This window comes from Miscanthus floridulus, chromosome 10 (assembly GCF_019320115.1).
Source record: "Miscanthus floridulus cultivar M001 chromosome 10, ASM1932011v1, whole genome shotgun sequence".
Lineage (NCBI taxonomy): Eukaryota > Viridiplantae > Streptophyta > Magnoliopsida > Poales > Poaceae > Miscanthus > Miscanthus floridulus.
In genome coordinates, this window is record NC_089589.1 from 35,834,165 (window position 1) to 35,906,253 (window position 72,089).

A 72,089-nucleotide genomic window follows, 5' to 3' on the forward strand; every position below is an offset into this window, starting at 1 on the left:
TGAGAGAAAAATAATAATTTGAGTGCGTAAAAGTGGCTGCTGGATCATCTATTGGCGTCCATGCTATAGCGGCCATATTCAATTCAACAGCCAGGTATTATTGGTATCCTTGTTTCTTCATGGCTAGTGTGAATATGTAATAAATAACGCGTGTTAGAAAAGTAAAGAGGAGCTCGGGAGATTGATGGCCAAATGCCACCCATCGCTGTATTGACCAGTGTATAGGAGAGAGTTTCGCTGCGGACGAGCCACCTAAAGTCCCAAATAAAAAAGGTGAATGAACAAATTAAATTTATAATAATAGTTTATATGTCTTATGAGAATGAAGAAACATGTATAGTTGATACCTGGAGTAACACACAGTTCTTAACATAGTCATCCATATATATGATGTGAGATTTCGGAGTTTTAACTGTATAAATGATGATGTGACATAACAATTAAGAGGAAAGAGGAGATGAGTTTTTTCATCCTCACGAAACCCGGCTGGCATTGTTTTTCCAACGAAACCTCACCCCTTACGTTTTGCCCATCTTGTCTGACTTGCATTCTCGCTGTGCACCGCACATCCCATATTTACCATACGCTATATGTATTTTATTTTGCATATGTGACTCTATTATATATTTTCTTATATCATATGAATATTGAAGTAAATTAAACTTTTGACATTTTTATGCTAATACTTAAATTATATGTATATGTAGTATGCAAGTGACTATATTGTTTATATGGCACATTTGATATCACAATACCATTCAAGAATTAAATGCTACAGCGTATAGATAGCATAAGAAACAGTGAATAAAACTTTGGATTGAGAGATGTTGTTCCATGTCCTTGTTTTAAGACTGCCACATCTTAGAAACAGATAGATGAAATCTTCGATTAAGACTGGCCTTACCCTTTGATCAAATGCATTACTATTATCTTTCATGCGTTTAATGTGCCAATGGCATTGCCTCCATAGAAATGAACAAAAGAATGGTATAAAACTATACTTTTGCCAAAATCATTGCAACGTTTGAATACTACTACTTGATACTAGTATACTCTCCTATTCCAAAATAAATCAACTTCTAAAAATTGTCCTAAGTCAAACTATTTTATATTTAACCAAATTTATAAAAAAAGACCATCAATGCTTATGACATCAAATTAGCATCACCAGATATGCCATTAAATATATTTTTATAATCTACTTATTTGGTATCATAAGCTTTGTTATTCTTCACTATAAAGTTGGTCAAATTGACTTCGGGTGATTTATGACTTGATTAATTTTTGGATGGAGGGGGTATCTTTTTAAAATCGACGGAGGTTTTTATTTTATTATACTGCTTGGTTACAAACTTATACTCCCTCCATTCCAAACTGTAAGGCGTTTTGGTTTTCTAAATACTTTTACTATATATCTAGATATAGTGTATATCTAAGTGTATAATAAAAACTATGAATCTAGAAAAGACAAAACGACCGACTTATAATTTGGAATGGGGGGTATAATATAAAGAGTCTAACTGCAGATACTAGTAAATAATAGCCAATACTATTGATTATGTCGTCGTGAAATAGTAATAAACAGATAAATCAAAAGTTCTCGGTAATCTTGTGTAGAAGGGATGGCAACTATGGACAGACGTCTACTGAAAGCAGCCACATCCGGCGACGCTGCATCACTGAAACAACTGGCATCTCATGACCCGGGCGTGCTGCTTGGGACAACTCCACCGGGCAACACCTGCCTCCACATCTCGTCCATCCAGGGCCACGAGGAACTCTGCGAGAGCATCCTGGCGATGGACCGATCCCCGGCGCTCCTCTCCGCCGTCAACAAGGACGGCGAGACACCACTGCTGGCCGCCGTGGCAAGGGGCCGTGCGTCTCAAGCATCTGCTCTGCTCAGGCGCTGCCGTGAGCGGCAGCTGAGCGAGGCGATCCTGAGGCAAGACAGGCACGGGTGCAACGCGCTGCACCACGCCGTCCGCAGGGGACACACGAAGCTGTCGCTCGAGCTGGTCGAAGTGGAGCCTGTCTTGTCGAGAGCCGTCAACGGGCGTAGCGAGTCACCTCTGTTCATCGCGGCGATGAGAAACTTCACGGAGGTGGAGGATAGACTGCTGGAGGTTCCTGATTCGGCTCACTCTGGAGCTTTCGGCTTCAATGTTCTCCATGCTGCTGTCAGAAGTGGAAATCTAGGTAACTGAATAGCACTAATAAGCATTGCATTGTGGTGAATCTTTTTACAAAATCTTGGCAGTGTTATGTACTACGTTCTTGCATCAATGCAATTATGCAATGTAGTAGAGTGCTTAACCTTTTTCTTTTTTGTCCCTTGATTTGCTTTCTTTCAGCTATCGCTAAAAAGGTTATGGAGACACGTCCGTGGCTAGCCACAGAGGAGAACGAGAATAGGCACACTCCAGTGCACCTGGCTGCATATGACGGCGAGATTAACGCGCTAGCAGTATTGCTGGAGCATGATCCGTCTTTGGGGTACCTAACCTCCACAGACGGTGACACTCTTCTCTGTGTCGCAGCATCTCAGGGCCATGGTGGTGTTGCTCGAGGGCTTCTTGAACACTGTCCAGATGCTCCCTACTGCGATGCAAGCAGCTCGACATGTCTTCACATTGCCGTGTTGTGTGGACATACAGAGTTTGTAAGATCTATCCTGGGGTTACAGCAGCTTGGCCACCTGATTAACATGCTAAATGGAAGCGGAGAAACTGCTCTGCATCTCGCTGTCACGAGGACATAGACGTAACAGTGCTTAACAGCGCCGGTGACCCGGCAAGCCGGGTGTTGCCTGATGCCGCCAATCACACCAAGGCTTTAATCTCGGTACGCTTTTTTTTTTCTCTCACCGTAAATATATATTTTAGTAGCAAATATGTCCTTGCATTTATAATGGGATGTACAATTGTATGGTGCTCATGTCAATAAGGCAATAATAAACAGCCTACTTCATGTCAAATCAAAAAAAAAACAGCCTACTTTTGTTAGATTTAATTGGGCTTCATCTAACCTTATTAATTAAATAAAAAAATCAAGGAAAATATGATTTAATTAAGGTTGGCCTAACCTTATCTTGATCTGATATATTTACCTCCCCCAATATTAGAAATAACGATAAGTACCCTAAGGGCTTGTTTGGCTATTCGTATTCACCTCAATTCACTTGTGTTGGAGTGGATTAGGGTGGAAATTCATTAATTTTCCACCCCAATCCAACCTAATACATGTGGTTTGAGGTGAATACGAGTGTAGTCAAACAAGGCCTTATGGACATCTAAATTAAACAATTATTACATTAAGGAAAAAGATAAACTCAAAGTACCCACTATGTTGGTTTCTATTTCATAGGTTCTGACTATTCATGAGAAACAAACTAACTCGACCATTATTAAAAATAACAAAAAAAAAGCTTCTAGATTTACTTATATTTGATATTATATAAAACAATAACCCAGAGTACCCTCTACATGTGCTTCTAGATTATCGTAGGTTCTGCAAGTTTTCATCTATGGAAACAAAATTTCATATCTTGGGCACTACAATGCAAGCTAGAGTCTGCCTATCTGTGCTATTGAAATTACAAAGAAAACAATCTATGATCTAGAATCCATGCCATCTTAATATTAGTAATTGGAGGCATCTAAGAGAGCCTCCATGTTAATCCTCATAAGATGCTAAGGAAAAACAATAAATCCTAGAAATTCTCACAAAAATGAAAACCATCTTGCCTTTAATATAGTAGTCTCCAATCATCATTACCTATAACAGTTACCGGATCTATTCTATTTTTTCTAAAATATTACCCATCTTTTGCTATTACGAAAAATACATAATCTAACATCCTGAATTTGAATCTAAATTACCTACCTATAGCATTATAATAGATAATGCAAAGTAACTGCCTAAATTTCATTTTAAATTACCCATATCTACCATTATGAAAGATAATATAAAATAACCCCTTTAATTTGTGTCTAAATTATCCATCTCTACTGTTATAAAATTTTAAACTAATATATCCCTCAAATTTTTGTCTAGATACTAATATATAACCTATTATGGGAAAAATTCAATAAACATAAAGTACGACATATATGGTTCTAAATTACACATTTCTTCTACTCTTAAATTAAAATTAAGCATAAATGCTATGTGCCAAAATTTTAAGGGGTGCAATACTGGCTCAAATGACTGTTTATGACATTGCAGCAACCAAGAGTGTAGTTAGAACATAAAATCTAATAAAATACAAAAGGGAAATTCTAAATAAAAATGCAGTAAGCACTAGAGTTTTGGGTTAACATATGGATAAAAAATAATTGCAGACAACTAATAAGATCAAAAGTTAAAAGCAAACATATAGATTCATCATGTCATAGAAAATAATGCAACAAGAACTAATATAACTTAATGCATATGAAAACCCCATATAGGTGCAATTCAAAGTATGACAATATGTATCCTAATATTACTAACTTGAGGATCTAAACATAGCATCCATATTAATTCTTACAAGATGCATTAGCAAAAGAATAAATCCTACAAATTATCATAATAATAAAAAACATCTGGCAGTTAGTTCGTCAACTCTAATCATCATAGAGAATAATAATTATAGGCTATATTCTATTTTCTAAAAATGAACCGCTTTAACATTGAAAAAAGGGAATAAATAACCCCCTATGTCTACATCTAAACTACTAACCTTTACCATCTTGAAAGATATTTTAATTAATATCTTCCCTAAATTTTCTTTTAGATTACCTGACTCTACCATTATGGAAGATAACACAAAGTAACACCTTTAATTGCATCTAAATTAGCCGTATTTGCCTCTATCAAATAGAAACTAAAACATCCCTCGAATCTAAATCTAAATTACCGGTATAAGCTATTATGAGAAAGAATTAAATAACCATAAACTATACTATAAATATGGTTCTAATTACTTGGGTTCTACTACTGTTAAATTCAAAGTAGACATAGATGCTATGTGTCACCATTTATACCAAGTATACATGGATACATTAGTGATAAATTTATATTTTTGTAGTTTATCGATCATGAAAATAAATTGTTCCCTTAACAAAACACATATAAATGACTCCGATAGTTCATTTTAAATTATATTGAAACTCTATGGCACTTAATTTTATAAGTTGCTAGTTTTTAAAAGGACAAGTTACTTTATATAAGTTTATATTTTTCGACAAAATCCTTATGACATATTGTGCAGGTAGTTTCATTTGAAGCACTCTATTTTTTTATAAAACAATACCTATATATTTTAAAATACTACACATATAATTTTATATCAACTCCCGCAACTTTTTAAAACACTTATATATTTTAAAAAATTGCTAGCATATACAGAAGCAGGAGCAGGAGTCGAACCGACCAGTTAGATTTAATTTATTCGTTATATTCGATCAAACGTTTACTAACAAGTAGTAGCATTCAGTCGGAAAAAAAAACAAGTAGTAGCATTCTTATATTTGCTATATTTTAGACGACGGCACACCAAACAGCTACGGCCGCCGTTAATTCATCATCAGGAGCTCCCACGACTCCACCACCATCAGTATCATTGGCAATCCACCAACGTCTCCTGTGCGCAGCCGTGTGCGGCAACTCCGCGGAAATGAAGCACATGGCCCTGCAGACCCCGGGGGTGCTGCTGGGAACAACTCCTCAGGGGAACACCTGCCTCCACATCGCCTGCATCCATGGCCACGAGAGGTTCTGCAGGGACGTCCTGGCGCTGACGACCAACCAGCAGTCTCTGGCCCCTGTGGCGCCTCTTCTCGGCGCCGTCAATGCCGATGGCGAGACGCCGCTGCTCACCGCCGTGGCCAGCGGCCACGTCTCCCTGGCAGGGGCGGATCCAGGGCCCGGGCTGCCCGGGCTGCAGCCCGGGGCGAGTCCATGTAGCCCCTTTAACATATGTGGTGTTTAGCCTAAAAAACTATGATCTTAATTAGATAAAAGGAGGCCTAGGAAGCAAGATCAGACTGTTTTAAACGTGAATCAGCAGCTCAGCCCGGGGCGCAGCCTCGTTCTAGATCCGCCCCTGCTCCCTGGCCTCGTTCATCCTCGGGCGCTGCCGTGACGAGCGGCTGAGCGAGGCGATCCAGACGCAGGACAAGCGCGGGTTCAACGCGCTGCACCACGCCATCCGCAGCGGGCACCGGAAGCTCGCCCTCCAGCTGATCGACGCGGAGCCCGGCTTGTCGAAAGCTGTGAACAAGTACGACGAGTCGCCCATGTTCATCGCGGTGATGAGGAACTACGCGGAGGTCTCCAAGAAACTGCTGGAGATCCCTGATTCTGCTCACGGGGGAGCGTATGGCTACAATGCTCTGCATGCTGCCGTCAGAAGTGGCAATCCAGGTATGCATGTCTTCTCTTCTTTTTATAAAAGAAGAATGTATGATGATGCCATGCATGGCGGTTAACCATGCATGTCCTGCCACGTACGATTTGGTTTCTCAGTTGTCGCGAAAAGGATCATGGAGACACGTCCCGGGCTGGCGAGAGAAGAAGACGAGCACAAGACGACTCCAATGCACATGGCTGTGCACTGGGACAAGATTGACGTGCTGAGAGTGCTGCTGGAGCATGATTGGTCCTTAGGGTACGTACTCGACTCGAATGGTTACCCTATTCTTGCTTCAGCTGCGAGTCGAGGATACGTTGGTGCTGCCCGAGAGCTTCTCAAGCATTGCCCAGATGCTCCCTACGCCCCTGCAAATGGCGCGTCGACATGCCTTCACCAAGCCGTGCACGACGCCGTCCGAAAGTGCAATCCCAAGATAGTCAATGCTTTGCTGCAACACCCGGACACCGACATGGAGCTTCTGCAATTCTTCCTGGGGTCAAAGCATCTTCGGAAGCTAGTCAACATGCGAGACACCACGCATGAGACTCCTCTGCACGACGCCGTCCGAAAGTGCAATCCCAAGATAGTCAATGCTTTGCTGCAACACCCGGACACCGACGTCACAGTGCTCAACATCTCGGGTAACCCGGCAACCTGGCTACTATCTCCTATGACCGACCACGCCAAGACTTTAAACTGGGTACGCTTAACTATTTTCTCTTGGACTTGCATTGTTTTTTCCGGTCCCCTTGACTATAGCTCCCTATATAATACATCAGTCCGATCCCTTGACGACGTATATATTCATTACATACAAATACAATACAATAATATCAGCCTAAATATATGTTTTAAGTTCTCATCATATTATAAATCTATGTTTTCGGTTTTTTCAAATGATCTCGAATGGATACATGACCTATATCAAAGTAGTAGTGCTCAATGTGATCGATCTAAAACTTTCTAATTGATTTGTTTTCGTTTGAGATAGTTTAGGTCGCCAAATATTTTATAAAAAGATTCATAGAAGTTGATACAAGGGATGTCATGGTATATTCACTCATAGGTGACTGTGTGGTGTGTTGGTAGGGAATACTTGAGCGAGGTAAGATGACACAAGTTCAAGTCCTAGAAAATGCATGCACATGTATTTCTTAGTGGTAGGAAACCCGCCTCTAGAAATGCTTGATATCGATATACTAAGTAGTGGGTGCTAGTCTATGATTGTGGGTTGAAAGACAACAACACTATGGGGCAGAGCAGTCTGATTTTCTTTCCTTTTTTTGTAATTTTTAACAATTTGCAAGATAGAGGGTGTTTATATCTTATGAGTATATTTGGACACTTATGGACTTATACAACTACGAATGATAAAACGTTTACATATATTGCATAGCAGTCTGGAAACTTATCCTGTGCACATTAATAAACGACCCATACAAACTTTTTAGAGGAAAAAAAACAAATGACCATGTTCAAATCAACAACCACCGCAAGATATGCACCATTAAATTGTTGAAATCAATGACAGATAGGTAAGCAACTAAAGATATATGGTTGTCAAAAAGAATAAGTACTCTGTAGCCTTCTTTTTTAAACAAGAGGATACTATTAAAACATTGTAACATAAATATATCAGCACCTGAGCAAAACAGTTTGCTACCACTAACTAGCGGACACAATGGTAGAATATTGTCTTTTTTTAGTATTGTGCTGATGTGTGCTCCACACATACCTTTCTTTGGGACCTTGCAGAATGAAGTCTCCATGCTTATGCTGAAAGCTGATCCCGAAGCAGCAAATGATACTTATAACCTTCATAAGCAAACCAAGGATCGAGTAACTTCTGAATCAAGGAAGGATATAAAGACATTGACTCAGGCATGTACAAGCAACACTTCTTTAGTGGCAATCCTCATTGCAACAATCACCTTTGCTGCTGCTTTCACCTTGCCTGGAGGATATAGCAATGATGCTGGAAGTGAGAGGCTACCCATCATGGCAAGAAAGATTGCATTCCATGCATTCTTGATCTCTGATTCCTTGGCAATGTTCTCCACGCTGGCTGTTGCTTTCATATCCATAATAGCAAGATGGGAGGACTTTGAGCTTTCGCTTCATTACAGATCCTTTACTAAGAAACTTATGTAGGTTGGCTACATAGCAACCACCACAGCATTTGCAACTGGTCTATACACAGTTTTAGCGCCTCGTCTCCTATGGTTGGCAATAACAATTTGCCTTATGTCGGTTCTACTGCCCGTTCTTACGAAGCTACTAGGTGAATGGCCTGTCTTGAAGCTTAGAATTCATCTGGATAAAACATTCAAGTCAGAGCTCCTTGATATGGTCTGATTTCATGAACTCATCTTATTTCTTCCAACTACTGTCTGTTTTACTATATTTAAAAAATACTATGTATGCTTCATGTTGTTTGAATAAATTAAATGGCATTGTGATTTTGAATGACATGTAAACACTAAACTTTGTATTTTGATGTTTGCATACAAGGTAACCAGTGTAGCCCTGGCCCTTTATCTGCAATGGATGTGCATAATAATTTTTTCTATGTTGGTTCTACTACCCATTCTTACAAACCTACATGCAGTGGTAGACACAAACAAAAAATCAGGGGAAGAGGGATTATCTTCAACCTCTAGCAGGGAGCAACGTCTTTAATCTCTTCTTCCTCTCTTCTACTCCTAAAAATATTGATTGGTGGGGGCAAAGGGGTGGGGTGCGCATCTTCAAACTCTAGCAGGGCACAACGTCTTTAATCTCTTCTTCCTGTTTTCCACTATTCCTATTAATTTATTGGGATCACAAGGGGCTGCATGCTCAACCGACGAATGGTAGGGTGGGCTTGAGCCCCACTGATGGCCCTTTATCCTGCATGCAGTAGCAGGGGCAATGTTTTGGGGGAGATGAAAAGGAGCGCTCGATCGTCGGAACCTCGGATACGTGTGAAATGTATGTCTAGCTTCATAGCCATCATAAGGTGCATGCAAAATGGGGACATCATGCTTTTTTGGCCAACCAGATCACCATCTTCGTCAGGATATATGGAACAAATTTAAAGCGGAGAGTTCTAGGACTTGCAGTTATAGAGCGGGCTAGGAAAAAGCAAGCTTCACGGGTCATGAACCTCAAGCTGGGAGACGCAAATTCAAAATTCTTCCACCATAGGATCAACGACCGTAGAAGAAAGAACCATATCCAACGGTTGAAAAAAGGGTCAAGGATGGGCTTTCAACCACGAGGAAAAGAAAAAGTAATTCCTGATCACTTTGCCGCTGTAATGGGGCGCCCCATAGAACGCACACTAGATCTCAATTGGGACAACCTTGACCAGCCTGCGCTCGACCTTCACTCGCTTGACGATCCTTTCTCAGAGGACGAAATCAAAACTGCCATTTTCCAAATGCCAGCTGACAAAGCGCTAGGCCCGGACGGCTATACAGGTGCTTTTTTCAGAGCGTGCTGGGATGTGATAAAAGGCGATTTTATGGAGGCAGTGATTGCTTTCCACAATCTACGGATCTCGAGCCTACCACTTCTAAACTCGGCCAACATTGTGCTAATACCGATGAAAGAGGGCGTTGATTATGTGATAGACTATAGGCGGCCCATAAGCCTCATTCACTCATTTGCCAAAATCATTGCCAAAGCTCTGGCCCAAAGCTCTGGCCCTAAGACTTGCTCCGTACATGATGATCATTGTGCCGCCTACACAGAGTGCATTTATTAAAAAGCGAAGCATCCATGACAATTTCATGGACACAGCCAGAAGCTTCCATAGAAACAACATCCCTGCCCTCTTCATTAAACTGCACATCACTAAAGCGTTCGACTCAGTGAGATGGGACTATTTGCGAACGCTTCTCCAGCGATTAGGCTTCCCTCCAAGATGGCGGGACTGGATTGCCTCACTCCTTGCCACCTCCACCTCACGGTTTTTGCTCAACGAAGTCCCCAGCACCCCTCTAAAGCACGGCAGAGGCCTACGGCAAGGCGACCCCCTCTCACCGCTCTTATTTGTTATCGCCATTGACCTGCTGTGACGCCTCCTGGACTTAGCAACAGAGAGAACCATTCTAAGCAAGTTATGTGGGACACACACTCAACATTAGAACCTCCATGTACGCAGATGATACAACCCTCTTCATCAATCCTCGAAAGAAAGTCATCTCCATCTTGGCAAATATTCTTGCTTGATTGAGTGAGGCAACAGGTCTCCTAACAAACTTTCAGAACTCCACAGTAGTCCCAATACAGTGCACCATTGCTGACCTCCCAGCAACACGAGTGCACTTTCTGATCAAGTACCTGGGCTTACCTCTCACCACTACACAATTACGACGTGTGGACCTTCAATTCCTTGTCGATAAGGCAGTTAGCAAATTTATCTCTTGGAATGGAAAAAACACAACTCCATCAGGTTGACTCACGCTGATCAAATCGGTGCTCACATCACAACCGGTTTACTTGCTCATAGCCCTGCAGGCACCCAAGGAGGTGCTAGATGAAATTCACAATAAGAGGAAACAATTTGTGTGGGCCGGTTCTAAAGCTTTGACCGGAGGAAAATGCAAAGTTAATTGGAGCCGTGCAAGAAGGCCAATGTGTTCTGGAGGCCTGGGGATCCTACACTTGGGTAGGTTCAATACGGCGCTTAGGCTTCGATGGCTGTGGCATGAATGGAAGTCAAGCGATAAGCCCTGGGTGGGGGTCAGAAATCCCCTGCAACAGAACTGACCGCCTCTTGTTTGCAGCTGCAACAAAGATTAGCATTGGGGATGGCAAGAAAACTTCCTTTTGGTATGGGGCCTGGAGTCAAGGACAAACGCTAAAAGATATTGCGCCAAACCTCTTCAAAATTTCTAAAAGATAAAATAGATCCCTTTATATTGCCACTCAAAAATCAAAACTGGATCAAGGATCTTAACTTGCAGCACCATGGCTTCAATGCACAACACTTTATCGAGTACGTGGCAATATGGCGTGTGGCAATATTGCAGCACCGCTGATGGTGAATATTCTGCAAACTCAGCTTACAGAGCCCAATTCTTAGGGTCAACAACAACCAATTTTGGCACACTCATTTGGAAGGTTTGGGCACCACCTAAATGCAAATTATTTGGATGGCTCGCCATCCAAAATGGACTTTGGACGGCAGATAGGCTCCAGGCGAGAGGTTGGCCCAACAACATTGTTTGCCCCCTCTGTCATAGAGAGCCAGAAACTGTCCTCCATCTTCTCGCTCATTGCAGATACTCCATGCGTATTTGGGAGGAACTTGCTGCTTCGATAGGACTCAGTGGCCTCTTTTGCCTTCCTGGTTGCAAGCCGAATCGCTTCATCAATGGTGGACCTCCCTATCAGCCGTACCTTGCCACTCCAGGAAAGGAATGCGTTCTATGATCATCTTAGTTCCATGGGAAATTTGGAATGAAAGAAATGCACGAATATTCAATCACAAAGAGTTACCTCATAATCAGCTACTTCAGAAAATAAAAGATGAAAGCGGGAAGTGGATTATGGCAGGAGCGAAACATCTAGCAATTTTGATAGGCAGACAGTGAGAGTTTTTCTTTTACACTCCTTTGTATAGTTTTTTGTACAATCTTGTTCTAGCCTGTCTTGGCTCACCTTCTTTTTAATATAACAGGCAGTCCTTCTGCCTTGTTCGTTTAAAAAAAAGAGCTATATATGGACTGCACCATGGGAGTGAACAATGTGGCTTGGCATCTCACATCTCACATCTCAAACTTGATAAAAATATCCTTCAAAGAAAAATACTTGATCTCTCAGGGACAAACAGCACCATCCTTGGATTGCTTGACATTAGAGTTACAAACCTGAAGAGGTCACCGATGCTACCCTGCCGAGACCGATCACAGGTTCAGATTCGCCGGCCAGCAGGACCGACCGAGCCCAGGGTAAGATTGCCCCTCCCCGTGACAACTGATAAGCTTAGCATCCGACTACCCGAGGTCTAAGGCTACACGCCCGTCCGCAGTTTTTTTTTTTTTTTGAAACTTCAAGCGCCCGCTCATTCATTGTTCATACAGGGTTTAGCAAAATCACGAACCACAAGATTGTTTGCAAAGTCTAGGACGGGGTCGCTCCATATCATAGACTGGCACGGCACACGGGTCCCAACTCACACTAGAGCGAGCTAAATCGTGAGCACACGAGTTACAAGAGCGATTAGAATGGACGATCACGACCTCAATGAAGGACGAAGCAATCTCAGCTCGAGCTTCCCTGAAGAGCGAGCAGCCCACCCGGAGCTTGATCATAGTCACTGCTGGTTCAGAGAGCTCTTACCAGAGATAGGGAATCCGTCTCTAGGATGATCCGTGATAAACCATATTGTATGGCTGCTTGTAATGCTGCAATGGAGGCCTCTGATTCCGCACATAAGGCATCATGCACCGTGTACAGATTACTAAGCTTGGGCAGTTTCTGGAACAGATGTATAGGACCCCTTCAGCGACAAAGCAAACACACAACATTAAATTTTGCAGACGAAGATTGTCGCCACAGGCCCATACTTTCTGCTTCTGGGCAAACACAGCTCTATGGGCCGAAGCAACTACAAAGAGTACGTGTCCCGCCCTGTTTCCTCATAGGCCTGTAAAATGATGGAAAATGGACGGGTCGATGGGCACCGCGAAAGCAGGCCCATTGGTTCATGTCACCTCACTATTCTTAACAGTTTATATCTCTCACAACTAAAAAGACTAAAGAGGAGACACCATTTTGGTGCGACAAAAACTTCGCCTCACCTTCCTGCCCTCCCCGTGCGATCCCACGAGCGCTACGTCGGCCTGCCTAGCGTGCGATGGCTCACACTTGCTCGTTCAATGGAGGTAAAAACGGAAAGCCAACGCAATCACCACAACGAATTTTGTCTTTCTACGATCCCACTTCGCCAATGAATTTTGCCTTCCTACGATCCCACTTCCCCTTCGCCTGATCGGTCGCACTCCTCATGCGGTGGATTTGGCCTTCTACCGATGTCGCCCTCGCCCTCGCCCTCGCGCGTCGGGGAAGATGGCGGCCCTGGAGGTCGAGGTTGAGGGCCTTGAGGATGAGCGAGGCAGAGTCACGGGGATCAATGGCGATGGTGCGGTCGGCCTCGTTGATGGCCGCACGGGCGACCTGGCCGGGGGGCTTGGGGGCCGCAGGGAGCACCGGCTCCGCCGTGCCCTCTCCTTCGATGAGGCGGGGACCCCGTGCCCAGGGAGGTCATGGTGGAGGTGCTGCTCTGGCTCAGGCCCCGCAGGGTCATGGCTGCAGCGGGGTCAAATGCGACTGGCAGGACTGCATGCGCCGCCCAAGTCTGGAGGGCAACCGAGGAGCTTCGCAGCCGTGTCCTCACCTTCTCAGCGCGCTGCTCTTGTGGGGATGGGTGGCGACGAGCCGCTGTTGCTGCCGCAGCGGAGGCGAGGGTTGGTTTGTTGCAGAGGTATATGCTGCTAATTCACGATTGAGAAAATTGCAGCACCCATGATAATTTTTTCTTCTTTGTTGTGGCTGAGAATTTGGGATATGTCCAGCAGGCCGTGGTGCTCGCCGAGGACAATAAGTACCCCATCGCCAACCATATGAGCGGCGTCTTAGTTTGGAGATGGCGTCTTAGTGTGGAGATGCTCATGGATGAGACGAGCGCCGCTTGAGCTGCCCATCCTTGCAACGCTCTGCGTTGTGAAGTTTAAGATCAGGCTGGCTAACTTCAACTGATTTGGGTTGGCTAACTTAAGTGGAGATGCTTGCCTTATGGAGAAGAACATTCGTAGGCACTGATTTTTTGCTTGAGGGTGATAAATTCTGTCGAGAAGAACACTGGGAGGCACTGATTTTTGCTACTAGGTCAAACTTAGAATTATTATTATGGGGGCCCTGAGGGATGAGAATCCATTACTCTATAATATGCATGTCATTGTGATGAAATAATCTGAGTACATAGATAGGCCAAGACAGTTGCATCCAAGTACTGTACTGCTGGTCTCTGGACACATACAACTATGGGGGCTGGCCATCATGCTGCAGACCAACCAAATTCAACATAAATAAGGTGCAAGCTTCTCAAACTTTTTCAGAATGAGATGTATGGGTTTCTATACTCGATGCTCTTCTACTTTGTTGTCTAGGTTGCTAATAATACATGGAGAGGATAAATTTTCGAAGGAACTTGCAACATTTCTGTTACTGTTTTAAAATTAAGTGATTGCTCCATCTCTTCCGTTTGGTGTTTGTAGCTAAAGAAAGCGTGAATCTCTTCTTTCAAAAGGTGGTTGAAAGTAGGGAATTTTCCAGCAGTGTGCTAAAGAGCCTGAAAATGAAAGGTGTATCCTTTTCTCATCACTGATTGTGTTCATTACATATCTGGCTGATGGTAGTTTAATCACTATACACAGAGTCTATATCTATTTGTTGATGGTTATTCTCCGGCTTATATATATCACATGTTCAGCTTATTTAGTGTGTGAATGGTTGCGGCAGCTTATCTCTGCGTGATTTATGCAAATAATATAGTTGTGTCATTCTACTTTTGCCCAAATGGCCAAACTAGATTATTGCTGCCATGTTCATTCTGCATCAACTAATAAACTACTAGGTTACTATTGGCATATATACATTGCCCAGTGATATTGTAGCACCCGGTTTTAAGAACAAAACTAGATACACACCATATGTGAGCCCAGGAAGTCAAATCTCACATATAGCTATAAATAAGGGTAATATCAATAGACAATGCTTAACTACATAACATATTAGTATAAAGAATATAACCTCAGAGTATAGACAGCGGAAAGACAACTCTGATCCTCAAGCGAAGACTCCAGTTCCACAGGGACAACTGACTGGTTGATCACAAGCCTAATTCCTCCTAACTTTAGCAATCTGGTACCCATTCGGGATTTTCATCCAAATATTTGAAAAGTAAAGCAAGTGTAAGTACATGTCGTACTCAACAAATATAACATGGGGTTCATGAGGCTCAAAAGGCTAACACTGGTTAACTGCGATTAGCTTTTAATTGTCACAATTTTAGCATAGGAGTAACAACAAGTTTATCACAAGCCCATAAACACATGATCAGGTAAACATGAATAATGAATAGCATAAACAGTAATCGTTAATGAGCATCTTCATCATCAGTGTTCATCATCATTAACCATTAGTGATCATCTATTACGTAAATGTTCCAAGGCCGCTCATGACCGTGAGCACGGCTGATATACCAGTTTTACACTCTGCAGAGGTTGTACACTTTCACTGTGAGTCATGATTTACCCTTTCGTCTGAGGTAGCTAATCTCTTGACCCACTTCCAAGGAAGGTCGGCAGGGTTCACTATGAAGCCTTTCAAAGATTCGTCTAACAAGTTAGGGCCATTAGATTCACTCGGCAAACAGATGTAGGAACCCCCCTGTCAAATGGCACAATTCCATCATGGCTATACACATAAGAGTAGAGGATGTCCTATACCCGATTCGTCAAGCCATTCTTACGCCAATAAAGGTAACCACTAACAAGCTAGAAAAGGTCCTCATACTGAGCTAAAGCCAGAGCCATGTAGCCCTCACAGTTGTACTGTAAGTCCCGGATGATCATTTACAGATAAGTCCTTAGGAAGAGGAATCTAGAGCACCATAAAAATAGCCCAATGCTCTAGCCCCCTTGTTCCATGTTGCTAAAAAGCATCTTTTAATGTTTATTGCATATACCATTAGTCAAGTTACAAGATCATGGCCTTTAATTGAGCACTAGCATCATACTACCCAGTGCAATAACCCAAAGGTATCAAGGTACAGGGTAACAAAGTACTAAGAAATCCTTAGTGGCAGTCAAGGTAGACACATGTAGTATGAATTAAGTGATTAATGGTGTATAGGACAAGGATGATCCCATGCTATACTTGCCTTAACTTGCTTTTTCCCCAAAGCAATATGCTCAACAGCCTTTAGTATTCAACTTTCAATCTTCTGCTTCCAATTCTCAGCTTCTAGTCTTCAGAGAACAGCTTCTTAATCACCACGTAAACCTCACTGATTGACTGAACCATATATCACCGCACAAGCATCCATACAATCATACATGAAGCAAACAATAGATCTAAATTAGAATAGTACACCAAACATAAAATCAAGATGAAAAGTTTGTGAAACGAATCTACGTCTCGCTACGAACACAAAGACGCGAGAAGTACGCTAATCGGAGCTACGATTGAAAAGATACAACTACCGAGAAATCTACTCATGAAAGAAAAATATAAAACCATTAGCTTCATGTGTTTTAATGGTATAAACACATATATAAGATATTTTATAGATACTATATATGGAATTAAGTCAAATTTAGATTCAAATTATAAAACTAAAGTAAAACAAATCATATTTTATTTACAAAACCCAATTGCATAATTGTTATTTAAGATATGATTTAAACCATGAAATTCTAGAAATAGTAATATGGTAACCACTGTTGGTAACACGTAGATCTCATCGCTATGAATCTAATGCAACTTGAATGGACTAAAACGGAGTTAAAACGCAGAAGATATGATTTAAACAAGATTTTCTTTAGTAAAATAATAGATTAAATCTAACCTCGAATTTTAAAAGTTAAGAACACATCTAACAGTAGTATCAACATGTAGGTTATGAAATTACGAACCTAGCGCAAGTTGAACGGATCAAATCAGAGTTAAAACGGAGAAGTTATGGCTAAAACAAAATCAGTGGCAAATCTGTAAATAAGTAAAAACATATTTTGGATCTAAACCGAAGAAACTACGCTTTCCGAAAGAAGAAAGCGTGATCTATGATTGCGCTATTGTCTGTGGGTTGATTTCAAAAAACATCGGGGCTCTTTAGCAAAATTCCCAGATGAAGGGGTATGGATGAATATCGGTCATCGGATCAGACGCGAGCGGCCGAGATTGGATCAGCGGTGGAAGAGGCGACAGTGGCCAGCCGGAACAGGGAAAATCACGGCGGCGTACCATGGCCAGCGACGTAGCTCGGCGGCAAAACTCAAAAATGACCCTACGGTGCACTGTTTTCGATGGAGAAGACACGGGAGGATAGAGGAGGAGATGGTGAACTTACTACGAAAGATTACGGCGGCGCGGAGCAAGCAGAGGCAGCGCGGAGCTTAGCACAGCGGACAACTCGTCGGCGGCACGGACAGCGGTGACGACGACGACGACGATGACGACGGCGACGACGACGGCGACGGCAACGGCGAGAGAAAGAGGAGAAAAATATAATTTACTACACGAGGGATTTCCCAAACTAGGGGCTCCCCATATGGTAGTTTTGGTGTGCTTTGCCCAAGGGGTTGGTTGATATATATAGGAAGAAAAACTCTCCACATCCACGTCAACTAGCGATATGGTACTAATTGATTTTACCCCCTCCACATTTACTAATGGGCATGAATAATCATTAAAGCCCGTAAGTAAATAAATGCATGGGCCTTTAGGATTTATTAGGATTATTGCACATGGGCTTTGAGCGTGGGGAAAAATAAGAAATTTTTTATTTTTGGAATTAATTAATTTCATGGAGAAAATAATTCTAGAAAAGTCCAGAATTGATATTTAAGCCACGAAAAAATACTCCGAGACCTCCGAAAATTTGGGGAAAATTCTCAGAGACACTTTGGAACATGATGAACCCAAATAAAGTATTTAGAGCTCATAAAAAGATTGTTGGGAACTTGGAACATAAAGATTAGGGTGAAGGAGGTAGGAATTAAATTCCAGAAAGAAGCTTGAAAATTCCTAGAGATAGATATTTGTCTACTAAACGTATAAAAAACACACATTTTGCACATAGAAACACGAGGTGAGACCGGCATGAATGCAACAAACACGTTTCTACCTTATGATAAATTTTAAATTAATGCAATTTTTATTTTCCTATGTTTTCATGTGCTCAAAAATTCAAAAATAAATCATTTTAACTCTATTTTCAAAAGTGGCAAATTTTGGGGTGTTACAGATATGACGTAGTTTCTCAGTTTCTGCATTGCCAATAAAAAATATAGAACTGATAAACACAATTTCTGTCGTGACAGATTTATATTGGATCCACCGAAAAAATTCACACTGATTTTTTTTGAAGGTTCACATTGAAAATTTGTCATGCCATGTACAATCCACACTGAAAATTTTCGATCCTGGGTTACCGTTGACAGTTTAGTTTCATTTGCCACCGAATGAGATATTGGCTCCGCTATGATGATTATGTTCTCCCTTTTTTTAGCCGGTCTGCATTTCTGTGAGCGATTAATGTGCCAAGTTGAGTAGAGTGATTATAACATGTTCTTTACATGTACGGAAAAAAGATCCTATAGGTGAATATAAAGTGATGTCTCTCCTGTTAAAAGAAAATGATGTCTCTCTTGTTGACTTATATGCAGTTAAGAGATACTTATGTTGGGAGAAGCAAAAGCTGGGCCGGTTTAAAAATGCTCTATAATCTTAGCTGTGCTGCACCTTTTTTTAATCTAAACATAGGAATGATCGCACATAGGCAGTCACCTCATTCCTGTCTTCATCTATGTTTTGTGTTTACATTCCATAGTACTAGAATGGGTATAATCATTTTCACAGATACTTGATAAGTTCTATATGCCCTCGATGCAAGGACGTTGTGTCAAGACTCTGTTTTTGACAATGCATATTAGACTTAAAAATATTTTTGATAACAGTAAGTGACTAAAATTATTGTTCCTTCATTTCTTCTAGATGTTCCTTCATTTCTTCCAGATCCTATTCAATTGGAAGAGGTAGTGAGAGAGCAGATTGCAGGGGTCGAGGATCCTGAATGCTCTTCAGCTTTTGTGAAATTTTGTACTCACTTATCACTGCTCTTGTTTGCCGCGGCAATTTGGTGGCTGTAGAAGGATTCAGTGAGGAGTCCCTTTTTCAGTCCATTGAATTCACTGTCATGTGACGAAATACCACCATAGTTTGGTAGTTTGGTTGTTTTCATGTGTATCCCACAAGATTTATGGATGGCATCTTTATTGAAATATCCGTTCATCTCCATGGTTTCTAAATAACATGTCAACATCCTGTTTGGTTATTAATTCAAGAAAATGACTTGGTTCTGAATCTCTGAATTATACCTTGCGATTTATGCCTTATTTTTCTCCATGTGGCAAATATGGCCTGATAAGCTTCTCTTGATTGTTGCAGATATCTGAGGGTTTGCTTGACAAGTATGGCCCTGATAGGAGCCCAGCTGGAGCTGCGAGCTAGCAGTTGCCCTGCCCAGGACTAGGAGGCGTTAGCACGAATCCAGCAGCAGCGGCTCCCGGCTATGGTTCTTGGTGCTTGGACTGATGACCTGTAATCCCATCCCAAATTCTTCTTTCAAATGACCCTAGGAAGTAATGAAGCATGTGAATTGTAGTCCAATAGTCTCCCTTATTTTTTTCTAGCATTTTTTTTGAAGACTCCTAAAAATATATGGCTTACTGTTCCATCACTCAATTATACATATGTAACATTTGTAAATTTTAATTGTTCCACAACACATTCGTGAGTTTTCTTTCTATCGCTGTCCAACATCTTTGTTCATAGAGCAACAAGTATTTTTTTTTTACTTAAAATCCGTCTGAACCACAAATTATGTAAAGAAAGCAACATGTTTCTGTTGAACACATTTTCCATCTTTTTCGAACTATTGATATTAATGGTGACAAAATCAGCAACTGGCCATGTGTTCATTTATGTGAAGATATATCCAAGAAAGCTATTGAGGAGTTTTGGTTTAAGCTAGCTCAAATGTCTCGCATTACTGGAGTGGTAATATGCCTTCCATCATACTTTTTCACCGTCTCTAGGTCGAAACTGTCTTGTCTGCCATTTTCACTTTAATTTCAGGACTTCGCCAATTTGAAGCTCCCAATATTCACTGCTCGTCCAGATCAAGTTGAACTTGGTATTCGTATATGCTATCAGGAAGCACAGAACAAGCTGAGAGATCAGAAGATTGACTTACTGCTTGCTATTCTGCCGGATGAAAATGGCGGTTTATATGGTTTATATGGTAGTGTAGTGTTTATGACGGAAATATTAAAAGGATCTGTGAGACAGATATCGGTCTCGTGTCACATATGCTTGGAGTGTGATTCTAATCACATAATGCTGTAGATAAAGAATCTGTAAACACAAGTATATACTGCATGTCTTGCTCATATGCAACTATTTCCCCAAAGTACTTTGTTTTTGATGGTACTTAACATTTGATTAACACAACATATATGTGTGCCATATGTGTTATTCCACTTCCCAGTGAGAATGTTACTATATTTCTTCTGTTCTACAACTTTCTAATGGTTACAATAGTATTATGAAGCATCACATGGACCTAAGATTATGTGTAAGCACATTTTTATAATTAATTATTATCGTACTATATTACATTGTCTTATTTGTTGTTCTTCTAATTATATAAAATAAACCAAGTTATACTAATCCTGACTCTCGATATCCTTCTCTTCCAGAAAATGTATGCTTTAACAAAAATACCAGAATACCATAAAAAATACAGTACGAAAGAAATGGTTGTTGCGATTGGTGTATGTGAGAATATAGAATACAACTTAGCACAGTGCAGATACGTAAGTCGCTTGCTCCTGCTTTTATTACGTGTTTCCTATATGTTATTCTAATCACTACTATGTTTGTAGTTTATTTTGCCATGGCTACATGTTGGAAAATATATGCTTTATATTTTCAACTAGAAGAAGAAGACACTTATCATGATTGACTCTAGACCTGTTGAAAAATGATGTAAAGACACACCAGCACTGATATATGCTAGGCAAACTCTTGGATTTAACTTACAGTACATGGCCGCAGTGAATGTACATATTCCTGAATGGAACGAGGATATCTTCGAATGGAAATTTATCTATGAAAAAAACATTGCAAATGACATAGATGGGTAACTAACTCAAAGTCACCGTTGCTTGCAATAATAATACCTATGATTTAACTATTTCTATATATTGTTGATGGTCAATCTTACCACAGACACTCAAGTGGATACTATATTCTACAGTATATGTTTGCGTGGAATAGATCTAAAGCCACACATATTTATATGGTGAGTATAATATACTTCGTTTTAAGGTTTTGTGAGATATTTCTAAGACACACAGTATTACCCATGTGACAAGCACTAATATTTACATATATACTCGAACCTGTGTACAGGATGGTATGGATATACGGCGGAACTTATTCGTGGAATTATTGGTGCACAAAAGAAATGGATATCGGATATAAAATATTATCTTAGTCGTATCATGGAAAGGTCTATATAGTAGAGTTTGTGTGTCTACGACGCCGCGCTCTCCATGACTATGTTAATTTTATGAACTTTGCTTTTTTAGATTAAATGTCTCTTTAATGTCGGTATTTATATTCACAGTATTATTATCTTATCGTGCGATCCGCGTGTTTTTAGTATAAAAGTTTAGCTGTTCCATAGCAATGCACGGACATGCTACCTAGTACGAGTAAAATGTATAGGGTGATTTTGGACGAAGTTGACACCGAAGATGGCACTACGTAAAAATTGTTTGTAGCAACGGGAATTTTTTGTAGAGGTGGCTGGTGATGGAGCCTCCCCTACAGTGGCGTGCTCGGGAGCCCAGAGACCAGCCGCCCCTACAAATAGAACGGCAGGGGCGGCTGGTCATATGAGCCGCCCCTACAAATGGGTCAGATTTATAGGGCCGGCTCACTCACCAACCGCCCCCGGTATTGCTATTTGTAGGGGCGGCTGGTGATTGAGCCGCCCCTATAAATGCCCGCGTATAAATACCTCCGATTTGTAGGGGCGGCTCTATCACCAGCCGCCCCTACAAATGACCCACATATAAAGCAAACTATAGCACCTTCTTCCTCCTCGGGTCACTCACTCCAACTCGTAAAAGAAAGGTGGGGAGGCCTTGGGCACCTCCCAAAAATTGCTCAACTAAGGGGGGAAGGTTTTGGTCTCAAATCCTTTGGTGGAGAGGTTGTAAACGGTAAGAAAATTATATTCCACACTTTTTTGAAGTTTTAATGGTTGGTTAGTGAGTAATTAGAGTTTTGCTTTTCTCTCTCTTCTATGGTGCTTAAGCTACTTATGAAGCAAATTAGACCCAAGTTTTGAATGTACTAGGGTAAATTAGGGAGGGGAACAAGATCATACCCTTATTTGGTCCATGTTTCTTGATTTTAGTGAACAATTAGTTAGTTTTATGGATGTTTCATGTGCATGTAGATCTAGATCTAGGGTTTGGTTTTTTATTAATTTCGGTTTTATAAATTTGTGTTTGATAAAATTAGACTATGGTTTGCCTGAAAGATATTGGGTAAAATATAATTGTTGCTAATTGTTGTCTTTGAAATTGTTTATTGTAATCAACAAATATGTATTTTAATTATTTATGGATAAATGGGCCATTAATTAATTTTCTTCTACCATGGTGTGTTTGTATGCTTCATGTAATTATATTTGATTTATATTCATATATATCTGAAGTATATACAATTATTCTCAAGTAATTATTAATTTGATTTATTTTTATATATATCTGAATAAGTAGTCCTTTATGTTTGTTTTGTTGTTGTTGTAAAAGATAGAGTACAAGAACTCTTGGATGTATGGTTCATTAAGGTTCAAGGCAGGTTTTCATGAAGAGGTGGATAAATTTATTGAAGCCGCAAAGAAGCATGCAATGATATTGACAGAGAATAAGGATACAATTATTTATCCCTATAAAGATTGCAAGAACCGTATGGCATGGACAGATGTGACTATCATCATATCACATTTGATTATGCGAGGATTTATTGAGGACTACACAGTGTGGATTCATCATGGTGAAACGGTTATTGTTAACGACGAGGATGAGGAGGAATACGACGACGAAACCATAAAATCTCTGTCCCAATATTCAGCAGAGCTTGATGCACGAATGGATTCGGAGTTTGGCAATCAATAAGGTGGTGACGCTAGTGGTTGGGATGGTAACGACGAAGGTGGTGCCAACAATGATGGTGGAGCACGTGTCGGGGATGAAGATGATTTGGAGGACATGATTCGAGCCCTTGGACCAGAGATTTTACTAAATAGCCCAAAAGGTCTAGAAAATTTGAAAACGGTGACAAAAGCATCGAAGGAGACTGTGTATGGTGTTGAAAAGGGTTGTCCGACACATTGGACATCGCTATGTTTTGTGCTTGAGCTACTCATCCTAAAGGCTAAGTACGGCTAGTCAGACTGTAGTTTCAATGATCTATTGCATCTCCTGTCATGGGTGCTGCCACAACCAAACTCAGTTCCCACCAACACATACCAAGCGAAGAAGGTCATAAGTCCATTGACAATGGGGGTTGAAAAAATCCATGTATGCCCCAACACTGTATACTATTTCATGGCGAAACATTCAAGTCACTGGATAAATGTCCCCGGTGTGGGGCCAGCCGGTACAAGAACATTGACATTTACGGTGGGGACGAAGCCTCCATGGGGAAAAAGAGGAATAAGAAGGGTACAAAAAGGTGGTACAAGAATCTCAGCCCCCAGAGGACACTCCATTAGGCAACAATGCAAAGCAGAGAAGAATTTCTACCTTGGTAATGTGGTACCTGCCAGTGATCGACCGCTTGAGACGTATCTTCCTAAACCCTAAAGAAGTCGCACTCATGACATGGTGGGATGATGAGCGCAAGGTGGATGATGATAAGATTGCACACCCGGCTGATTGTAGTCAGTGGCAAAGGTTCGATGAGAAGCACAAAGAATTCAGCGATGACCCAAGGAATGTACGGTTTGGCTTGAGCACCGATGGAATGAATCCCTTCAATGAGAGGATGAGCGACCACAGCACTTGGCCAGTGATCTTGACCATGTACAACATCCCAACGTGGTTGTGTTAGAAGAGAAAGTACCTTCTCCTCACTATTCTTATTTATGGCCCTAAACAACCAGTCATTGATATAGACGTGTTCCTCAAGCCTTTGATGCAAGAAATGGAGAGGCTATGGAGGTATGGGGAGCCGATGTACGATGCATTCCGAAAGGAGGACTTCATATGTAGAGCAATAATATTTGTTACTACCAATGATTACACCGCGATGTTTGCTTTGTCTGGGTAGATCAAAGAGAAGACGGGATGCTTGGTTTGCTTGGATGATACTACATGGGTGTACCTGGATGCATCCAAGAAGATGGTTTACCTAAGGAACCGACACTTCATAAAAACAAGTCACAAGTACCGCAGCAAATTGTTCTTTAGATTTTATGACAACACCCCAGAGATTGAACCCCCTTTGGAGAGACGTCATAACGGAGAACACGTGTACAGAATGGTGAAAAACATACGCGTCGTCTATGGAAAGAAGAATTCGGATGGGACGAACAGAGATAGAAGCACACCTCCTGTCGAAGGCGTACCTTTCAAGAAACAATCGATCTTCTTTTAGTATCTGTCTTATTGGCCAGACTTGGAGGTCCCCCATGCCATTGATGCTATGCACGTGCAGAAGAATGTCTTTGAGAGTCTCATTGCTACATTGATGGACACAGGTAAGTCAAAGGATGGTCTGAAAGCAGGGAAAGACATGATGCAGCTAAACGTGATGCCACAGCTTCACCCATGGGACAGACAAGCTTAATATATATAGAATAAACCTCATTCAACGTGAATTCGTACTAAATAAATAAGGTAAAAAGTACTTTCTCCACTTCAACATAAAGGTTGTATTAGTTAGGATTAAAAGAGGTGCAAATTTCAAAAATTTTAACTAAAACCATTACTCAAATTTGATATAAATTTCATAAACTGATTATATCTTGCAACAGAGTGTACTTCAAAGATTTTTCCAAATGTTAATGTGCCTTGTAAAAATAAATGGAGGACACGGAATACAATGACAATAATACATTGCAAATGGCTAATATGTCATGGAATCCCCTAACACCAAAGTCGCGTATTTAGATTCAAAATAAGATTTCTATTTTACTTGCGTATATGTGAGCGTTATGTATGTACTGTGATTCACAATTAATATAAGAGAAAAGTAGAATTTTTCTGATCCTTTAGGTCCTGTTTGGCAATAAGGTATTATTTCTCATGTGCAAACCATTTTGGCTTGTAATTTGTTGTGCACAAGAATACTACTGTTTTATTTTACACTTGGAAACTGTTCTTTGGATAAAAGGCTTCCGCCTGCATCTGTTAGGCAGTGCTTGCTCTCCTGCCCATGCTCCCATGTGTTTTTCTCTGCTATGCGATGCATGTGTTATGCTTGTATCCACATATACTGCATGCTGCCGTGGTAGACATGTCACTGCTGTCACTGTCACCCATCATAATTCTAAAAAATATTATACTAATGTTTACAGATGGATCAAGGCCATCATAGAACTAGGCATCACAGTAGGTATGTCATTGCTCAAGTTCAAAAATAAACACTTTCAGAGAGATTCCATTACATGCATATAAGACTAAATGGATGGCCAATAGATTTTTGAAATTGAAAATAAACAAACTTACATGTGTTTGATTGTGTTCCAAGCTTATTCACTTCTTTAGTCAGCCACAAAGCACGAAGTCTTGTTTCAAAGCCTAGAAATATCTCTTTGTTCGTGTTAAAAACCTCGGAAGCAAGGATCTTTACATCATCAGACAGATCAACCATGTCCTTTAACATGGGCAACTGCTCCAGTACTCCTCTTTCTAAAAATTGTACGCATCTCAAAGCAGTCTATTAAACTAATTAAATATTTTCTTAATATTTTTTTGTTTGGGTAACGCTTGGCCAGCCCGTTCAACCCAGTCCTGAGTCCAGCCCTAACCCAAAGCTAAAGTCAGGTCCCCATCACGTCTGTTCCGTGCTTCTCCGTTTACACGTGGATTCGTTGAAGGAGATGACTACGATGAGCGGACTCGACGGCAAACTCCTCCAATTCCTCCGTCTGTGATCCTCGCAACTCGTGTACAGATCCTAAGAGGCAACTTATTTGCATGTTGAGGAAGTGAGCGAGATTTGGCCCCACGCAAATGATCGCCATACCAGAATTGCAGCACATGTTCATGTTCGTTCGTCAGGCATAAAAAAATTTCTTAATGCAGTGCAATTGCCTGAAAGAGGCATACAATCTGTCGAATATACGCAATCATTTAACATTCAGAAATATTATACAACACACATATGTTTTAGCATAAAAACAAATGAATTTTCTCTCTCTCTCTCCCTCTCTCTTTTCAACTGTCTCCGAAGCGCACGCGCGTTCCGTCAGACCTCGCTCCGATCAGTCACATGTGTTCTGCGCACATGTGTTCTGCACACGCGCGTTCCGTCAGTCGCGTCGAAGTCCTCCCGGCCCCTTGCTCCGATCAGACCTGGACGTGATTTGTCCTTTTGTCCTTGCATAGAAAAAAAATGTTTCTTGTGATATATAGATCTATGGATCTGTGATCTTGTGATTTGTAATTGTCTAGAGATAGAAGAAGGCTGGAGGTAGAAGGAGGATGGAGGTTGTTCGATCTTAATTCTATGGTGTAAAAAAATCATGTGTTGAAACTGCATAAAACACATGGTTGTTGGATAGACAGACCACTACACCATGATCCACTTTTCCCTACAATCATGTGTTGGTAAATCAAGGGTTTTCCCAACAAGTAATGTGTTGGCAATTCTTTACCTTTTTAGCGTCACTTAAAGTGTCGGCAATAGTAATATAAGGCTACAGCTTATATGTCGGCGTTTCTACTTCCAACACATAAAGTGTCGGTGAAAGTTTTTAGACAAAAAAAGTGTCGTCCTAGCCTACCTAAACAACTGTCGAAGTGTCGGCGAAGGGGTACGCGCTGTGGGTGGGAGACCGCGCGCCAAAACAGTACTATGCGCGGGAGCTAAAAGGGTAAACATTTTTTTGATCGAGAAAACGCTTCGTACGTCTCTTGCTCCCTTCCCCTTTCCACTCACGCAGGCACCGCACGCCACCACAGCTCCGCCGTCGGGCGCCGCCAGCAGGGCTTCGCTGCCGGGCACCGCCAGGAGCCGTTGCCTCCCAATCCCGCCAGGAGCCGCTGCCTCCCAATCCCGCCTCCCAACCCCTGACGCCCAAATCGCCGCCTCCCAATCCCGCTGGCGCCGAAGTCATCCCTGGCCGGAGCCCTGTAACATACAGCAGTAGGCCCTCGCTGCCGAATCCAACGGACGGCGCCGCCCCAGCCCTCCATCGCCCCAGCCCGCCGTCACCCTAGCCCACCGCCGGCCAGCAAGAGCGGTGCCGCCGCTGCATCCCCATTCCCCTCCACATCCAAGTGCGTCATCTCCGCATCCCCTTCCTCTCATCCCCATTCCTCTGCGTGCTAGGGTTTCAGCACAGCTTACTTTTTTTGTATTTTTTCTTGGTTGCAGAATGGAGTAGACAAAGGTGAGAAAGGCTACAAAGATTCAAGGTTTGGGTTGCTTCTCTTGCCCACCATCTCTTCCCCTCTTTGGAGAATCAATTTAGATGTGATGTTTACTGCCTTAGTTGATTTTGCAGAGGAACCAGTAGGATTCAAGATCTTGTACACAACACAATCAAGATCTTCTACTATCATTGCTTGATTGGTATGCTTTCCTTTTCTTATGAACTTTGTCTCTGCATTTGGCTTAGAATTGCAGGTTGTGTGTGATCTGTGATGTCATGCTTGTGGTGAGATAATTTTTTAGCATCAAGTGTGGTGAAATTGATTTAATTTGGACAATTGTTTGGCATGATCTTTATTTTTTTGTTGAACAACCCAATCTGAACTGAATGATTTTTTATTTTGGGAGTAATATTTCACTCTTTTGACACTGCATTTTGTAAAAGGTGTGTCATGGATAAAACATGGATGGATCAGCCTAGGTACATAATAAACCTATGACCATATACTAGAATCTACATGCATAGGGTGTTTGGTCTGATATCTTGATCATCATTTGTAGACAAACCCTTGTGTATAGAGAAGGAGTGGATATGTTTTTAGAGTTTGCCTTTAGTAATTCAGCAAAAGGAAATCATATTTTGTGTCCCTGCAAGGCATGCAAGAACTCTTGTTGGAGGGTCCGTAGTATTGTACTTGAGCACTTGATATGTGAGGGATTTACAGATGGGTATAACATGGGTGAATCATGGTGAACCTAGTTCCAATTTTTTCACAAATAGCAGCCAACATGAAAGGGTAGAAGTAGGGGACCCAAATGAAGAGGATGACATTTCTGGTTTACTTCAAGACATAGCTGGGGGTTTAGATGTCTAGGGGGACTTAGAAGTAGACAACACGAAGCAGCACGATGAGGATGTGGAAGCTTTTTACAAAATGGTAGAAGATGCTGGCAAGGAGCTATATCCAGGTTGCAAGTACTCGAAGCTACGTTTCATTGTAAGATTACTGCATATCAAATTCGTTGGGCGATGGAGTAACAAAAGCTTCGACATGTTATTAGAGTTACTTAAGGATGTCTTACCTGAAGAGTCATCACTTCCTAAAAACTTTAATGCTGCTAAAAAAATGGAAAAAGGTGTAGGACTTGGTTACGTGAAAATTCATGCATGTGAGAATGATTGCATACTGTTTTGGAAGGAGCATGCGAAGAAAGATGTATGTCCAAAATGTGATACTTCAAGATGGAAATTAGAAAACAGTAGTCCTAGTGGAAAACATGTGCATAGGGTTCCTAGGAAAGTTCTGCGTTACTTCCCTATAAAGAAAAGGCTACAATGGTATTTTATGTGCTCAAAAACAGCAAGTGACACAAGGTGGCATGATGAAGGACGCACACAAGATGGTTTGTTGAGGCATCCTGCTGATGCTCCTTTCTGGAAAGATTTTGACTCTAAGCATCCAGTATTTTCATCAGAGAGTCAAAATCTTAGACTAGCTGTAGCTAGCGATGGCTTTAATCCTTTTAGGACCATGAAATCAACTTATAGCATTTGGCCCGTTATTTTGATCCCATACAACCTTCCACCTTGGAAGTGTATGAAGCAATCCAATTTCATCCTATCCTTGTTGATCCCTGGACCTAAGGCACCTTGTGGTGATATGGATGTCTTTCTTGAGCCGCTGGTTGATGATATGGTAGAAATGTTTGTTCATGGTGTAAGAACATATGATGCTTCTAAGCGTGAACCCTTCCAACTGCGTGCTGCCATAGTTTGCACCATATCTGATTTTCCAGGTCTAGGTTATTTGGTGGCATGTGTCACTTCTGGCAAAGTTGCATGTCCTGAATGCCACTTAGATACATGTTCTTTCCAACTAAAAAAGGGAGGCAAGTGTGTCTACATGGGCCATCGTAGATTCTTAGATGCCGAACACAAGTTTTGGTTTGATGCAGATTCATTTGATGGTACCACAGAACTTAGGCCAGCACCTAGACCTCTTAGTGGAGAGGAAATATTGGAGCTGACAGCCAATATATGCACAACCTTCAGAAAGGACCCAGTAACCAAGAAGCCAACCAAGCGTCAGTGCAATCCAACTACAGAGGAGCCATCCAAGCGAAAACGCAAGAAAGTTAATGAGCCACCAACTGTTTGGAAAAGAAAATCCATTTGGTTTAAGTTGCCATATTGGAAAGACCTACTTCTACAGCATAATTTTGATGTTATGCACATAGAAAAGAATGTGTGTCAGAATATTATTGACACACTTTTGGACACCGATGGAAAATCCAAGGATAACTTAAATGCTCGCTTGGACATCCAGAAACTTGGCATTAGAAGTGATCTTCATCTTGTTAGTGTAGAAGATAACTTTTATTTACCTCCAGCACAGTTTACAATGAGTCCTGATGATAGGGAAGCATTTTGCCAAGTATTGAAGGATGTGAAGTTCCCAGACGGTTATGCATCTGATATGCGTCGTAATGTGCAAGTTAAGGAGAAGAAGATAATTGGATTAAAGAGCCATGACAACCACATATTGTTGCAGCACTTACTTCCCATTGCTGTTCGGAATATACTGCCAGAAAGAGTAAGTGCAGCACTAATTCATGTGAGCAATTTCTTCAAGAAGATCTACTCGCCCACTATTTGTATCAGTGATATGCAAAAACTAGAGGCTGAAATAGCTGAGACACAAAGTGTCCTTGAGACTATATTTCTGCCATCTTTTTTTGATAGCATGGTTCATTTGATGGTGCATCTGCCTACTCAAGCAAGACTTGCTGGTCCTGTACACTATCGTAGCATGTGGGCAGTAGAGAGGTACCAAACTATTTTCAATTGCTATTGAACATATTCGTAGTTAGATTCCACGCTAAAACTATTACTTCATAGGTATTTGATGAAGTTGAAGGGCTCTGTTCGTACTAGAAGTCATCCAGAGGGATCAATTTGTGAGGCCTACAAATTTGATGAGTGTCTTACTTTCTGCTCCAAATTTTTGAAAGGCTATGAGACTGGACAAGTAGGAAATGGTGAAAGTATGGACTGTGAAATTTGTACTACACCATTCTTCCAAAGCACAGGGCAAGCTTTGAGTGGCAAGTGCACTGTATCCATAGAATACAAAACTTGGGTTCAAGCACATAGATATGTATTTTTCAACTATGATAAGATAGAACCATACTTGAAGTAAGGAATCCACACAACTTGGCACATTGCATTTCTCGTGTTCTTATCTATAAATTTCTCAATGGGTACCACACCTTTGCAGTAAACATGTGGAGTACCTTTCCTCGATTGGTCGCCACAATCAACGACAAATGACTCATATCCATCATGAAACGTTTCATGATTGGTTTAGAAAGCATGTAAGTAAAGGCGTGATTAACATGTTCTATTCAGATCTAATACAGTTAAATTAACTAGACATAATGTGATATTTACAGGTGGAAGGGTTAGTTGAAAGTGGTGTAGAAGTACCAGAAGAGATACATATTTTGGCAAATGAACCTTTCATGATTGCAACAACATACAATAGTTATGCAATTAATGGATTTAAATTCCATATGTTCTCCTATGATGAGGGTAGACCAGTTCAAGGCAGTGGAGTAGCTTTGGTTGCCCAGACCTCTTGCTTTGAAAATGGAAACAATGTGGACCTAGTTATGAGAAATAAGATATACTATGGCATCATCAAAGAAATCATTGAGTTAAACTATCGCAACAAAGGAAACATAGTTTTGTTTAAATGTGATTGGGTGGACAATCGCATTAAAGATAAATGGGTAAAAAAAGATCAATTTGGGGTTACAAGTGTTAATTTAAAGCATTTATTCAATACTGGAGAAAATATGTTAGATGAACCTTTTATCTTGGCATCACAAGCTGTACAGATTTACTATGTTAAGGAAGGTCCTAAATCAGATTGGTATGTTGTTGCCCAGTCAAAACCACGCGATCTTTATGATATGGCGGTTGAAAATGAAATACGTAACCCAATGCCTGATTTGGATGCAAATGTTGATCTCAGTGGTCTTTTTGGAGATGTTGTACATGTAAGGACTGATATAGATGGGGTCATTGTTGCTGAAAGAAAGAGGAAGTAAGTCTCAAACACCATCAATTGTTGCTGGTATTATGCAGAATTTTCTTTGACATAATTGCTTTGTTGGTCTGAACTAATTGTTGATTGCTTACATACTTGAACTACTATTTTATGAGAATCCTGTACTAATTCATTTTTGTTTTTTAGGATAAACAATGTCAAAAGCAAGGGGAAAAAGAAAATCCTTGGAGCCAACTGATTATGAAAATGGCATGGAGCCAAATGTTTATGAATCTGAAAGGAATGAAAACATCAGGCTAAGGGTGCAGAAAATGCAAGAACTGAATATTCAAGCTACTGCACAACAACTTAGCTCAATGCATCAAACAAACAAAAATAAAAAGGTATGTATTCCCATGAATCTGAAATATATGTTCTCACAGAATTATGTGAAGTGTCTATGGAAATCTGAACTAATTGTGTCCCCAAATGTAGACCCGAACTCCTGTTGAGGCAACTGGACGTAACTTATGATCTGGCTCTAGAATAAGTGACACACATGTTGATATGCAAGCTATGAATGAACATCTTGAGAATCAACTTAATGAAGGTATTCATCTCTATGTTGTGACAACTAATAATGCAATGCATCATGCATACCTAAGTTGGGTGTACTATGCTGTATTTGTTTTCCATATGTTCCCGAACAGCCCAAAAAAATGTTTGAGGACCTACTACAAAGGCTGATATCTATGCAAGGCAAAATAAGCCTAAACTCCAATTGGAAGTCAATGCGTGTGGTCAACCTTGCGGACCATCAGGCACTAGATTTGCTAACTTCATTGGAACACTTGTGAGAACAAAGGGTTTCCCAATTCCACATGATGATTGGAGGAAGGTCTGTCCACGCAAAAAAGTATAAGCTTTGGACAGATGCACAGGTAGTGAAATTGGTTGCAAATCTACCTAGTGCAGTCATGTGATTGAGTCCTAACTTATTATTTGTGTGTTGTACAGCTATATTGGCAAGTAGACGACTGTGTCTTCAATTGGTTTATGAAGACAGCAGCTATGAAGTGGAAGGAGTTTAAAGCAGAATTGAAAAAGGTGTATGATGATGACATGGAAGATGATGAACTGTTTGCTCTATGCGATGACAGAGTTCATATGGATGACTGGAAGTGGCTAGTTAATCATTGGAGGTCTCCGGAGGCAGCTGTAAGTTACAAATTACTCGCTCATTTTCATAATGTATGTGGCACAGAATTATAAACATGAAATAATTTGGTAGGCCTGTTCTTTGAGGGGGAAAGCAAACCGTTCAAAGTTGACCCAAATCCATACAACTGGGAGTAAGAGTCATGCACGTGTTGGTAATGAAATGGTATGCAACGTCTATTTTTAGTTTGTTTTCCCATTTCTTCGTATCCTGTAACTACAATAACATATATATGGTTTAGGGTGAGGAGCTAGGGCGTCCCCCTCGTAGAGATGAATTGTTTATCAAAACTCACACACACAAGAATGGAGTACCTCATAAAGGAGTTGCAACAACAATTGTAAGTGTGATAAACCTGTACTTCAAGATGCAGAATCTATTTTTGCTTGCTGCAATAACCTAAAGGAGTTGCAAATCTATTTTTGCTTGCTGCAGAATGCACTTCAAGATGCAATTAGAGATAATCTTGTACTGAGAGACAAGAGTATCCAGGAAGGTGATGCTTATTCCTATGTTTGTGGGGCAGAGAAGAATGGATATGTTCGTGTTGTGGGTTTGGGGCCAAGTCCAGTAGATTTGGAAATGCCTGGAGCTAGAAAATACACATCAACAAGGCTTCAAATGGAGATAGAAGCTCGTCGGCAATCTGATAAGAGAGTGGAAGATCTAACAAATCGTCTGGACATAATTCAAGAAACTCTAGATAGATTGCTGCAGCAACAGAATGCCAATAGCACTCCCCATGGATCTAATAGTGCACCACAGGTGGTAACTGTTAACCTTTATCTCTTACATTTTTCTCTTTAGCAGTGCAATAATTGTTCAATGGTTTTTACTTTGATTTAGAGCTTGAGGGCTGCACCAACCTATCATGATGAAGAAGTACATGAAGAAGAACAAGAACAAGATGCTAGATCATATGCAGGGGATGATATGGCTGATATGCACTTATATGATGATGATGACTTTCTGAGTAGACGAGTGGTCCTTCGAGAGGAGCAACATAATGAGGTAATTTCCTTTGTGTTCTTGCTACGCCTTTAAGCTGAATCAGACCATATTGCATTGGTATTGGTATTTTTACCCTACTAAAATATATTTTATGCTTTAGGGCGGCAGAGATGTGATACTATATAATGTAGTAAGGCCCTATGAAGTTGCTGTGGCAAAGGCTACCGTTCAAACAAAGAACCCAAGGGCTATTGTTGGGGGTACTGCTCTTGGCGTGCAGTTCTGTGAAGTGGTTGTTAACCATGTGTTTATGAGGAACGCTGTACTGCCCCATCCATACGAAGGTGTCACCACCATTCTAGAGGCTCGTGGGAGATGCATTGCTTGGCCACATGACAGAGTAATGGTCTAACCTCTTTATATTCTTGAAAAAAACGATCATTATATTTTGCTGATTAGTAATATATTTGCAGACGAAGGATGACAAGAAGTCATTGCAGCAGTCAAAAGGTGGTGGCACAGCTTGAAGGTATTTTACTTGAACATTTTGATGTATATATTTAGCTAGCAGAGGAAGCCATAACTATTTGTTAATTGCATTGGTTAATTGCAACTGTTCTTGGAAGTTAAACATGGTTCTAGTAATCTGTTTTGTGTTGTATGAACATGGAACACCTTGAGAAATGGCAACTCGTAGTCTCACTGTAGTCTGTTTCATAGTAGTCTCATGCCCTGGACACCTTGAGAAATGGCAACTCGTAGTCTCACTGTAGTCTGTTTCACAGTGTCTGCCTTCACTCCAGTGATCCCTACCTGTACGTTTTCAGAGAGCATGTCGATTGCGAACCACTAGTTACAACTTCATCCCAGCATATGATTTTCATGTCAAAACTGTTATAAACACAGAAGTCCCAAATGAACATCTTTGTTGCCTTACCCTGGTATAGAAATCTGGAGGCGAAAATGCATCGAAATGAGTCTTGCTGAAATCCATGTGCCACCCATCTCCCATATATACTTTTACCTGCTAGGACATCACAACAGATTTGATTTAGGTATATGCTGGACTAGCTCGATTGAGAAAACTCAGTTGTCAAAGTCTGGGAAACATACACCTACCTTAAGAGTTTTCTTCACTGGAAAACTACCTTTGGGGTCGAATACTTCCCCGTTTGGACCTGTCATCAGCAAGAAGTCAGGTTTTTTAACATACCCACAGCCCCCATTGGCTCTGAAAAATCCTTGCATCAACCGGAGCGCTTTATCATGCCCCTGAAAAATGAAAGCCCAACGTATTATGCTTTACTGCTCTCAGCAGTCACACATATTTATACTATGCGAGTATAAAAACATGAAGAAAGTGGAAATTACTGGCAATCTTATGATTGGTTAATGTTGATAGTGTTAGGGATAAATGATTTTGTATTTTCAACTAACAGATAGCATGTGTTGCCTATCTTTTGTACGGAGCTACGGAATTCAGCCTTTTATTGAATTATCATGTGTGTCCTGTAACCTTGGCAACACTGTAGTTCCTTTTTCCCCCATTTTTCACATTAGATACTGTAAGACTACAATATAAACTTGCTGGATCACTATGGACTAAAAGAGAGGAATAGGATTCAATGGCATAAGCAAGACATTGACATTATAAAACCCACAAAAGCGATCTTATAACAACTCAATACCAAATCTTCTAGTATTCTTGTGCACTGGAATGAATAGGGCCTTTTGGTTTGCCAGCTTGGATAGTGATCAGTTTCCTATACTCACAGGCAGTGTCCTGCTAAAATTTGGGATCATCCTCGTCGGAATCTTCCTCATCTTGCTCATCCAGTTCATCATGTTTATGGAAATAAGTTTATCTCATGGTTAAACAGGAAAAAAATATGTTCCAGTTCAAATTGCATCAGAAAAATAAAAACGGTATCAGTATTCAATAATTTATTTATTATAAGACTTATCATGATATTACAAAATACGATCCAAAAGAAACAGAAAGGCAAATTGCATATTTTTTTATCGAATACGTATGAGAGCTGCATGTTATTTCACTAGAGAAGAAGAAAGGTTAAATCATACAGCACTTGCCCACATGCTAGGAATAGATTTTTTGTGAATGAAATGATGCAATAGAACATTGAACATCTGTAGGGAGAGAAAAGAAACAAATGGAAAGGACATAGATGGACCGGTACCTGTTCTGGAACTTCAAATATAAAATATTCATTCCACTTAGCACAGTGGGTCAGTAACCCAGTAGTTTCCACAGGTTTTACACATCTTGTCCTGGCACTCCGTGGGAACACTTTGTGCTGGTCAGAAGCATGGCTTCCAATAAGTAAACGTAAAGCACAGAAGTAGCTGTGACCATTGCCGTCATCTATGATAGGCAAGCCCTTACATGGAGAAAAAGAAAAGAAGCTGTAATATTCATACAGAAAAAATATATGCATTTGCAGAATGAGACAAGTTCAAGTACAACCTTAGACTCAAAGATGTGTACAACAACATAATATCTTGATTCCGTTGAATTGGATAACACATTTAGTTTATCCGAAAATCTGGGAGGCGGCAGCAACAACGAAACTTTGCTCTCATGCTGCAAAAGCTCAATAATGTTTTCACTGTCTTCCAATTTTTTCTTAAGATAAACATCACATCCTAATTTGTTCTCAAAAACCACTCTCTGGAAATCATCTTCATTCAATGCAGAGTATGAAGAATCATTAGCTTTTTTCATGTTTTCAACAGTGTCCTGTAACAGTGTCCTGCCATTTTGTTTATCCTTAACTTTGAGGAACTCCTTGTACTCTTGTGGGGGTTTAGTCGAGATGATTATCCTTAACCTTTGAGGAACAAAAGTTGATATTGTATTTTTGTAACTCCTTGTCATTTTTCTTAGATTATATACCATATTGCTTTGATGCTTCTGTTTGTGAGTACAGGTTTTAACTAAATCTGCTGTCAACTAGTTTTTTTCCCAATGGCTTGTTTGATCATGCAATCCATAGCTGATAATACAATGCATATATCATGCCCTGCATGTGGTTATATGGCTCAATGCCAATTCAGCTTCCTTCATACTGGCATCATTAATATGGAGTGTTTGCACGGTTATTTTATTTTTAAATCATAATGCCATCATTTGGGAATTGGGACAAGGAAACTATATGATAGACTCCAAAAAAAATTAAGTTTTTCTGTGCACACATAATTTTGGAATTTTGCATACTGTGCATTTCATATTAGGAGTTAATGTACAGAGCACATTGCACTGACATTTCATATTTTTTTCATGTTAGGTACTATGTGGTGTTGCAAGTATTTTGGATTGGCAAGCTTTTGAGGTTCGATCAAAGAGCTGTTACATGTTCTGTAGAGTGGCAGCAACCATATGTGCACGAAGCTGGTGTTCAAGTATTTTGGAGTGGCAGCAACCATATGTGCACGAAGCTAGTGTTCAAGTATTTTGGAGTGGCAACAAGTGTCCGAGAATTGCTGCAGGACGACATGAATTGCAGTCCTGGTCTATTGATCACCTAGCTTTAGTCATAACCAATTAATACAAGACTTGTACTATGTCTATACTGTCTGTAACTGATCACTAATCTATATGGCTCTATGCACTATGATCATCACTTGACCTGCTATATATCTATATATATCAAGTTGGTGTATGGACGGAAGATCTAATATATTATTTATACAAAAATCAAGTGAATTTGTTCAATGTGATGCCTTCTATATATGAGCAAAAGTGGATTTGTCAAATTATTTTAATTGTAATTATATATATGCAGTTTTGCCGATAGTTTTTTTGGCATGGTATGGTTTGGAAAATACCTTGGAAATGGTTTGGTCAACATATAAACTGTCGGCAAAGGTCTTAACTGTCGGCGTAGGTCTTAACTGTCGGCAAAGGTTTCAACTGTCGGCGTAGGTAGACCATTTGCCTACACATAAAGTGTCGGGGATTCTATTAACTGTCGGCAAAAGTTTCGCCGATGGCTTCTAGCGCGACTGTTTGTAAACTGTCGGCAAAACTTTTCACGGCAGGTTATCTGTCGGCAAAGGTGTCGGCAATAGAAAGTGTCGGCAAAAGTATGTTGTGTTATAGTGGACTCTTAACATTTGTAGTTCTGTACTGAACTGAATAAGTGTAAGCTGACACTATTAGAGATTCGATTAAGTGTTAATATTTAATATAATGTTTAAGCAGAGACCAAAAATGCAAATGTAGTTTTGGAAGTCTGAACTCTCAGGTGCCGCCAGTTAGAAGATGGCACCCCGGTCAAGGACGACAAGGATGGAGGCATCGGACCTCCTCACGCCAAATCGAACGGCGCCTTCGGAGCTCCTTGCCGGCTGCTAGCACACGACGAAATGGGGTCACCCTAAAAATGGCTCTTTTTGACATAGGGTTAAAAAGATTTGATTATTGCATTTTGTGCCACGAAAACATAGGAAAAATAATATTTTTTTATTAAATTAAAATTCATTATAGGATGTAGCAACATTGTTATGCATACATGCTGGTGCATTTAATTTATTGAGGTGAGTGGTTTTGACCAAAATTCAAAATGATTCAAATAGATTTGAAAAACATTTGAAATAAAAGAAAAAGAGAAAACTCTCTCTCTCTTCCTTTCATGCTTTTGGCCTGAGTGGCCCTCGGTCTCCCTCTTTTCCTCTTCCACGGCTCGCTCCACTCTCCCTCTCCTACGGCCCAATCCAGCAGGCGGCCCAGCACCGCGTCGCCCACGCGCGCCTCTGCTCGTGGGCCGGCCCGGCAAGCCAGCCGAAGGGCCACGTCCCCACCCCTCTCTCCGCGCCCTGTGTCGCTGTCAGCCCGGCCCCACGTGTCGGTGTCTTCTTCTACCTTGCCATCATGTCCATCACGGACTCCGCCGCCGCCGGGGCTCCGTCGCCGCCTCATCCTCGCCGTTTGCCGTGTTCTCCACGCCACCCGCCCCCTTAAATAGTAGCCGAGCTCGCGCCGCCCCATTCCCAACCCTTATCGCAAGCTGTCGCCTCGCCCCAAGCCACAGCGCCGCTCTCCGTCGCTCCGCACTCTGGTAAGCCACCTAGCCGACATCGCCATTTCCTTCTCTATCTCCCGATGTCTTTGGTTCGTCCCGCCATAGCCCGTAGGCGTAGATGCAACTAAGCCGACGAGCTTGCTTGATTTCTAGCCCACCGCGCTCAGTCCTGTTCCGGTCGGCCAGCCACGCCATCCCCCTCCCATCTGTCCAATCTGAGATCAAGGGCTAGGATTAGAACATATCGATTCGCCTAGCAAGTTTGTAAAAGAGCCCCCGCAAGATTTTTAGTTCTAACCCGCTGTCCCTACACTTTTGCTAAAGAGACCCTCGGCTTTTGAATAATCTAACCCGCAGTCCATAGCAACTTTCCAGAAAACGTTTTCTTCTTTTGAAAACGTAATTTCTTCGGTTAGATCCAAAATACGCTTTCATCTATTTACAGTTTTGCCACTAATCTTGTTTTACCCATAAAATCTCCGTTTTAACTCCGATTTGATCCGGTCAAGTTGTGTTAGATTCGTAATTGAGTAATCTACATGTTCAAGCTACTGTTAAATATATTTTCAACTTTTGAAATTTGAGGTTATTTTTAATCTATTGTTTTATTAAAGAAAATCTTGTTTAATTCATAACTTCTTCGTTATAGCTCCGATTTTCGTGATCTTCGTGTCCGTGTGTTCGTAGTGAGACGTAGGTTCTTTTTACAAACTTTTTATCTTGATTCTATGGTTGGTGTACTATTCTAATTTAGTTCTATTATTTGCCTCATGTATGATTGCATGGATGCTTGTGTGGTGCTTTATGATCACGTCTAGTCAAGTATGAGGACCTTTTCTAGCTTGTTAGTGGTTACCTTTATGGCGCAAGAGGGGCTCCGATAGGTATGACCTTTGCCTACTAGGTTGAGTGCATTCTGGTTCTTGACCTTCTGTCAGTCAATTCTTGGAGGGGAGTTCATGCTTATAGATGGGGAAACCTTAGCGGCCCTAACTTGTTAGACGAACCTTTGAAAGGCTTCATTATGAACCCTGTTGACCTTCCTTGGTAGTGGGTTAAGAGGCTCGCAACCTCAGGCGAAAGGGTAAATCATGACTCATAGTGAAAGTGAACAACCTCTGCAGAGTGTAAAACTGTTATAAGAGCCATGCTCATGGTCATGAGTGGCCTTGGAGCCCTTACGGAATAGATTATGAACACTGATGATACTGATGATGAAGATGTTCACTAATGATTACTGTTTATGGTATTCATTATTCATGTTTACCTGATGATGTGTTTATGTGGGCTTGTGGATAAATTTGTTGCCACCTTATTGCTAAAACCATGACTCATTAAAAGCTGATCACAGTTAAACCAGTGTCAGCCTTTTGAGCCTCATGAACCCTATGTTATATTCATTGAGTACGACATGTACTTATGCTTGCTTTATTTTTCAATTATTTGGATAAAAAATCCTAGATGGGTACCAGATTGCTAGAGTTTGGAGGAATTAGGCTTGTGATCAACTAGTCAGTTGTGCCTGTGGAATTAGAGTCTTCACTCGAAGATCGGAGTTGTCTTTCCGTTGTTTGTTGTCTTAGGTTATATCTTTTATACTAAATATGTTATATATTGAGCATTGTCTTTCGATATTACCCTTATTTGTAGCTATATGTGAGATTTGACTTCTTGAACTCATATATGGTGTGTATCTAGTTTTGTTTTTAAAACTGGGTGCTACAAAGTGATATCAGAGCAATGCTGACTGTAGGACGCAAGCCTAATAGAAACTGGTCGTTTTAAGGTTTAGAAGTTGCTACAAAAACCCTTGCTCTACGAACCTTGATATTTTCTTCTCTACTATATCTCTATCCTTGCTATTCATCTCTACCTTGGTGCTTATTTTAAAGTCTTTCTTCTCTTCTTCACTCCTTGATTTGATATGTTTTTAGAACTATTCCTCACCACCTTCTTGCATAATCTGAAGATGAGTCTTAGGATTGTTACCTCTAGTACAATGAGGACGATAGTATCGTAAGTTGAGTCAATGATTAAATTATGCACCTTTATTGCTTTGTTGAATTATCATTATGCTTATGCTTATTTTGAATCTTTATAATAATTGCAATGATATTGTTGGATGTTTCCACAATTTCATTTAGTTAATAGGCCTAAGGCATAAGGAGTAATGAAATAAATAGTCGGATTTTGGTTATCTGTTGTTTCCTCTATCTTGTCTTTTCGGAGCAGCCTGCACTTTTTGGCTTATATCTCTGATTTTGGACGATCAGAAATCATGAGAAAATTATGAACAATAGTAGACTTCAATATATTTCTCCAACCACAAGAATCACCTTGATACCTATTATAGTTATGGAGTTATGAAAATCACAAGACGATGCACCTGTGCTGTCTGAAACCTAGAGCAGTTTCTGTTGTGCACTATTTTTTACTACTGGAACTGCAGAATTCGGAAAACTGTTCTATAAGAAAGTTATGGAGGATTTGATAAGCTTTCCAACGGTATAAGCTACAACTTCATTGGATTAACAGAATGAGAGTTACGGCTGTTTTACTGCACTGCTGTTTTTCACCCCGCGAGGAATTTCAGATTTCTTGTCCTTGCCCATACACAAGAGTATCATTGGAATGTCAGAACATCTTGATACTAATTGGAAGAAGATGCAAGCTACTCTGTTTGATCGTTTCTTAAGGAGGGTAGCCAAGTTGAAGAATTAGCAAGATGAAGTTTCATACGTTCTAGTTATTCATTGGGAAGCATCGATTATCTCTGTGGTGGGGTCTTGTCTTGTCTCTCATACTATCAATCTTATCTTGCCATCTCTTGAAGCTACATTTAAGAATGCTACAAATGACTGAGTCCTAATTCATACTTGTTGAAAACAGATGGTTGCTATCAGGAGAAGTGCTTCACAAGGTGCTGGAAGGAATCCTGCCAATTCTAATCCACCACCATCCAATTCCCCATCTATAGATCAAGCTTTGATGACACAGACTCAGTTATTACAGACTATTGCTCAAAGTATGTTGAACAACCTACATCAAGCACCACCTATTGACAAGCGTGGTGAATTTATGAAGGGACACCCACCGACATTCTCTCATACAAGCAAACCACTAGAAGCTGATGACTGGCTTAGACCTGTGGAGTGACAATTGGACATAGCTCAGTGTGATGACCATGAAAAGGTGCTTTATGCTTCCAGTCAACTGCAAGGAACTACCCAAGATTGGTGGGTGTCATTTGAGTATGGGTGTCCCAACAATGCTCCTGCTATCACCTGGCAGAAATTCAAGGAGAATTTCAGGTCCTACCATATCCCGTTAGGTGAGGTAGAACTTAAGCAAGAAGAGTTTCTCAACTTGAAGCAAGGATCTATGACAGTGTGTGAGTATTGTGACATGTTCACTCAGTTGTCGTGCTATGCTCTAGAAGAAGTGGATAATGATGCTAAGAAACAGAAACGCTTTTTGAAAGGACTGAATGATGGAGTTCAATTGCAGTTGATGACTGTTGTATATCCTGATTTCAAAACATTGGTGGATAGAGCAATTGTAATTGAGAACAAGCGTCGAGAGATGGAAGAGAAGAAGAGAAAGCATGACCTTCAACGCCAGTTAAGAAACACTCGTCATTGTTTTGCGACACAACCAGAATGTCAGTCACACCCTATGAATCTGCTTGGGAGTACAGATCAGGATCAGTATCAGTAACCCAATGATGAAGTGCAGCATTTTAGTTCTCAAGAGCCATGTCTGTCACCTCCTACTATCACCTTGATGAAAACAAATACTTCTACTTGTGAGGAAGATTATGATTATGGTGAAATTGAACGGTATAAGAACAATTGTCTTGAGAAGCTTGCTGAGAGTAATCAAAGCCAGAATCAACAGCAGCAGGAGCCAGAACAGAATGTCCATAAGGAGCAGGTGCAAGGCAATAAGTTAAAGCGAAACTACATTCAAGGCAGGTTGAACAATGTGGATCTCATTACCACTCATGGAGCTAAGGAGGTCATTTATGGTTTGATTGCAGTAAGCTCAGCCACTGCTATGGTGTTGTTTGACCCCAGTGCTTCACATTCATTCATCTCTAGGGAGTATGTGGAAGAACATAAGATAACTATGCTTCCAATAAGGAAGCCCCTAATAGTTAACTCTCTAGGAGAAGAAAAGAAGTCAAACCGCATATACCCAAAAGTTAGTCTTAACATAAAAGGGAAGAACTTCAAGGCAAACCTTATAGTTTGGAGTTGATGGACATTGATGTTATCCTTGGAAAGGGATGGTTATCTGCTTGTAAAGGAGTAATTAAGTATGCCCAACGTTCGGTGCTTCTAATAACATCGTTAGGAGAAAGAATTGAGTATGAGGGTATTCAACCTGCACCTGAGGAATGCAAGGATGATCTATTGAAAGGTGTGTACACTGAGGATAGTAAAGTGGACTGTGAGTTTTCAGATGTCAGTATAGAGGAACAAATACCTTTGGAGGAGATCAATAAGATAGATGATCATGCCTATGCAAGCTATCCATCTAAGAAGGGTCCGAATGCTCAAGGTGCCATATGAAGTTCAGTTTTGCTCTCTAGCTCTCACTTGGAAGAATCGGTTAATCTGATAAGAAAGGTGGTACCCAGAGGATGTATATCACTTAAGGGTTTCATCATCCAGAGTAAGTATCCTTTGCTCGGTTGATAAGTTATCAGGTCATCTACGAGGAATTGATGCATTCGTTAATATGGCTCTACAATTCGAGCTATTCTTAGCTGGAAGTCCAATCTTCAACATACCCAAGACAAGTAGGCATTGATGACATAGGAATGAGATATCTAATAACTACAGATGATTCTATGGAGTCTCAGGAAATCCTAATGATATACTAAGCATGACAAGAAGGTTTGGATTGAAGAAAGTTAATGATGTGATAGGAACCCACTCAAAGATGTGAGAGAAACTCAGAGTTTTTAATAATGAGGTTTGGTTAGAGGTTCACGGGAAGTTTATCCAAGACCATCAAGATTTTGATAGTGTTACTGAAGAAGCTTTTAAGTTTGCTTGGATCAAGATACCTCAGCTAAGTATTTGATGGGGGAAAAAAGAGGTTGAGGTAAAACCTATGTATTAGCTTTGCCAGATTAGGACAAGAGTTTTTTTTATATCTACTATGATGCACCTTATCAAGGTGTGGGATGTGTCCTTATGTAAGAAAAAAAATTAGAGGTTTAAGCAAGAAAACATGAGATCGAACATCTGACGTATGATCTGGAGTTATCCATTGTGGAGCATGGAGGTACTATCTACCTGGGCATGATAAGTGACATCTATGAGGATCATAAGAATCTAAGGAACATCTTCACAAAGTTGGTTTTGGGCATATGACATCATCATTAGTTTGGTATTGATCAAGATTATGACTTGGAAAAGTGCTATCACCTGGGGAAGAAAAAGTCATTGCCGATGCCCTTAGCAAAGGAGAGATTAGCTAAGAAGATTTGGACGACACCAAGGACTAAGAATTGTATTCCAAGTTCGATCAACTTAACCAAAATCATTAATGTTTTGAAGATTGGTGGTAGATTCTCTTTCTGACCAAGAAAGTGAAAAGGCTCCGTTGGAAGGTGGATATTTTAAGAAAGAGAATTGGTATTATGGATTAGAAAGGAAAGGTGGCCAGGTGATTGGAGATACCTAAGTATTGTTTGGAGTATCTGCTAAAATCTTGGAATTAGTTTGGCAAGTTACTTGGAGTAAGGTTATCATATGCAAAGTAAGGCGGAATCCTTACCAAGAAGATGGAACTACTCAAGAAAGTGAAGAAGATCTACAGGCCGAGTATCCATATCTCTTTGATCACCATCGTTTGAATCTCGAAGACGAGATTCATCTTAAGGGGGGGTAGAATTGTAACACCCTAAAAATTGCTCTTTTTGAAATAGGGTTAAAAAGATTTAATTATTGCATTTTGTACCATGAAAACATAGGAAAAATAATAATTTTCATTAAATTAAAATTTATTATAGGATGTAGCAACATTGTTGTGCATACATGCTAGTGCATTTGATTTATTGAGGTGAGTGGCTTTGACCAAAATTCAAAATGATTCAAATGGATTTGAAAATGGATTTGAAAAACATTTGAAATAAAAGAAAAAGAGAAAACTCACTCCCTCTCTCTTTCAAGCCAGCTGAAGGCCCGCGCCGTGCAGGCTGCGTCCCCGCCCCTCTCTCCGCGCCCTGTGTCGCTATCAGCCCGGCCCGCGCGTCAGTGTCTTCTTCTACCTCGCCATCGTGTCCATCACGAACTCTGTCACCGCCAGGACTCCGTCGTCGTCCCGTCCTCGCCATTTGCCGTGTTCTCCACACCACCCGCCCCCTTAAATAGTAGTCGAGCTCAGGTTGCCCCATTCCTAACCCTTATCGCAAGCTGTCGCCTTGCCCCAAGTCGCAGCACCATCGAAACCCTAGCCGCCAATGAGCCGCCCACTTCGTCGTGCACCGCGCCACTCTCCGTCGCTCTGCACTCCGGTAAGCCACCTAGCTGATGTCGCCATTTCCTTCTCTATCTCCTGGTGTCTTTGGTTTGTCCCGCCATAGCCCGTAGGCCTAGATTCAACTATGCCGACGAGCTCACTCATTCCGGCCATGGCGCCGCCGCCGCGCTCAGTCCTTGTTCCGGCCGGTCGGCCACGCCATCCCCCTCCCATCTGTCAAATCTAAGATCAAGGACCAGGATTAGAACATACCGATTCGCCTGGCAAGTTTGCAAAAGAGCACCCGCAAGATTTTAAGTTCTAACCCGCCGTCCCTACTCTTTTGCTAAAGAGACCCTCGGCTTTTGAATAATCGAACCCACAGTCCATAGCAACTTTCCAGATGAAAGTGCATCTAGCCCTTCAGTGGGTTTTGGATGATTGAATGACAACGTGATTAAAGGTCTAACTCGTTTGCTAAGTGTGGACAGGTAATAGGTTTTCTCACAGGTACTTAACGAAAGCCAAAATGATGTGTTGTTGTATAAACAATCTAGTTCAAGCACAAGACAACAATGCAAATAAAATTCATGCAAAGGCTTAGTTATTGTGGAATTTCCATGTACTATGTGAAAGCAAGCCCGGTAAAAATTAGTTGATGAGACATGAGGGATTGCATATGGAATGGTCTCATATTTGAAGCTTGCTAAATTGAAATGAAAAAGATAACAATAAAAATGAATGGATGATTTAACACAAGATGTGACTTGATGGCTTGAGATGGTGAAGATAGCAAGGAAAGGCTTCGAGGTACTAAGCAAGGGTGAAGGGCAAGCGACGGCTTGACGGCTGAAGAACCTAGCTAGGGTGAAGAAGGAAGTACTTGCATTTGATTGAGGTACTAATCAAGCCATGATAGTCATGTCAATGTGGAGGATCAAATCACTATTGGAGTGTTTGATGGAAGTGACTTGATACATTTGGGATTATTCAAATTTGATGAATGGAATTAACTCACGTGCTCAAGATGGCTATGCTCAAGTGAAAAGATCAATATCAACATGTTGGCACCCTCACTTGATGAAGAGTGGAATACCCGGCTTCGGTTGAAAGAGATCAACTCAAAAGGTTTAAATTCATTATACTCTTTATAATTGAGTTAATAGGAATGCTGTATTATTAAGAGGGATGCATCATGTTGATGGATAATGTTTCATAAGTGCTCAAGCCAACCCATGTGAGTTTTGAGTGTTTGAGAGACAAAGGAGCTAACCTATGTTTTGCTGATCTAGCAATACCGGACGTGTCCGGTATGTTCCCAGCAACGATAAAATTCTTGTTGTTCTCGGGTTGGTTCGTCAGGAGTTCTGACATGAGTTGGAAGTTCCGACGGTCGGGAGTTTCAAAAATAGTCGGGAGTTTCGACGTCTCGCGCTTAACTGACTTAGATAGTTCACTGTCCGGGTCATACCGGACGTGTCCTGTCTGGTATGGACGACCAGAGGCCAACGGCTAGTTTTCAAATGCCTTGAGGGTCGGGAGTTCCGACGTGAGTTGGGGTTTCCGACGGTCGGAAGTTCCGGCATGCGTCGGGAGTTCTGACACCTCACAAACTTCAACTCAGTTACTTAGTTTTCAAATATGCTGAGGGTCGGGAGTACCGACATGTGTCGGGAGTTCCACCGGTCGGAAGTTCCGGCATTCATCGAGAGTTCTGACGCCTCACATTGTCACTGTAACTAAGTTACCGTTGGGGCAGTGTAAGTCATACCGGACACATCCGGTATGGCAGCGGCTATAAAACGGCTAGTTTTTCTAAGGGGGTTATAAATACCCCCCAAGCCTCCACCTTTGGAGGCTGCTGATTTTGCTGATACACATACACGTTTTTGAGCCTTGCCAACTCTCCAAAACCCTCTCTTAGTGAGTGTGTGATCCAAATCGTAAAATCCATTTGTGGGTTTAGAGAGAATTTGAAAAAGAGAGCAAGTCACCACTTGAGCACTTGTGCATATTGTCAATCTCATGATTTGCATTTGTTACTCTTGGACTCTTCGGTCCTAGATGGTTAGGCGTCACCGAAGAGCACCCGAGAGATTGTGGTGTGCCTCGGAAAGTTTGTAACGGTCGATTTCGCTGCCTTAGAATCAACTAGTGGAAGGAGGAAAAGGAGTTGGAAAAGACTCCGGCTAGAGTGACCTTCGTGGTACCATCTAGGGCTGACCTTCGCTGGGTCACCCGCAGCCCCCTCAACGGAGAGTAGGACTCGAACGAGTTCGAACTTTGGTAAAACAAATATCGTATCTCAATTCGTATTTCATTTGATATTTGTGTTGCTCCAGCTTTTGTGCAGGCTCTCTGTGTATATTGTCATCTCTAGTAGGTGCCTGCAGTTTGGTTTGAAGATAGAAATCGAAAGGAACAAGTTTGGAGCTGCTCTGCAGAAACCGTGCATACCGGACACGTCCGGTATTTCGTACTTGTGCTGAAAATATTTATTCTCTATTCTAACTTTGTGTTGCAGGGTTGTAGCTTCTAGATATATTCTTTATACCTTGTTTACTCTGTGGCAAACTTATGAGGGGTGGTATTACTTTTAATTTGGAGTTTCCATTTTGAAAACTCCCTTTTCTAATTGTTTCCGCATTTAAAGGTGTTAATTTTCATAAACGCCTATTCACCACCTCTAGGCGGCATCCTAGGTCCTTTCACCAGAAAATGTTTTCTTCTTTTGAAAACGTAATTTCTTCAGTTAGATCCAAAATACGCTTTCATCTATTTATAGTTTTGCCACTAATCTTGTTTTAGTCATAAAATCGTCCTATACACCTTTAATAATTTAATCATATGCATGTGTCTACCTTGACAACCATAGTAATTCTTCTTGCTATTTAATATCTTGGATTCCTTGTTACCTATGGGGTATTGCATTGGGTAGTATGATGCTAGTGCTCACATAAAGCCATGATCTTGTAACTTGACTAATGGTATATGCAATAAACACTAAAAGATGTTTTTTAGCAACATGAAACAAGGGGGCTAGAGCATTGAGCTATTTTTATGGTGCTCTAGCTTCCTCTCCCTAAGGACTTATCTATAAGTGATCATCCGGGACTTACAGTACAACTGTGAGGGCTACATGGCTCTGGCTTTAGTCTAGTATGAAGAGTTTTTTTAGCTTGTTAGTGGTTACCTTTATGGCGCAAGAGGGGCTCCGACAGGTATGACCTTTGCCTGCCAGGTTGAGTGCATTCTGGTTCTTGACCTTCTGTCAGTCAATTCTTGGAGGGGAGTTCATGCTTGTTGATGGAGAAACCTTATCGGCCCTAACTTGTTAGACGAACCTTTGAAAGGCTTCATTATGAACCCTGTCAACCTAATTTGGTAGGGGGTTAAGAGGCTGCAACCTCGGACGAAAGGGTAAATCATGACTCACAGTGAAAGTGAACAACCTCTGCAGAGTGTAAAACTGTTATAAGAGCCATGCTCACGGTCACGAGCGGCCTTGGAATCTTTACGGAATAGATGATGAACACTGATGATACTGATGATGAAGATGTTCACTAATGATTACTGTTTATGCTATTCATTATTCATATTTACCTGATCATGTGTTTATGTGGGCTTGTGGATAAACTTGTTGCCACTCTATTGCTAAAATCATGACTCATTAAAAGCTAATCACTGTTAAACCAGTGTCAGTCTTTTGAGCCTCATGAACCCCATGTTATATTCGTTGGGTACGACATGTACTTACGCTTGCTTTATTTTTCAATTATTTGGATAAAAATCTCAGATGGGTACCAGATTACTAGAGTTTGGAGGAATTAGGTTTGTGATCAACCAGTCAGTTGTCCCTGTGGAATTGGAGTCTTCCCCTGAAAATCGGAGTTGTCTTTCCGCTGTTTGCTGTCTAAGGTTATATCCTTTATACTAAGTACGTTATATATTGAGCATTGTCTTTCGATATTACCCTTATTTGTTGTTATATGTAAGATTTGACTTTCTGGACTCACATATGGTACGTGTCTGGTTTTGTTCTTAAAACCACATCTGTTTAATTAAGATCTGCTTGCGCAGTGTGCTAGAAGAACTGAACGTATGTGTTGTGCTACGTTGTTGCATGCGCCGAGCATAATTAGACTACTTAGCCAACTCGACGTCCAGGCCCAGCATTGTGATTATTTGGCCTGAATTAATTACTGTATGTATACTGCTTGTTGGTACCGAACCGCGTCAACCGTACCGGGGACTGGCCGGGGTTGCGTTTTCGCTGGCAGCGCAGCGCGTGGTCTTGGCCTCGGGTGGGGCTCAGTTCGCTCGCTCGTCGAACAAGGCTTCCGTCGCCGCTGGGAGTGGGGAGCAGAGATCGTCGAGCCCCTCCCATCGGATCCGCCACATGTCGAAATCATATCCACTAGGAACTCACAAGATAATAATAATAATAATAAGGCGCCGACTTAATTTGTATATCTGTCCCGTGGTGCCCTGCGTGGTGCGTATTATAATTTCTGTCACGTACGTACGTTCTCCGCTTCGTAATCCGGCAGCTTGTCGCGATCGGAGTCGTACGTACGTGCGCCCCGGCCCCTACGACTACGATGCATGTCTTTATATACATGGCCATCTTATATAATAATTTATAATCAACAAATCAGGCAGGTAGCTGCAGCCTTCGACGTCCGTACGTACTCGCAAATTATAGATCGAGCTATATACGCGCTAATAAATAATACAGGGTGTTGTTACTCTTCGATCGTCAACGAGCGAGATCGATGTCACAACCGCTGCCTGCCGGGAGCACACGAGGAGGGTGAGTTCGTGGACGTCGACCTAGGACAGCAGCCGTCGGCGAGCGGCCGAGCAGCAGGCAGAGCCGTAGGACGCTTGTGTGGAGGAGGATTGAAAAATTCAAGTTGACGAAACAGATACAAGAGGACCAGCTAGCGTTAATTAGATGATGCATGTACAATAGCGGTGCTCAGTGTACGTAGATGTATGCATGACTAGAGGGGAAAGAAGTCTCTGTTGTCCATGATAGAGACGGTGCATGCCCGTCTATGAAAATCGAGTAAAAATACAAAAAAAAAACATGACCAGGCCGATCCTAGTATTGAGCCCATCGATGAGCCCGCTGTTGAGCCTAGTACCAAACTCACCGCCAAGCCCACCGTCGCGTCGTGGACCGTGATGGACCACCGCCTCCTTGCCCTATCATGTTGCCATCTCCTTGCCCCACCCCGCCGCTTCATCACCTATCTCGTCACCTCCTCGCGCCATGTACCTGTGAGGAGAGAGAGAGAGAGAGAGAGAGAGAGAGAGAGAGAGAGAGAGATTGAGAGGAGGGAAAGAGCGAGGTTGAGAGGTGCATCCATGCCTGTGAGTGAAATTGAGAGGAGAGGAAGCCAGGCCGTGCCGCTACACCTCGGCCAGGTCGGGCTGTCACAACTCGCTCTTGCCTCACATCCACCACTGGAAGTGGACTGGGGTCACGCCCGCACGCTGCCACTAGGAAGGGGAGAGAGCCCACGCGCCATGGCCAGGAGGGGGCAGACCCGTGGCACGGCTCAATGTGCCATGCCTCCTACTAGATGTGCCGTGCCTCCGGCTTGATCTCCCAGTGGGTGATGGGAAGGTAGAAGGGGAGTGGCAATTCGGAGAGAACGGGGTGAAGCAAACAGACGGAGAAAGGGACGGGAGAAGTGTGCGGCCCATGGCTGGGTGTGGTGAGAAAAATGTGATGTCAGTTAGGGTTTTCTCTATTATATACTTCGAATCCAAGGATGATAGTGGCCCGAGATGTGGTACCGGCTGGGCTTCAGGAAACATTGGTGGGCCACTTAAGAGACCAAAGACGCTATCGACGCCAAGGCTGGCATAGAGACCAGCACAACTTTCCCAAGCGTACACCAAACCACAACAACAAAACCTATATAGTTGACGAAGCACGTCTCATACCACGTCATTGCCAAACACTGAGGACCTAACACCCAAAACTCGAAGATGATGAAGCGCATCCCATACCACACCGGAGTCAAATGCTAAGGCCCTAAGCTCCTGTTGCTAGCCATGTCATGCTCAACTGAGGTCATCGGATTACACCCGTGACAAGGATCGACAACCACACTATAAGGATAGACCCTGTCGGGAACAAGTACGCTGTCGAATATGTGGGACCGGGATACCTCACGGCCTGTATTCCGGCCGATGCCTGGTCACTGGGACGAACACCACGAGGAATGAGCCCCATGAACACCAGGCGTATGAGCAAGCGTGGAGATCAAATCATCAAGCGTAGCGAGCCGGCATTCCAGTATCCGTGGGATACGATTAAACCATTTGTTGTATTTTCCATGTAACAAACTAGGAAACACATATGTTAACCGATCGGATCTATTGTAACCCTACCCCCTAAACTATATAAGGAGGGGTAGGGACCCCCTGATCGTCATCTTATTTTCCTTTACATTCTAGGCATAGCTATAATTAGCACCCCTGTAACCGAGCATACGAATATAGAGAGATCCACTTCAAACTGGACGTAAGGTACCATGTACCTAAACCAGTATAATACATGTGTCTTGTGTGATACCCATCTGATTCCCTGTACGTGAATACGCTGATCAGTATTGCCGAAGTTAATTCCTCCGACAATTGGTGCTCTAGGCCTTTTGCGTACAGATTCATTATGTTTCAGATGGGCTTCATCGCCGAGTTCAACGACGCCGCCGACCAGACCACGAGACCGTTTCCGGGAACTTGAACTCCGGTGCCGAACAACTCAGGAACTTGCACCTGCAGGACCCTGAACCACCCGCGCAAGAGGAGAAGCTTCCGTACGCCGTCAACACGTTCCTCGCCCATCTCGAAGAAGCTGCGGAGGCAGGGCCGGTTGCCTTGGCCCACCACATGAACCTCAACGCCAAGGAAGCCTTCGCCAAGTTTAGTCAGCAGTATCTCCTTGACAATGCCTTCGAGATCTGGGAAGATCCACGCCGGACCGATGACACGGATCCACCACCGCAATCAACTACGTCCTACCTGGGTTCTCAATTGGGCTTATGAACGCAACTGCGGCTCATGCTCGTTGGCTTCGTCAAGTCATCAAAACCCCTCCCGAGAGGGCTTAGGAACGCAAGGCTGGGTCTGATATCGAGCCAAAGCCAAGCAACAAAGACAGGTTCGAGAAGATCATGCCATGCTAGAACCATGGTTTTTGGGTGACCCCACCTCGCCAAAGATTGCATTGCCTACAAAAAGCGGCTCACAGAAGAAGAGGAGAAGAAGGCAGCAAAAAGGGACCACCCGAACAAGGGCAAGCGGCGTAAGGGGGACGGCTGTGATCAAGGAGGGTTCCCGAACGTCAACGACATCACGTTCATCTTCAGAGGACCCGACGACTACAAAGATCGACGGAGCCAGGGGACGACGCACAGGAACGTTCACACCGCTGCACCCGCTACACCACTCTACCTACGCTGGTCAGAAAGGCCGATCACCTTCGACAAAAGTGACCACCCCGATCACGTCGTCGAAGCCGGTCGATTCCCTCTGGTAGCCACCACAATGATCAATACCGTGAGGATAATGAAAATCCTCATGGATGGAGGCAGCGGCATTAACATCCTTTGCAGGGATGCCTTCGACGGGCTTAAGATCGACATCGGGAAGCTGCACGCCTCGCAGTCTCCATTCCATGGAATCATGTCTGGCCGACGCGTGATGCCTCTAGGCACCATCGCACATTCGGCGACGCGATACACTATCGCAAGGAGATACTCTCCTTCGAGGTCGTCGACTTCGAAGGGCCATACCATGCCTTACTCAGGAGGCCATGATATGCCAAGTTCATGGCCATCCCCAACAACGTCTACCTCATGCTGAAGATGCCAGGCCAAAGATCACATAGCAACCACACCAACCGGACCATGGCCGTCCCCAACATAGCTTGGTGGTAGAGACGATGAAGCAGGGCGGATTCTCAGCAACAGCTGGCGCCCCAATATATGACGAACATAAGATGCTTTGTCAAGATTTTTCTTCTATTTCTGTTGAGCATTGTAATAGAGATATTAATAGAGTAGAGCATAATTTAGCAAGTTTAGCTGTTCAGTCAAAGCATGCTTGTATTTGGGGCGATGAACCCCCTAGCTTCGTTCTTGAAGCCCTGATGAACGATGTAACACTATTTTCAAATCAATAAAGTACGCCAGACGGCTTCCCTCAAAAAAACACATGGTAGCAAAACAAAATAGATCAGTGCATTTTCTTAAGGACACTTCTAACGCACGACCAGCAGTGCATGCGTTAGGCTGGCCACATGGCCGCTCCGATTTGGCTTCCTCGACGTGCGGCTCTTCCTCCTCGCCTTCGGCCAGTGGCTCCCTCCACTCCACCCTACCCCTCGCGCGCGCAGCCGTCGTCTTCTTCATCTCTGACGACCCTCGCTCCTGCCGCTGCCCCCTCCCGCTGCCGCGGGCGCGCCAGGGCTTCGCCGGAGCTCCGCCATGGCCATGGAGCTCCCATGGCCTGACCTGGCCCGGCCGCCTCCACCGCCGCCAGGGCCCCTAACCGCCCTCCAACCATCCCCACCGTCTGGCCGGCCTTCCACCCCTGCCCCCCCCCCCCCCCAACCCCTTCTCTTCTAAGCCCGCCAGAGTTGGGGAAGAAGGGGGTGATGCGGGCACGGGCGCGTGGGCGTCGGAGTTAGGAAAGATGACGACGGTGGTAGCTGCCAGAGGGAGGAGAGAGAGAGTGTGTGCATTGCGTTGGGGATGATGAACGGTGCTAGGCGTTGGGTGTGCGGTGCGGGCGTCAGGCGCTGGAGCGTGTGGCTGTGCAAAGTGCCAAAAAAACAGCCTTTTCTTAATGTATAATGGTTAATAAAATTAATAATTTTAAAATAAACTCCTATGTCCTAAAAATATGTAATTCTCATCTTCCAGGAGTCAAATAATTTTACATTTGACCAAATCTATACAAAAATATTATCATTTAGTCAAACTTAAGAGATTTTGACTTGATTCAAATCTAGAACAGTGAAAATATTTAATACGTGTTAACACTACATTCTTTTTACGTACTAATTTAAAACCATAAAAATAAATAGAAACATATTTTAATTCTTTGAGCTATAAAGATAAGACACTTCTACAGTTGTTATTATAGTAGCACCACGTGTTATTCAAAGAAAGAAAAGTAATCAATACTATTACACTATTACAGGAGCAGCAGCAAGTTGTGTTTTTTGTGAGACCATAGGAGATCAATAAATTGCGTATCACATTCAAATTACTCCAGGCAGGGTTTCCCTTGCGCCGGGCGATCTTTTTCCTATGCCTGGACCTGAACACCTTAGCCTGGACCTGGCAGGATCTTAGGGCTCCAACCAAATGAGTTGCGGGCAGCCTCCAGGCACCTCGTCGCCTAGGCAGCTCGGTTCAAACAGTCCCTAGGTGTAGGATTTCATCTGCAAGTGGGGCTTGTTTGGTTCAAGCCCTGGAGTAAATTTGTCTGGTCCCAACCTTGCCTGTGATGCGTTTGGTTGATGTCCTGGGATGTTGCCTGTACCAGGCAAGTGCGCATCGCCCCAGGCAAGGAAAATCGAGCGCCTGGCTTAAGCGCCCGGCCGCCTGTGTTGTCTATATTGTAATTGCAGGGTTCTAGTTACACTTAGCAGTACCACCGGGTGTACCGCCAGCGAGACCGTACCGACGTTGGGTTCACCCCTAACATGCTGCCTTCACGTCCGAAGAGGCAACGACATCCGCGGTACCCATATACTCCTGGGTCGTAGGAGTTCTTTAGGATGACATGATGCACTTGCACTCGGACACCCATATACTGATGGAACATGTAGTTTGTCGAGTAATGTCGAACTTATGTATTGATGAACTTGTGTCGTAGTTATGACTTGCTGAACTTATGTCGAACAGAGGTATTGTCGAACTTGCGATGAACTTGGGGCATGTACAAGTTAGTATTGCTGAACTTGTGTATTGATTGTCTCGTGCACTTAACCTTCCTGCTGACCTATTTGTTAAACCGACACGACGAAATAACTTGACTCAAGTGAGAACATAACAGAAGTGTCTTGTTCCATTTGTTGCCACTTTGACCGCCACGCCATGGCTGGGGTTGCGTCAGCCTTGCCGCGCCATGGCAGCTGGCACGTTAGCCTAGCCACGCCATGGACGGTGGCGCAGTAAACCCATGATGGGCGCTGGCCAGACTCCCATCTAAGCGCATCAGCAGCAGCAAGATTTTGATGCATATAATTTAGGGGGTTTCGAAAGATCGCAATGGTGAGAACAGTCTTCTAGGTAATGTTTGGATAAGATAAGCACCAAACTAAGACCCAAAAGTAATACCCAAATGTGTGACAATAACAAAAGCAAAAGCATTATATACCGAGAACGTAACAAATACATGCAAATTGCAGCATTGTAATACCATTTTTTGTGGGAAAAGTTTTATGAGATAACACAATGTCCGTTACAAAAATTAAACAGTGTTTGTTACATGGGTACAATACATAAATAGTTCAAATAAAACGCAATACAACACCGAGAAATTTCTACTACAATACAAATACCAAATCTAAAACATTAAACTAGCGTACCAATCCTCTACCATACCAGTACCAATCCTTAGTCTGAAACATACTGAGTAAGCAACTCGTCGTTCGAGTATCAGTCCTCTACCACAACCTCGTTGTTGTGGCTAGGCTCACCTGCATTGTCCTGATATGCCTGTCGCTTGTAGTAAGCTGCCTCCGCTTCACCTGCGGCCTAAGCAAGAACGCGTCCTCCTCCGTCTGGCTCATGTGGCTAGGCTCACCTGTATTGCCTTGATCTGTCTATCGCCTGTAGTAATCGGCCTCCGCTTCATCTACGGCCTCTGCGGCCTGAGTGAAGAACGCGTCGTCATCCTCCTCCGCCTGCAAGCCCGCCTCTGCTATAGCGATAAGCTCGCTCAGTCTGCCAGTGTCATCCTCAGCCTCCTCCGCCTACAAGCTCGCCTCAGCAAGAGCGATAAGATCGCTCAACTGGGTTGTGTCGTCCTCATCCTCGTCCCCATCATCGGCCAACACAATCGGAGATTGGACGGTGTGACTAGCTCGCATTCTGTGCTCATCTAACTTCTTTTCCTCATACCTTGCACGGGCCACCTCTGCGGCATGGTCCTCGCTGCATCCAATCCATTCATGTATAAAATGCAACCAGTTAGCAACGTGATTATATTATATTTAAAATTAGGCAACGAAAATAAAAAGACTTTCAAGCACTCACTAGCACATAATGTAACAACATGGTCATTCAAGACCTGCATCTGTACTCTTGTCTCCTCCCTTCCCTCCTTCCTTGCCCTCTCCTCCTCTAACGCCCTCCGTCTCTCCAATTCCTATTTGTCAAGCCCAACATCGATCGGGTTACGAATACCGCGCTGTCTAGCAAACTCAGGCATCTTATTTTTGTGATGTTTAACGAATAGGTTGACGTAGTCAGGTCCATATCCCCTCTTCTGTGCTATTACTTTCCTCCCCTTCAGTTCATCCAAGAACTTAGCTTGACCATCATAACATCCCCACCTATATTTCCTAGTGCTCTATTCAAATAAAAAATTATATCATATATGTCTTAGCAAAAGAAACAAAATATGATTTCACGTTTACCACAAAAATAACCAACCTCATCATAGTCAACCATATGGCCGCAATAATGGCCTATTCTAAGCTCCGAAGGGACTAGACCGTAGTTGGACTTAACACCACATTCGCACTTGACTGGAGGTGCTTTGTAAATTAACCTTTCTTTCTTTTTTTCCTTTGCCTTTGATGGCTCTGGCCATTGATTCTTAGGACCGTAGAGCCATTCATTGAAACGACACTTCGCAAATCTATAACGCTACAAGAGAATACATTAGTACACGTACATATATAGAGATAAACATTTAAACAGATACACTTTCCACTTACTTCATGTTTGTTCGGACACACAAACTCCAACGTATTTTCAGGGTTTATCACAGCTCGATCTCCGCATTCGCACAGAGGAGGTTCATCGAGTCGTCTAACTGTGGCTAGGTGCTTCTCCTTAGCCATCATTGGCGGGGGGTTACGGGGGGTGGAACCCACCGCTGGAAATGCTCACATGGATATCTCCCTCTACACCAATCATCGAAAAGGAGGTACCTAGGGTCAAACTTGTCTTTACCGTCGATCCACTGAAAGAAAAAGCACCTCTCATGGGCCTACATAACAAGATTCCAACAAAAATATTAGTAGCCTACTTACACAAATGAAGAAAAAAATATAGTGGAAACAATTACTTACGTTAAAACGATTGAATGTGTAGAAACAACGCGCCGCTGTGTCTAGATATCTCGATTGAAATACGTCGGACGAGAAACCACAATCATAGTTAGGGATAGGGAGGTCAGAAGGGCAAAAAATTGAAAATTGTCATAATAACACATTGAGGTTATTAGCAATACATCAAATAAAATAAGTTCATTGGTAAAACATGATTCAAATTTTATCTATTTTTCATATCTAAAATATGGTATTTTTCGATCTACTTTCAAGCATATAGATATGCTTACAAGTAATGACCAAGTAAGCATAGACATAGACACAGAGCACGCGGTCTACGGGAATAATAGCAGGAATGGGCCCCGATGGACCAGTGGGCAGGCTGACTCCTACGGCATTCCCCTGTAAAACGAAGGAACGCGTCGTCCATCCCAAATCCTGGAACCCCCGATTTGCAGGAATCGGAATTGGGCATCAAATTCAGCCCGCTATCGGAGTCGGACTCCGCCTGCAGCCCATGCCGGAATCGCGGAGCCCTCCTCCGGCGCCTCTCTGTATACACACGCACGCACCCCGCCATCAGCAGCGGCCCACCGAAACCAAACCACCCCAGTAATCACGTCACGTCGTCCAGTGTCATAGCGGCATCAGCAAACCGATCGATCAGGCGCCATGTCATCGTCGCGGTGCGTCGCCGCGCTCGACGCTGCCGCCTCCGCCCGGGCCCCGGAAACAACGTCACCGCCGCCGATGCCGCAACGGTACCAGGCGGACGAGTTCGTCGTCGACCTCGAGCTTGAGCGCCAGCATCGTCCCTCCACCGTGCTGCCACCGTCGTCGTCAGGAGTGCACGAGGAGGGCGAGTTCACGGACGTCGAGTTGGGACTGGGGCAGCAACAGCAGCGCCAGCCGCCGCCACTGCCGCCGCTGAAGAGACCGTTCTGATAAGAGAAAATTTCCTATTTGACATCAGAAAAAGTACAACTTTCTAATTTGACATCCAAACTCAAAATCTTTCCTAACTGTCTCGTTCTCAAGTTTTTCTTTCCTATTGGACACTTTTGTTAGTTTAGAGTTATGACGGTGTTAAGTTCTGGAGGAAAAGACCGTTTTAGCCGTCTTGGACTTATTTTCAACTGTTATGTTTTCCTTTTTCGATTGCTTGTGTAAAATAAAGGAACGGGCATAATCTTTTTAGACCCTTAGATTGTACTGCACCGATATATCTACAACGCCATGTAGCCGATGGCTGCCGTATGGACTGTCTGAGCACATTTGTTAGTTTAGCTACTCGTACGTATCGCATGCATCATGCATGAATGTGCAGACAGCTAGCTTCTTCATTTCTTTTCTGTTTCTTTACGACGACACGTGAGCCTGCACGTGCGTCTCCACTAGCTAACTTTTCTCTTCTTCTTCATGTGTTCAAACAGCAGCTTCACATAGCCTTGGCAGCGCCGGGCTTGGCCACAGCAGCCCTGGCTGTGCTGGACCTGGGCGCGTAGGCCCTGGCTGCGCCCGGCCTCTGGAGCCCCTCAGAGGCCGCGCCAGTTGCCCCCGTGGCCGCGGCGCCCGCCTCCAAGGCTGCGCAGGCCGCCTCTGTGGCCGCGACGCCCGGCCGCCTACGCGGTTCTCGCCCGTGCTAGTGACATTTGGGGAGGATAGAGAGTCGCAATAGATGACCGAGCTTCCAATTCCTGCCTTCCTTTTGCTCAAAGGATATTTTAGTCTTTTCCTGTTGCCCCACTAGGAGATTTAACGGCGTTTTCTCACGGAACTAACGGAAGTGTTAAATAGAAAAGAAAAACTTGAGACGAGGATAGATAGGAAAGAATTTGAGTTTCAGTGCCAAATAAGATAGCTGTACTTTTTCTGATGTCAAATAGGAATTTTTCTCTTCTGATAATGTAGCGGATAGCGGCGGCGATGGCGACTGCCTCGCTATAGGGAGCCGCTGTGAAGCGATTGTAGCGATCGTCATCGTCGTCGTCGTCGTCTTGGGGGTGATTGGCTTGAGACTCGTGATTCTAGTGGCATTGGCGCGAGGCTCCTAGAACATGCTCTCTTGTTCGACACATCTCGTTTCTCGGAAAATAAAAAAAAAACTAAGTTTGATCAATTATATATAAAAAATTAATCATATTTATAATATGTAACAGGTATCACTAGATTGGTATTGGAACATATTTTTATAGGTAACTGCTCCAATACTCCTCTTTTTAAAAACCGCACCGATCTCAAAGCAAACTTGTCTTACTAATTAATTTTTCTTAATTATTTTTCTCTTTGGGCCGGCCCATCCAAGCCTAGCTCATGTCCAGTCGTGATCCACGCACGCTCTCCTTTTGGCTTTCACCTTCTCGGTATGCAAACTCGAATGCTATTGCTGCTAGCTAGTTCCGGCATGCCGTGAGCTCATCTTGATCCATGCACGCACGCAAGGCAAGTGGCTCCTTGCATTTGTCGGCGGAGGTGAGGCAGCTGCGGCCACCGCGGTGCGGACCCGACGCGCGCGGTTGGGCCATGCGATAGGCCGCAGGGCTCCAGATGGACGTGGTGTATTATTATGTCAGTACGTGTGTCTCTACCTCATCACGCTCGGCACCGGCGGGCTCAAGTCCAGTGTCTCGGGCTTCAGCATCGACAGTTTGATGAGCGTGCCGCTATATGGTCATTTTCATCTTCTTCAACTGCTTCTTCATAAGCGCCGACACACTCCTCGCCGTCACCTCTTCGTCTATGTCCAGTACCATGTCGGCCGGAGCTGGGCCTATAGCACCTGCACCGGCTCCATGCTCATCGCCATCAAGTCTTCGTCTCAGCTACAAGCGCAGCTCCGGGAGTCCCGTCGTGCACACCCTCCATGTCTTCCTTGCTGGTGCCTGAAGCGGAACATGAAGCAGCCGCTCACCGCCTCCACACTGAGCGAGAGGTTCGCGTCTGTCGTCGTCTCCTTCGACGAGTAAACGGAGCCGCCACCGAACAAAAAGGATCTGGGAGTTAGACCTGGACACGGGCTGGGCTGGACAGGCTGGGCTCACGTGGAAATCAAGAGAAAAAATAATTAAATTTAATTGCTTTGAGATGTGTGCAATTTTTAGGAAGAGGAGTACCGGAGCTGTTCTCATTTTTATAATATAAATTTAATTAATGATATAAATATTGATGTTATTTTCTATATACTTGATCAAAGTTAAAAAAAAAAGTTTAACTCTATCCCATTTGCTATCCACGGCTTATGCTAATTTGTTGTGAGAGAAAAATATTGGCGTTCGCTGAAAAGTATTACTGAAGTAGTTACGAGCATGGCTCTTAAAATGGAATGTAAAGTGAATTAGTGCACGCCTATACTGAATGTAAAGTGCAAATCTGTTTCTACGCGCACTTCCTACCAGTACTGGTTGAAGATTTTTTTTCCCTACTAAAAGGAAGCTCCTATATACATGCACCGACACAAACTACTACAAACGTCAATGTAAAGATTTATTCAATAGACCAATAGTTCTTGACATTGATCACAAAATCATTAGAAGTGGCACATATCGACGTGCACGTGATCTACTATTAAGAATAATCAATCCTAGATGCAAGCGTTATTCGTATTGAGTTCAAACTCGAACATGTTCCAACAAAAAAAAAAGCCAAAACTGCACTTGGTTTGCTAGATGTTGTTGTCCTATATATTGTGAGCATAGTGGAGCGGTGACAATCAAAACACTAGTTAAAAAAAAACTTATCTCAGGCCTATTTCATATTTTCACCTCTTTGGTTATTAGTTATTGCTCTGCTTTTTGGAGAGAAATGAGATGCCACATGTCACAATAAAAAAAATGCCAATCAACCTATAACGGGATGATGGATGATGATCCTACTATCCTTTCTTTGGCATAATGATCTCAAGAAGTTAAGAGAAAGAATACATATTCTTTTTAGTTTTTCTTGATGGAAATATTTTGCTGAGCAATCTGCAATACCTAGCTATTTCGATAATTTGTAAGAATACATTGAACGTTTTGAATCTGAACTGCAATTGTTGACTTTTCTTAAAAGTTGCAACGTATATTAATGTGCATCTTATTTGTTGCGTTAACCATCATTGTTCAAATGTACTTCATAATAGAAACTAAGCAAAGCGTGGATGGGTAGCTGAGGTGTACCCCTAAACGGCTAAACCAATTAGGGGCTAGTTTTTTTTCGTATATACTAATATAAGATCTGATTGTACGATTTTTCAAATTTGTTTATGTACGTGCAATGTATTTGCGGGCCAGGTGAATGTTGTGTGTGAGCATCCGTGAATATATTCTGTTTTCTAATTTTCAAACTAAGACCTAAAATTGTCAAAAATAAAGATGAAGCCTGAAACATTTCAAGAAATGGGTATTTTGATGAAAAGAGGACCAACAAAAAGAAATATAATACGAGAAACATCCATCTCAATTTTCATTGGCCCAACCTTCTTAGCCAGCGCCCATCTAGTCATGGCCCCAAGCATTTCTAGCCCAACTGAAGCCCATGCGAACGAAAACGTTGCACCCAATTACTAGGTGAAAGGCCGTACATACATATACAGCAGCCCAAAAAACGAGTCACTAGTTTTCAACAATACTAGCAGGAACCCCCGCGCAGTTGAGCGGGCTAGCAAGGTATAACCTATATAACTTTGCTCATTGAAACAGTGGAATGCAATAAATATATTAGAATTCGTAAATACTGGCACTTAGGGGTTTTAATCATATCATGTAATCTTTTTAGTCATAAAATACAGAGTGGTTGTTCCAAAGGGGGAAAAAAACTCCTTCAATTATATTGTTGTCTGTGCCTAGCCTATCCATAACATATTCCAAGCAAATGTCTGAATGCATCTCCCGCATGAGTCCCCTATTAGTACAACATCGTTGTTCGGGATCTGTTACAGTTTAGCAAATGAGATGGAGCAAGCGGCATTTTTGTGAAAAATGTATTCGACGTAGACCGTTTGACTAAAAAAAAGGGCGTATCCAATGCAGAGAGCTCCCGCTCTGTGCGGAGTCTGGAGAAGGATGTCAGTGGCAAGCCTTACCCTCGCCTGTGCAATGCGAGGAGACCACGACTCGAACCCGGGACTTTCCGGTCACAGGCGGTAAGACTCTACCGCTTATACCAGGCCCGCCCTTCGTAGACCATTTGACTACCTACTACAAAAATTTATGAACTGTAAGTAAAGTTGAGGACATTACAATAATTACCAAATATTAGAATGGAGTATGTATATGTGTGTAAGCTGAGAATATTTGGAGGTTTTGAAGTATATTCACAGAAGGTCTATTGTCTTTAGGCTTTATAACCCTAATGTCTGCATTCAGTAACCTATCCAGACAGGGTGCATCTAACATCAAGTAAGCAAGAAATTGAATAACATGAGTGGTGAAGCAAACAATTGGAGTAAGACCAGGAAACGGTCCATATATAGGTGCACAATTTTCTCCGTACAAACATGGTTCACATTCCACAGATTGGGGATGGTATCATAAATAGTGTTTGGGACTAATGAGGAAGTGTTTCAAGGCTATAGTCGACGATTGTTATAAAATTAATGGAAAACCATTTCCTTTTAAGAAATTTTAGGAAACGTCAAAGAGGTAGAAAGCCATAAAAGAGGAAGTAATTTTGCGAACAATCTTTCAGCATTGAACATACCATATCCTGAGCCACATAGGCAGCCTGGAAGCTGGCATCCAATAGATCACTGTCCAGGTTCCAATTTGTATGGCATGTCTCTGAAAGGTGACCAAGTTTAACGAAACTATGCTGATGTAAAACATAGCTTGAATTACATAGCTCGAAGATTTAGAAATTTGAGTGTAAACTAATTGATCCGAATATGAGAAATGGTGGAGGTACAGACCGAGGATGAGAAGATGAACGTGCTTTGACCATGAAATGCAAGATAGCAGACTTGCTGTAGAAAAAATTATAGTGTTATAAAAAAATGCACATCAACAGTAATGAAGGTACCTCAATGTGGAATCAAAGTTTCAAAATTCATAAATTTGGGAACACACCTACAACCAAAAGTCGGCAGATATTTACATATGTAGGGAACAAAAAACAGAATTTTAAACAAAAGCACAGAGATCAGATAGTTGATAAATTGATTTTTTGTTTTTAAATTGTGCGAACAGGGAGGCCAGGCCAGGTACTTTAATCACTTCTCCATTTTACCAATCCTATAATGCTTGAATACATTTGACACATTAGCATTCTTAGATAGTGACACCTCTGAGATTTAATGATATTTCACAATCTTCTCATCAGAAAATACAATGTGGTTATTTGAAACTAAGAACGTCTAAATTCTTGCTCGTGCTTAGGCAATCTGGGATATATTGTACGTGAAATATCTGGCAAACTGAAGGCATTGTAGGATAAAAAGAAAAGGCATGAGTTAAATGTCAATTAGCAAACAATAAGCAAATAAAAAATGAAACGGCAAAAGGGGTGACAGAAGTATGCAACATGTAGATTAGTGGTCCAGCATGGACGAACGTTAGTTTTTTAATTGACAATATCCTTGCAAATCAAAAGAGATGTTTTGTTGTGTTCGGGAGGTCATATATGTTACTATTTTAGTTGAACTGTATTGAACATGACCGAAACAACTAAAAAATGACATAGATCAATGCTGGACTGTAAATTTGACGATAGGTTGTCATAGTACAGCTCATAAAGATCATGCTTACCAAAATTATGCAAAGAGAAAAATGATGATGGATTGAGCAATTATTTGAGAAAGGAAATTATGTCGCTAATAATACTGGGAAGAACTAAGTAGGTAAGAAATGGGGAAAGAAAACAAACCTGCTAGAACAACTGCAAACTGACAGCAACATCAACATACATGAAGGTAAGGCCATGAACCTGTATTCAGGTGAAACAAAGCAATACTTAGATCAATTGGGTGGACAATTAACAAAATCAAATATAGTTTAGCAAGGAGAAGAAAAAGGGAAATTTCATTAAGATAAGTTGTGCACTGGTGTTTGTAAATACCGCAATGCACTGATCCAAATGCAAAGTTGTTGACCCACTTGGTAAGGAAGGGTCGTCATGGGAATGTTTTCAGGCACAAAAACAAATGTACATCGCAGTCAGATTTGGTACAACAGTGGAATCACCAAGCTAATACCCTTCTTTTGAATGGTAAATTACTCATCACTCTGAACCTGTAATATGCAAAACAAATGATTAGATGGGTACAGCAGCAAACTGAATATATTACATTTCCTACAGAACAGAGCTGGTTAGTAACTGAAACAACCCAAGTCGGAGGATGGTTCAATATTACATTTATTGATATATCATAAATCCTTACCATTCTGGAATGAGTTAGTAGATTCTCTATGGATCCATTGGATATAGCATACTGTATTTGAAGCAACAATTCTCAAACCAGGGAAAGGAAGTCTTGATGCCGCTGTAAATCATAGAAAGGACCAAGTAAGAAACCTAATACATGAAGCATTATGTAAAAGTTAAAATATGCACTCCAAAATTATGGCAGTAGATTCAATGTGTGCAAATTTGGGAGTTGTCAGTGAAATCTAAGGCTGCATAATTTTCTTATAGCCCTCCATGTGCTAATTATAGTACCAAACATGAGGTAGTGGGGACGATATATGTAGCATAATATCCTGTGAATCACTAAATATCTGTTGGTAGTATATGTACATTCTGTAGCAAAGGAGTGCTTGACCAAAAAATGGAGTAGGCGCTGCATTAGGGGCAGCTCCATTTGAACACTGAAAATTACCTTAGCTTTTAGTTAACCAAAATTTATCTGTTTCTGAATTACAATGGTGTGGCTTAGCATTTCATCGATCGACGGAAACACAGAAGACAGCTAGGCGAAAGAGAACAGGGACTGAAAACATTACTGTGTATGGGGAGGAGCAAGAACGCGGAGCAGTCACGACGCCGTCAGAGCGGAAGAAAGAGCGCAACTCCGGTCTGCCGTGGCAGGCGTGAAGCCCGTGAAAAGGACGGCGATGGCGGCTGCGGACCCCTGCTGTCTGAGGCTTCCGGCAAGGGTTACATTCTTTCGTGGTGGCCGTGAAGGGAGTCCAGCACTACTAAAAAAGCATTTTTAGGGGCAGCGGGTAATCCTTTGTAGAGGCGGTTTAGCCAGCCGCTCCTACCAAACCGTCTCTACAAATCATGTATTTATAGGGGCGGTTCCCAGGCCGCCCGTACAAATCGATTTGTAGGGGCGGCTAACTACAAATCGATTTGTAGGGGCGGCTAACTACAAATCGATTTGTAGGGTCGGTTCGTATTACCAGCTGCCCCTACAAATCGATCTGTAGGGGCGGCTCGTATTACCAGCCGCCCCTACAAATCGATCTGTAGGGGCGGCTGTAGTACCAGCTGCCCCTACAAACAGGTATTTGTAGGGCGGTTCAATCTAGAACCGCCCCTACAGTACGTTTTTCCGCAAAAAAATCAAATTTACAATTCAAAATCTCGTTGCCGAACGTTCCGCGACCAACGTTCCGAACCACGTTCGCGTTGCCGAACGCCCCGCAACCAACGTTCCGAACCGCGTTCGCGTTGCCGAACGCCCCACGACCGCGACTACAAGCACAAGAGTATTCTATAAACTACAATTACAAGTCCAATTCAGAAGAATATATACAATCCATCATTAAATATACAAATTATATACACATTGTTATCAACGTCCTAGAGCTAGCCTTTCAGTCTCACGAAGGTGTTGGTACTGAGGATTTGTACCTAACTCAGACTCTCGGTCATGGTAGGCGCCTCTGACGTGTACAATCTGGTCCAATATGAAGTTGCAAAGGTCGCCGACGAGCTCTAAGAGTTGGTCATCCTTGTATGGGTCTCTTTTCATTCCTTTCTCTTCTCTCCACTACAAGAGAACAAGTTTCGGTTTAGTATTTCATACCATGTACGAAGTTTTTATACTACGGGTGAAGAGGTTCAAACTTACCGTTAAGCGGTGTCTCCTGTAGGCACCGGTGTTACTCATCATAGAACATATATAGTATCCACAATGTACACTTCCAGGCTTCTGCTTGGGGCACTGTGTGTTTTGCATTTGAAAATGTTAAGTAATGCTTTTGACATCCATGTAACAGAGTACTGAAGAAGTAAGTTACACTTACCGCACATAGTGTTTTTATAGCCAGCTTTTTCTTTCTTGCTGGATCATGCCTTCCATGATGATTAGTGACATAGAACCTAAATGCCCTATTTAAATTATTTTAGCAAATACAACTTGTTAGTATCCAAAAGTGAACGTTACAAGTATGTATACAAACATATAAGCTAATGAGGATTATCGATATGCATACGTCTTGAGAATCGATATGAAGTCTTTGTATGTCACCGTGTCCCTATCTAATGAATCAAAGACCCATGCCATGCTCCTCCCGACATCGATGGCTATACAAATCCAGTGGTTGCTGCATGGATTTAATCATAGAACTAGATAAGCTCTTTTGCATCGAATAAAATATATCGAACAAAGCTTTAAGTATAGAGTTGAACTTACTCGAAGTTGTATGGTAGCCATATAGTAGAGTGTTGTTGGAGATTTTTGAAAGCTAGGGCAATGTATGCCGTAACCTTAAGGGACTCTTCCCTTAGTTTCGCCGTACGGATGCGCTCTTTCTCCCGAAGAGTCTTTGCAGCAGCTAACTCTTTGGCATCCAGTGTCCACCGTTTAGGGTAATTAAAATTTGTTTAGGCCATAGCTTGAGGGTCTACATACCCGGCTTTCACACTTGGCATTTGTTTGACAATGTGCACTTGCATTCTACAAATCACGGCGTGGGTTAGTTACAACAAAATTCAAAGATTACATTCATATCATATCGGGAGGACATGGACTTACAGGCACCACGTGTGAATTAGATTCATCTCCATTTCTCCCAGGTGAAAGCATGTGTGCATGTCATTGAAGTCAAAGACAATTTTCCCGGCTAGGCTTCCAAATGTGCCAGTGGGGAAGCATGCTTGTATGAGATCTACGCTCGTTGGGAGAACACGCAAGTACCAATCATGGAACCTTCTCATTCTAAGTGGTAGGCGCTGGATGTCCCGGTTTGGTAGGAAGGGCTTGCCTCTTTCATATGTTTTCGGGCAATCCTTTGGCCATTTGATGGCATCAACATTTGCATACTGCTTTGCAATTTGGTGGAGTTTGCTAGTGACGGCCTCCTCAGAACCTCGTGATGGAACTTTTTTAACTTGGTTCTCAGGCTTGAACTGGTCATAGGAAAACCACTTGGACACCGATGAGACATCTTTGATCGGAATATAAACTGGCCTTATGGTGATTGGATGCTTCTTTCGAAGTTCTCATTCAGGCACGTCCTCATCTTCTTGTGCATCACCTTCTTCAGGAAGCACTCGTTGTTCATGTATCAGCTGTGCTTGTTGAGAAGACTGTGGTATCTCATGATGCACTTGCTCGGTACGAGCTAGAGAAGGTTGTGGCATCTCATCAGGCACATGCTCGCTAGGAGGCGGGGAAGAATGTGGCATCTTAGGAATGTGGGGGTCACAAGACGGTGAAAATATCTCCCCGACCTCAACAACTCGCTCCAAATTTAGGAGAGGGGGAGGCGGCGAAGAAGCAGTCAATATAATGTCCCGTTTGTGCCAGAGGATGAACTGCCCCATAACGTCTCCGAGTAACACCAGCCCCTCGGGAGTTGCGTAGTCTATCCTCCACTGCATGAACTCGGGCTTCACTGTATGCACCTCGACCCTAGTGTAGTTCGGCGGTATCTTATTATTGTGGTGTAAGCCACCAGGAGGATGTGCCACACCCGTTGCCACCTCCATCACAGTGTTCTGCCGGCCGCTGAGAAACACCAAGGTATAACTAGTTGGTTCCCGTATGCGATCGACGGGGATTGTGGCTGCAGTGGAACCTTGGCTACTAGGAACTTTCGGAGGGCTGCCAACTAATGTCAGTTCTCCCGGTGACATCACTAATATCCGTGGCTCCGTAGACAGTCCTTGCTCCTCCAGCGCCTTCGCAACTAGAGCCTTCACTTGGAGCTCAAGACTAGTCTCCCGGTCTCTGCCATGTTTCTTGTACATGTGCCTATCCTCTTCGAATCCTTGCTTCCAGGTCGTCCTTTTCCCTAGCCCCCTGGTGCGGCCTATGTGCTCCTTGTTTCCCAAGCCAAGGCTAAGCTTGTCCCTCTCTCTGGAAGGATTGAATGGGCCCTTCTCCTTGTCTTTAGTATATTTCAGTATCCTTGATACTGCCTCTTGGGTCTTCGGCTTATCAAACTTAAGATTACCGCCAGATGATTCTGTACTCCTCGCATATATCCAGTTCCTTGAGCGTACCTTCAAATTCATCATATCGATATTCCCAGCAGCTGCGGCCTCTTCGTCCATCTTCCTAAACTGCTCTTCCTTGGCATAGTAGCCACCAGGGCCTAGATGATGGTGGTGTTTGTTCCTCTTCGCTAGCTCGGTGTTACGGGCACTGAGCTCCAATGCCTCCAGTGAAGTCTTCTGAGGCACAAGCTCCTCCCATTGACTAGAAGTTATTTTGCTGAACTCTTTGAAGGGAGTTAACCCCTTTTGGATATACTTCGTGTTGAGCTCTGACCTCCAACGTCGGAATGACTCTCCCATCATCCTGAAAGCATTTTTTTTACCAATTCGTGCTTACCCTCCGAAAATCTAAAATTGAGCTTTATCTGCCTATCCCATAGTTCATTCTTTGTGTTCTCGGTACCTCTTTCTAGTTAGGGATTGCTGGGTTCAATTTCTCTCTTACTAGGGCCCCGATCGCATTACGGAATCGTCCTCTTAATTCCTTTGGCTCAAGGATCTCCCCTGCTAGCCCGACCTCTGTTATCACATAGCATGCCTTATCTGGATATAGATTTTCTTTTCTATCCCCTCATTTCCTCTTAGGCTTGGTAGTCGTGGTTGTGTCTTGAGGTTGTGGAGCAGAGGCATCATGATCCGTCTCTATGGCTGTTGCCTCTGCTCTCCTTTCCTCTACTGTGTCTTGTCCATCGAGATGTCGCGGACGTCGATGTTGTCTTTTCTGAGTTTCAGGAGGGACCTGTATATACGACAGGTCAAAGTGTTAGCAGAGGTAACACAGCCAAAGCTTTAGCAAAATTTACAAGCTAAGGCTTTTTCCCTACCTCCTCGTTCGGGTCAAAATCCTTGTACAAATCTTCCTCCGTTGGCCTCCTTCTGGCTTCACGTTGGAAAGGATCCTCGGGACTTTCATATCCCTCTTCTGAGTCATCATCATCATCATCCTCTTCTTCTTCGCCTTCAGCAGCCTCTCCTGCTCCCCCTTCCTCCTCGTCACACAGCTCTTGAGTAAGCATCACTTCTAGATCCTTTTCTATCTCGTTATCGAACTGCTCCTAAGTAAGCTAGTCCTCTAGTGCTTGCTCCTCATAGGTTGGCTGCTCATCATGCTCGGGGCATCGGGCTACATTGTCTGGTGTCCGCGACATTATTTCGCGCTTTGTTCTAATAGTTGCAAGAAAGTGTGCTTTAGGTACGCGAGAAGGTATAAGAAATAAAAAAGGTCTATAAAACCAAAGTAGCCCTATAAAACAACAATATATAAAAAATGAGAAGTAGCAGTGGTAGAGGCCTCAGAAACATGTCAATCATCATCTGATCTTGAACTTGGAGCATCAAGGCATCATAACAGAGAAGAGAGGAGAAGGTAATGTAGGGGCGGCTGCTAATGATGCCAAGTTCCTCACAAGTTCTTGATCATCAGCTCATATTCCATATAATGTATGGACTTAGACAATTTCATCATCGGCAAAACAAAGGAGAGGAGAGGAGAGGGGAGATTTGGCAAAAAAAAGGCAACAACTGCTTAACAAAAATAGAGAGGAAAAGGTGTAAAAACAAGCAGCTGCTGCTTCCCAAACATAGAGGATAGGAAAAATAGCCAAAAAACAGTTGACTGCTGCCACATGGTTGGAAGACCCCTGTAGATCAAAATCTGGTAACTTAGATAGCCAACTAGTAGTAGTAGGAGAGTAGCTAGCAGTAAGTAGAGTAGCTAGCAGCCAGCTAGTACCAGTAGTAGTTTCTAAGAGTATAAGGAAGAGGGCAGAGCAGCAGCCAACACTAGAGTAGTATAGAGTAGTAGTAGAACAGCAGCAGGAGGAGGACAGTAGTTTCTAAGAGTATAAGGAAGAGGACAGCAGCAGTAGTAGAGCAGAGTATAGGGAAGAGGACAGCAGCAGAGTAGTAGTAGTTTCTAAGAGTATAGGGAAGAGGACAGCAGCAGTACAGCAGCAGTAAGAAGACTCACTGTGCATATATAAAACAGTGGGCATATATAAGCATATATTAAAACAGTTGGCATATATAAAACAGTCTATTTTCAAGAGTTCAAGAGCCATCTAAGTTTTATGCTGGAATTAATAATACAGCAAGTAAGCAACTTCTTAATAATACAGCTCAGTAATATATCCCAGTTCCAACCTAGCAGACCTATCTTCTAATCATCAAGATCACACAAGCCAACTTGAGACAGTTTACACTGGGACCGATTAGAACTCAATACCTCACACGGAAGCAAAACAACAGTTCACAATTTCCAAAAGATTTGACTGTATGCTATGGCAGCAGTTGGACTGCTACCTACACAGACAAATGACAACAACAACAGTTCAGGTCATAAATATTTAGCAATGAGGACCAGATACATGTTCACTTAATCATGCAAAAGAAATAGACTAATCCTTCAAATATCAGGTAATGATTACTTTAATAGAGTATTCACTATTGCACAAAAGTGACACTTCACTTCACAAATTTAAGCCAAGCTGCTGCACCATCAAATTGCAATAAAACATTGTTACTCCTAACTTTCACATAAAAAAAAGACAAACTGCTATTAGTCAGATCTTGCTAGCATAGGTACTACTAAGCTAAACAACAGTACCTACCAAGCCTGGCAGGGCGAAATCTCTTGGGTGACTACTACAAATGATGAGAAACCAGCCTTATCATTAACATCATGGACATATGAATTTAGCAAACAGAAACATAATTGTAATCACAACTACTGGCTGTGTGGATAGATAGACCCAATTTCAATCACACCCTAGAGATGAATAAAACAGCTGTACATGTGAGCTCAATCCTAGACCAAACCACA

The 72,089-nt window shown here is 42.4% G+C and overlaps 1 protein-coding gene, 1 long non-coding RNA gene and 2 pseudogenes across 4 annotated transcripts; 2 read left to right on the top strand and 2 right to left on the bottom strand.

Annotated features, from left to right (window-relative positions):
* Positions 1 to 1,631: 1,631 nt before the first annotated feature.
* On the top strand, positions 1,632 to 8,758 carry LOC136488399 (ankyrin repeat-containing protein ITN1-like; annotated as a pseudogene).
* A 19,547-nt stretch (positions 8,759 to 28,305) lies between these two features.
* On the top strand, positions 28,306 to 31,966 carry LOC136488400 (uncharacterized; annotated as a pseudogene).
* A 2,823-nt stretch (positions 31,967 to 34,789) lies between these two features.
* LOC136488401 (phosphoinositide phospholipase C 2-like) lies at positions 34,790 to 35,920 on the bottom strand. Its single transcript, XM_066485344.1, has 4 exons — positions 35,849 to 35,920; positions 35,195 to 35,347; positions 35,013 to 35,099; positions 34,790 to 34,888 (listed from the first exon to the last, which is right to left on the bottom strand). The coding sequence occupies exons 1-4, from the start codon at positions 35,918 to 35,920 to the stop codon at positions 34,790 to 34,792; spliced, it is 411 nt and encodes a 136-aa protein (XP_066341441.1).
* Positions 35,921 to 63,138: 27,218 nt separating this feature from the next.
* On the bottom strand, positions 63,139 to 65,921 carry LOC136490008 (uncharacterized). Of its 3 annotated transcripts, none has more exons than XR_010767471.1 (5): positions 65,821 to 65,921; positions 65,259 to 65,360; positions 64,937 to 65,109; positions 64,745 to 64,804; positions 63,139 to 63,948 (listed from the first exon to the last, which is right to left on the bottom strand). It is a non-coding gene; the product is annotated as an uncharacterized lncRNA (long non-coding RNA). The 3 variants fall into 3 exon arrangements; XR_010767472.1 differs by having other exon boundaries at positions 63,139 to 63,663; positions 63,792 to 64,804; XR_010767470.1 differs by having other exon boundaries at positions 63,139 to 64,804.
* Positions 65,922 to 72,089: the final 6,168 nt, after the last annotated feature.

Coding starts and splice junctions, on each gene's coding strand:
- LOC136488401 (XM_066485344.1), bottom strand. CDS start 35,920: ATGATGAACTGGATGAGCAAGATGAGGAAGATTCCGACGAGGATGATC. Junction 35,348..35,848: donor ATTTTAGCAGGACACTGCCT/GTGAGTATAGGA, acceptor TTCATTTTTCAG/GGGCATGATAAAGCGCTCCG. Junction 34,889..35,012: donor CTCCAGATTTCTATACCAGG/GTAAGGCAACAA, acceptor GAAAACGTACAG/GTAGGGATCACTGGAGTGAA.